This window comes from Uloborus diversus, chromosome 5 (assembly GCF_026930045.1).
Source record: "Uloborus diversus isolate 005 chromosome 5, Udiv.v.3.1, whole genome shotgun sequence".
Lineage (NCBI taxonomy): Eukaryota > Metazoa > Arthropoda > Arachnida > Araneae > Uloboridae > Uloborus > Uloborus diversus.
This window is the reverse complement of record NC_072735.1, coordinates 148692320-148764408: the sequence shown is the minus strand read 5'-3', so window position 1 is coordinate 148764408 and position 72089 is coordinate 148692320.

The following is a 72089-nucleotide window of genomic DNA, read 5'->3' as shown; positions in this document are numbered from 1 at the left end:
AACATAACCTTTGTTTTCGTTTGGTTGATACTTTGTTTTGAATGTATGTATAATTTTTGATCTACAACGAATTCCTGCGTTTCGTTTTCTTTGCGAGTAAAAGCAAATAAATTGGAGCAGTGTGCTTAGTTTAAAAAAGCTACTGATTGTATTCTGATATTTATACTAATACAGTGACTTAAAATTGAAACACAAATTACTTACTCAAGCTTTAAACTGGAAAATAAAAACACCAAACTAATTGGTTACTGATAGGGTTGATAGCTGATAACACGAATATACCATTTCAGACTAAAAACGAATAAATAGAACGAATTATTTACCTTACTGCAGTGATATACCTTACAAAAAATCTAAAAATCTAAATCAGGTTGAGGAATTTCGACTTTTCATCAAAAGAAAAAAATCTCATTTATAACACAAAACTAAACTTGAAAAAAAAAATAATAACCTTGCCCAAAATCTAAACCAAATACGAAACTAGATGATACAATCTTGCTTCTATTGTTCTTAGCCATATCTTAATCTCAAGATAAAAAAGAAATAGTTTCTTTTTACCAAATCAAAGAAAAATTATCCGCTTCTTTCTCCCACATCTGTTCAGTAAAGTAATAAGTGGAAAACGGTGATGGAAAAAAAGTTAATCTTATTTAATCCCTTGTGGCAGTACCGGAGTTCAGGGTTTTTTTTTTTTTTTCGGAACTGTTCTTTTTGTGAACATTTTAACTTTGCACGCCAAGTGATACGCGAATAACAACGTTCTGGAGGATAGCGTAAAATGTAAATTCTTTCATTGAATTTCATTCTCAATCCCTGCTGAAAAATATTTACTTTCTATTTTCATCATATTATATTAATCCCTTACAAGTTAAGCATATTTAATTAAGCTATTTATGTATGTGTCTCAGTCAAGAATGAAAGAAACATAATTTGTGTTTTCATTTTGTGGTTACTAATGTTATTTCGCTGAATAAGATTTACGATAATTATTTGCTGTCAGTAGCAACGTGAATTGACTGAAAAATTAATCTGTTTGTTCTGGTATCTTATTTTATTTTAACCCGCATAATTATTTTCTTGGGGAAAATATGTTAATCCGATAACTACGCGTAATTTATTGAGTGAACTGTATAAGAAGAAAAACGATTAGCAAGGTAAATGTATTTCCAGGGTAAATGTTTTATTGTGCGATTCAGTTACACAAATAAAAGATAAATAATATCAATGTTTCATTTGAGGGTACAGATTTTTCTTTGCGTGAAGATAGGTAACTGTTAAACTGTAAATATGTAATTGTATAACGACTTTTGTCTTGCCACAAATATTATACAATCTCATAGTTCTCCTTCTTTCGATGAATTGTGAGTTTTAAATAACAACAATAAACTTCTGATTTTCCGAAACGTCCACAAGCAGTTTGAATCAATGTCCACATTTGAATTCAGTGACTATGAACATTTTGCTCGTTGCAGCTCAATATATTTTAAACATTTGGTGGACAATTAACCATGCGATAAATTAATATATGCGATAAAGAAATATTTACGTGTTGACTGATGTATCTATGTTTAGTTAAACGAAATATAAACGAACAAAAATAACGAAACGAAATATTCAAACGCCAAAAAAGGACTGAACTTTTCGAATTTAAATTCTCGGACCCGAAAATGGCATTCAATGTCTCTTTCTATCCGAGATTATTGTCGGATTGTCTTGATTTCAGTCTCATTTGAAAGCCTGCAAAAAATACCTACGAATTAAATTTTACTTCCTTCGGATTTCAAAACCATCAAGGCTGTAAAATCACCAGGAGATAGGTTATAAGCATTTTTATGCAAAGGAACATCAATTTTAAATCGGAAATTTATAATCCGCCACGAGCTCAGTTTTAATTAGAATGAATAAAATCATTGAGAAAAAAGAACGTTGCCGTTTTTTTCCTCGACTGTGAACAAATAAAATTCTTGTTCTTGTTTCGAGGCTTTTCCTGTAGTCGGAGGACTTAAAAGTTTTCCTTTTTTGGTTATTTTTCCGCGATCTGTCGGGAAATTTTACAGCTTTTTTGTTTTTTCGTCCAAGCCTGATTGTTGAACAGGCGTCACTTTACATATCTTTCATTTCCGGAATAGACCGTGCAAAACCGAGAGACGAAGGTAGTATAAAATTACCACTTTTTAGACGTTATAATATTCTTGTAAGGAATGTATGAGTACTATTAAACATGTGTCCTATAAAAACTAAATCAGAAGCAAGTCAAATAAAATTTTGTCACTCAGGTGAGTCTGTTTTGCAGTTTTTCGAAATAAGGCTCAACATTAGCAATTGATTGCTTAGTAATTCGACATTAGTTATGTTTTTATATTTAGTTAAGATCTACGATTTGACTTTAAAGCAGTCGACAACGGCGGAGTTTCTCTTTTCAGTGAAGATGGGAAAGTGGGTAATGAGGAAAGGGTAATGATGAAAATTATTGTTAAGGGGACATGCAAATATGGAAATGTTGAGATACGCTGCGTTATCGTATGTCATGATCGCAGTATTGTGCAATATAACCAAATGTATATTGTTTAAGCTTAACCACCCTGTGGCGTTGTGTTTGAGAATCACTCTACTAATAGAAATCCTCACTTTAACACACGGAACCCTACTCCCTCCCGCTCCAACCCTCAATCAACCTTCTTTCATTAATGTTTTTAACTTTCGCTACGAGTTACGGGTGTCAAAATTTTGTCTTATTTTGAAACGTAATATGGGTGAGCCAATCCAATGACTAAAATATAGGCAACAAATATAAAACAGCTTTGGCAAGGCTCCATCTTCGATGACTATCATATTTTAGAAAACGAAATAAAATAAATAAAATGGCTCCTATCAAAGGCTAGATAAAAGTATAGCAGGGTTAGAAACTGAACAGCGTACATTTTTATAAAAGGTAAAAAAAGAAGAATAAAATAGCAAGCAGGAGCAATGCTGGCGGGGGAACACATCTAATACAAAGTCTATAAACTAAGAATTATTGTGTATGACATACAGTAAACACAATACGCTGCTTCTTCTAAAAAAGTTTTCACATTATGACTAATGCAGTTATACAGGGCAGTTATACAATATCCCAATTTTAAAAATTCATAGGGTCTGTCGGGGTAATTTGGGTATAAAAATGACCTACTTTGAACTTTCCAGTCTTGTAATAAATTTATACAAGTATGTATATTTTTTTCTTTTTCTTGTTTCAGCTTAGCATTATGACTTTCCAGAATAGTTTTCTACAAACTACATGTTAATAGACCCATTTGCATATAAATGGCAAACAAAAGTTTCACTATACCCAAATTACCCTATGGATGGGAGAATTTGGGTAAAGTAATGGTTAAAGAGCAAAGCAGGGTTTTAATTACAATCTTACTCAATATTTTCAAACTTAGGTTGAATGTAGGTACAATAGAAATAAAGAAATTAGTATGAATACTAATTTCTTTAAGTATTAAGACGGATTTTAGACTGAAAATATCACAATATGACAAGCCGTTAATGGACGGCAAGTAGTTATTTGTTACAGAGCATTTAAGCAAATTTAAACAACATTCCAATTTATTTTTAGCATATATTACCTTGGGTAGTGAGGATGCACATACATGCCTATGTTTGTAGTCCAATAAAATTAAATTTTTGTCCTTCTGATTAATAAAACGTAATGGTTGAATGTAGGTAACCCCAACTACCCCAAGTCTCATTAATTACATGAAAACTATTTATGTTAAATGTTTCAATTCAACGCCAAACTGAAGTAAACATACGAGGGGGGACCCAAAAGTAACCGGATTTTTGTTCTAAAATATTTATATATTAGTTTATTCACAAAATTTCTTTTGTCTCTTTCAAAGTGTTCACCCTTAGATAAAATACACTTATTAATTCTTTCTTTCCACTGTTAGAAGCTCCCTTGGAACTCTTTAGCTTGGACCATGTTCAGTGTCCGTTGCGAAGCAGTTTTTACACCCTCTACATCATCAAAACGCTTCGATTTCAGAATTTTTTTCATCCTCGGGAACATGAAAAGATCGCAGGGAGCTAGGTCTGGCGAATACGGGGGTCGAGGAACGACTGGCCACCCCTGAGAGGCCAAGTAGCGGTTAATAGTGAAGGCTGTGTGTATGGGAGCTGTATCATGGTGAAGGAACCATTCTTCCGATCGCCCTAGCCAGCTCCAACTCACTCCTTTCTTCTTAAGTTTCATCAATCGTAAAACGACGACTCTCGTTGATTTTTTGGCGGATTTTTTCAACGTTTTCATCTTTTCGAGACGTTGAAGAGCGCTCAGAGCGAGCATGATCTTCAACATGCATTCTACCACGTTTAAAGCACCCAAACTCCTCGAAAACTTGTGTACGGCTCATAGCATCGTTCTTGAAAGCTTGTTGAAGCATTTGGTAAGCTATTCCGTTGCCGACTTTTCAAGCAGGAAGCAAAATTTCAAGCTTACAGTTTGTTCTTTTAAATCTGATACAATGAGTTCGCAGGCGGAAAGCAACAACAGCTGAGAAAAACAACACTACAATCAGACGTTATCAATTACACTGACGCCACTTGCACAGCTGGTTTGTGAAGGTCTCTACTTGAGCCACCTAGCTGGAGAACACTCTACTACATCTAGGATTGGCATCGCACCATTAGTCCGGTTTCTTTTGGGTCCTCCCCCTCGTATGTAATGTCTAAATACCTAAACTTGAAAACCAAAAGGTCACAGCTTAATTAGCAGAACTATTTGGAAGTAGTTCGTTTGCATTGCATTGACGTCTCCGAAAAGTTGAATTTATTATTTATCAATTTAAAAAAGTGTGCTGGCAGCATTTTTTCAGCATATATTCATAGGTAAGGATGATTTTTATAACCGTGAATTTTTGAAAGTTATATTTCATTGAACAAATGAATAGTTTTCATTTTGTTCAATGAAATATAACTTATATCCAATTTCCCCCGACTACCCAAATAACCCCCAACAGACCCTATTGCATAAACTATTAATTTTTTCACTATAAATAACACATAAAAAATGAAAAACTGTGAAAGTTCTTTACTTAAACATGCACGTTCCGTACTAAAGCAACCAGAAATTCCTTCCAAAAAGAGTTTCTTGGTCACAACAGTCCTTACACGTGTATTCTGTTTAAGCAGTGAGTAAACACGTGAATAAAATTATTACAATCAATATCAGCTTGAAGTTAAGTGAATATAACATTAACATTTATTTTTATCTGTTAAAGGTCGTGAAAGCAAAAAATTGTTTCGCTGTAATTAGTTCTCGACGCATGTCACGAAATTTACAACTAATTAAAAAAAGTATTTACGTAATTAATTCTACTACATTCTCATTTCGTCAATTATTTTCAGGAATAGAAACATTCCAACTCGTAAAAAATAAAACATCGCACAGCGCAATATTTATAGCAGACGAATTCGGCAAGTTGGTGATGAAAAATAAAATAAATTTTTCCATCAAAATACTGCGCCAACTTCCTGTGGACGAAAGCCGTACATCGTCCACTATATTGGCCCCTTATTACAACCAATTTCCAGTAGTTTTTTCTTTTTTTTTTTTTTTGCTTTAATAGCTGCCTCTAAAAGAATGAGAAACTTTGCATCATTTACATTGATCTGCTGCGATTGTCGGGAGCGGTGCACATACAGCGCCCTCTGGAAAAAGTGAACAAACGTTGCCACTTCTGCATAGTAAAGATTTATCTCCTTCCCTTTAATCTCCCTGGTATTAACTACTGTTTTAGGATTGGCAACAAGGTTAAAACCAAGGCCTCTTGGGGGAGGGTTTGGGGGGTAAAAACACCCTCTAGAGGCTAACTAACCCACTTCGCTGCGCCACTGATGTTCCGCAACGCTGGATTGACTGTGCAGGCGATGATGATTCGCCCTTTATGCGTTGGCCAGCGAGATTCCAAACCATAACCCCATGTGATTTTTTTAAAAGATTTTTCGTCAATGACTGTTTATGCCCCGCCATTGCTTCTACAACAATGCAAGAACTGAAAGATTGCATATGTGTAGCATTACGACACATATGCGACTTGACAGTGAAATACTCCAAAATCTATGTTTTAGATACGTGTCGCGTTACGAAAAGCACACACACACACACATCGAACATTTGTGCATGAAAAAAAAACATTCACAGATTATCTTTATTTTTATGTATCATTTTCAGTGCTAAGTATTATCATAGTTCGAAATAATCTGGTGGATAGTTGCTAAGGACGGATTTCAATGGGCTCTGTAGCACGTAAAAAAGTAAGTGTAATTCGATGCCAAGTGAAATAAAATAATGCCAGAACTCTAGAACATTCCAATGATAATTTACTGTGCTCTGAAATCTAGAAGACGTTGAAAAGTATTCAAAGGACGAAACGGTCATTTTGGGCTGAATACGTAAAAGTCAATAATTGTAAATACCGCCCCCAGGCGTTCCGGCGTAAGATGTCAATATAGGATATGGCTACCATAGAGAGCGATGCAAGCTTCCACACGTCATGTGATGCTTTACACAACGTTATCCCACAGCTGTTGGGGTAATTTATCCCATTCTTCTGTCAGTCACGGATAAGGGTGTCCTTGCTTATTGGAGGGCGTTGTTTATCAGCAAAACTGCTCCCTAAAGCATCCCAAACAATTTCAATATAATTCAGATCCATAGAACGTGCTGGCCATTCGATGGGTTGAATATTTTGACTGAGCTAGACACTCCTGGACGGCGATTGTTAATGACATGTTACGTTGTCATCCATGAAAACGAATTTCTCGCCCACAGCACCACAGAACACGTGAACATGAGGCAATAGAACAACATTAATGTATCACTAGCTGCCATAGTGTTGTTTGGAAGCACACAAGAGACAAACGGCCATTGATCATAATCCTACCCATACCATGACACAACTTGTAGTACACCAGTCCTTTTCTTTTATGTTTTCCGGCTTGTATGTTGTACCATTATCATGCCAGGTTGGTTGTCGTCCACAATTAGACGACAGACTGAACCTGCTTTCATCAGAGAACTTAAGCATTTTTTGTTAACACTGGTTGAATACCTAGTTTTAAAATCGGTTTATGTGCTAAATACAAATTCATTTAACTAAAACTAATTTATACTACATATTAATAAGTTGCCATATTGTAGTGGAGAACATAATGATTCATAGACTCAAAACCTAGAATCTGAAGTACTTTTCTTAAATAGCATTTAATTTGCATATCTTTACTTTTTACATTTGCAAAATTTTATTACTTTTCGGAAAAAACTTGGATGAAGTATTTTTATTTGTTCATTATTTAATCTTTAATGTCAACAATGTTTTTGTTTCTGTTTTGTTTTGTTTCTCATTATTTCGCTTAATTTTTGATTTATGACTTTTTCTCTGAATCAGTACTATCTACGCTGTTCTTTTGATGAGGAGGAGAAAAAGGAAGAAAAACATCATGGCTAAATGATTTAGTTCGTCTCTACCAAAACCGAGCTGAATCAGAATTCATTAGCTTGTACTTCCTAAATTGAAAGTAACTTTCTCCGAAAACTTTTTTTACTCAAAAATGACAAAAATTTCATTAGGAAGACAATTGGTATTTGCAGAACAAAATTATGAAAACGCCGGGAAAATGCTATAATTGAATTAGTTTGCAGCAGAAGTTAGCAAAGATAATTGGCGTAAAAACCTTTTTTTCTTGCATTTATGCATTTAATGGTTTTGGAGCATAAGCAACATAATATCCTTTTATTTATAAAGCGGATGTTGTAATAACAAAAAATACCGAATTTGTAAAGTTAATCAGTTTTGCGAATGTATGCCTATTTGGAACCATGTCTAGTTGCGGAAATAATTCTATTTAATATTTTTTCTTAGCTTTATAGGATTTTAACCCTGCCATTGTTAGAAGAAAATTAAATTTTCTGTCATTACTTCTGCTGATTTTGAGTTTATTGATTTAAGAATATTTTGCTTTAGAGGAAAATATTTTTCGATTTTTAAGCGAATGTTAGGCAAAAGAACAGTGGTTTTTTGTAGCAGTCAAGATTGCAGTTAAGTTGTTATCAACGTTGAATCACTTTTGTTTATGCTATCTAAAAAGTTTTTAAATTTCTTAACACATTTACGTCTATCAGGTACAGAACAAATAGAATTAAAGACTCTATAGAATTTGAATCAAATAAGGTTATAATTTAAAATCCCGTTAAAACTGAACAGCTTTGTAGAAAATCTTTACTATTAATAAAGCTAAGAGTCTGTATCTCTGAATGTCTATTACGCTCATAGCGCCTAGACCGTTCGGCCGATTTTCATGAAATTTGGCACAAAATTAGTTCGTAGAACAGGGGAAGCGCCTTGAAGCAATTTTTCGAAAATTCAAATTTTGTTCTTTTTCTATCACAATTTGAAGAACATTTTATAGTGCAAATTATCATAACATTGACAAGCAAATTATCATAACGTGGAAGAACAAATCACCATGACGTGGACGAGCAAATTACCACAACAAGGGCGAGCAAATGAACAAAGCAAATTGGCGAGAAATTCATCATCCATTATTTGTAAATATACAGGCGAACTAAATGACCTTTTAATTTTCTACTACGGGCAAAGCCCTGCGGGTACCACTAGTGTTAAATAAAAGAAGCATAAATGTAAAAAATATAATAGGGAAAAAAGTAAATGTTATTGTGTAAATTGCATTATGAAACCATAACCTCTCATCGAACTGAAGGAAGCTTCTTGCAATGAAAAAAGATAAAATGTGTAAAAAGATATTAAAGAAAACATACAATATAACTGTAACATAGAAGCAATAAAATAGGAAAATTTAGTTTTTGACGATAAGGAAAAGTAACCATTATCAAAATATTATCAATATTTTTCAACTAGAAATAATAGGGAAAAAGATACATAATATCGTTTCTAAACCCAAATCTATAAGGAAACCTGAATTAGTAAGTTTTGCTCTAGCTAATTGGGACAAAGTTTTTTTTTCGCCATGGAATTTCAAGATAATTGTCAGCTAGGCTCAACAGGAGGTCCGACTAAGCAGTTCTATCTGCCTTAATGTCATCTGGATGTCAGTCTTAAAAGCTTAGACCTGATAGTTTTGCTGAATTACTATAAAAATATACAGGGTCCGACTAAGCAGTTCTGTCTGCCTTAATGTCATCATCTGGATGTCAGTCTTAAAAGCTTAGACCTGATAGTTTTGCTGAGTTATTATAGGAATATACAGGGTGTCTCAGTTAAACATTCAGAACTCCTAAGAAGGGTAAGGTGCATCTTGACGATTTGAAATTATATAGCAATGCGGGGTATCGAAAATACTTTCCTGCAGCGGTGATTCATGCAGAAGCACTATAAAGAAAAAGAGACCGTAAGTGAAAAATATTTTGAAAAGTGCATGTAAAAAAGCCAAAAGCACGTTTTTTTTTTTTTTAAATACGTGTTTGAATTTTTTTCAACCGGCTACCATCCATGCGTCACGTCTTCGGCGCATGGAACTTCAACTAGTCTAGAATACTCCTAGCATATCTCAAATTTCTCGGGTCGAGAAAGAATTTCCGAACCAGCATTGCTACATAGTTTCGAGTTGCCAAGATGCATCCTACCCCTCTTTGGACTTCTGAAACCTTTAACTTAGGTTAATCGAGCGCCTATTTCTAGGTGGAAGTCCGATTTGGCTCAGACAAAAAATAGATGACAGCGACATCTAAGGACAGTTCGATATTTTAGAAACAGACTAGAAGCGAATAACTTCTGACGTAGCACCCCCAGAGATATCATTTCACCTGGAGGACTTTGTGACCATGGGCATACGTAACGACCCCCAGTCACCCTTAGTGAAGACGGTGGATCTTCGACCGGCTAGGATCGAACCAGGGGTCCTCCGGTTACAAGTCCGATGCTTTACCGATCAGGCCACCACGGCCCAGTATTTTCTAGTTCATATAGGTTTAATCATTTCAATTCTTCGGAGTAATAACAGATCCTATTTTAGCGCTTAAATCTTTGTTTTTCACTTTATTCTTTACACTTTATGGAATTTATCGACACACACACACACACACACACATATATATATATATATTATTTACCAATTTATATTTAACTCTAATTAAACGAACGATTTTAAAATACCACTCCTGTACAAGTTCTTTTTTACTGTGTTACCATTTCATCAAAATGTAACTAAGTCTTAGATAAATATTTTGAAATAAATAGGTTATACTGCCAGTCCTTCCAATCATTCTGCTGAGCCCGTGAAAATAATGCTTCGCCTGATATCGCATTTTCACAAGATTCGATATAGCTGGTGACAGTTGGGATTACAGTGTAAACCGATATTGGCAAAATTCGATTTCTGCTGAAAGAGGATTTTAAATATATCGCACACGAATCTTTTGAAATCGGCTTTGAGGTTGTGAAGTCGTTTTCCACCAGGGCCATAGCGGTATCTCAAATCCTTCTCCGAAATTTACGCTAAAATACAAGCTTTCATTTCGCGAAAAAATTTCGGGAGAAGGATTCCATGTACATTTTGTGTGTGTGTGTGTGTTTGTAGCTGTGAGTTAAAGCCCAGAACTCGTTCAGTATGAGTTGGGATTCTTTCAGTTTAACAGCAGTGAGAAGATCTATAGTTTAAGGCTGCTTGACATTGCTTTTCAAATTTTAAAAATAGTTTTGAAAAACAGCTTATGTTTTTCTATGCCCTCGATTGAATCAGTATTTTTAATTGTCTAAAAAAATTATAAAATGTTACGACTTCTAAAAATGTCTGCTGTTTAGTAAATTTCTTAAAATCTTCTGTTTTTCTTGGTAATTTAAATGAAAGCTCCATCGCACCTCAATCAGTATCAGTTGGTATTTCGATATATTTGAATCAATAAAGTTTACAAATTACATATTTTTTTTGGACAAAAAAGAAATTTTATACCTAAATTTATAACATTTTACTGTTCGATACATAGAAGTAATTTTTTTGCTCGACCACGTTTCCCTTGGGAAATTGCTAACGGCATGTTCTAGTAATTTTATTTTATGAGAATAGCAGGAGAAAAGGAAAACGTGCGGCAGAATTTTTATGTGCCTGTTTAGTTCATGTCGATGTGTGTATCCTTCAAGCCAGCTAACTCTTTCCGTCCGTTTACGCATGTTAGCCAAAAGTTTTCCTTCCCTCTCATCAATGGTCGAACATCATTATTTGTTTGATCAAACGGGATATTAGTTAAAAAAATAAGTGGGTAGAAAAGCGCAACACATTTTAATAGTGCAATAGATTTAACAACTTACTAATAAGACTTCAAAACAATAAGTTAACTTCTTGTTGCTTTAGTTTTGGACAGTGCAAGTTATTTTTAAACTACAGACCTAGTTTTTTTTTTCCTTATTTAAGAATGTAAAGTTAGTTTTTTTAATCTTTTCCTTCAATTCAGTTTAATTTACTCATTTCTTTATTTTTATTCCTCGCTCATTTTCTTTATACATTTACTGTTTTGAAATTTAAGAAATAATACTTAAGTAATATAATTTCAGCAATAATAATACTTTCAGTAATAATTATTCTTTAGTAAAAATACTGCTTTTCATTTGCAAAAATTTATAATGTCTCGTCGAAAGCTTTAGTGGTACATGATACTGATGTGAGCAATATCAATTAAAAAAAATAGAGCAATATTAATGTAACTAGGAAAAAAAAATAAACGTTGACTTGCTAGTTAGAGATAGGCTGAATTTGCACCCTGGAAATTCTTTACTTGTATTATTATTGGAAAATATTAAGGTTACCTACTGGAAAAGAGCTTCAAAATCTGAAGATAAAAAAGGGTAAATAACAGAATTTAAAAAAAAATACTAAGCACTTTTCATAATTTCATAATGCACTCAAAAGGACAAAATAACTTTTCTGGGTCAGAAAGGACAATATTTATGTATTCCTGTAGTTTTCAATTATTCTAAGAAAATGACTTCACAAACAAGGAAAAAGTGAGGCTCAAGTCAGTAGATAATTTCTTATCATTATCTAACTTTCTGTAATAAATTTGAGTGCTGAAATATGCATATTTTTCTGGGAAAGTTTGGTTTGATATGACTTGAGCCGCACTTTTCCTCGTTTGTAGAGTCATTTTCTTGGAATAATTGAAAACTACAGGAATACTTAAATATTGTCCTTTCTGACCGTTAAGTTGCACCTTAAGACTAAGCAAATCATTTAGTGAAATCCCGAAATCTCTAAGTGGTCTAGTTGCTGAGATATAAGCTATAGCAGGCCTCAGGTTTTTCCGTGACAATTGGGCTAGGTTTAATAAAAGCACTTAATAACAATTATTTTTAAATACTAAGCACTAATCATAATGCACTCAAAAGGGAAAACCTTTTCTGGGTCAGAAAGGACAATTTAAATATTCCTGTAATTTTCAATTCTTCCAAGAAAAAGACTTCACAAACGAAGAAAAGTGCGACTCAAGTCATATAGAGAATGTTTTATCATTATGTAGCTCTCAATCATAAATTTCAGTGCTGAAACATGCATATTTTTCTTAATGAATAAGTTTGATTTAAAATGACTTGAGAGCACTTTTCTTCGTTTATAAAATATTTTTCTTAGAAGATTTGAAAACTACAGGAATACTTAAACTGTCCTTTCTGACCCAGAAAAGTTATTTTGTCTTTTTGAGAGCATTATGAAAAGTGCTTAGTATTTTTTAAAAACATTCTGATATTTTAAAGTTTTTCGTTTCCAAATAAAATTTCATTTTAGAATTTAATTTTTTATCGTTAAATTGCTCCTTAAGATTAAACCAATCATTTAGTGAAATCTTGAAGTCTAAGTGGTCTAGTTGCTGAGATATAAGCAAAGGAATGGTTCACAACATACAAGAGTCTTGTGATTAAGATCCTAATATGTCTCTTTACTTAGCCCCAGTTATAGATAATTGTCATAGATAATTTGATAATTTAAATTATCTATGCCAATTAATTCAAATTAATTTTGAGGATAAAAACTTAAAGATCCTAAGAAAGCAATGATATTGAATAAATTCATGCTTGCTAAAGAGAAGCCGTGATTTAAAATTTTCATAATGATTACTATTAACATTACTGTCGCAAGGAACAAAATTTATAACAATGAGTTTTCATATTTAAACATTTAATGGAGAAATTAAATGAAATTTGCTGTTTTCCATCCTAACCGAAATAATAATTTTGTTTTAGAATTTTAATTTTTCAGGGTTAAGTTGTACCTTATGATTAATCAAATGATTTAGTGAAATCCCGAAGTGTCTAAGTGGTCTAGTTGCTGAGATATAAGCAAAACCAGATCTCAGATTACTCCGTGACAATTAGGCCAAGCATAATAAAAGTGCTTAAAAAGGGTCAATTTCCAAAGCTTTATATGAAAATACAAATGTTTAAATTCTTGTTGACTGACTCCGACTCATGGACTTTTCAAGTCTTAAACTCCGACTCTGACTCCTTTACTCCAAAATAAGTCCGTCTCAGAAAACACTGGCGGAGTTACGGACTTTAAGGGAGCAGATCCAACTACAACTTCCGAATCTTAGATTCAGAAGTCAAAGATTTTAAATTGTCCTGATAAGATTTGTTCCGAAACAGATCGACTCCGACTCTGCAGCCCTTTTTTTCTGTGAAATAATTGTTGATATGGTTTGTTTTTATTTTCACTCTAAAGTTTCAGTTTATGTACTCTAGTTTTAGCAGCGGCTGATGAAGCAAAATTCGGAATCTGAAAAAAAATATTAGCTGCTTTGTTTCAAAGTGCTACTATTTTATTCGTTCGTTTATTAATTTTTTATGAATGTATTTCTTTAGATGAACGAGGTATATTTTGTTTAAAGAAATCAGCTTAAATTGTTAAAAAGTTATGTTTGACAAAATGACTTGCAGTTTTAGCTACTGAACTTCTTGATAATTATATTGACTTTTTTAGTGAAGCATTTAATTTTTCAAAAATAATCGCCGAAGGTTGACACATACCATAATTACTATAAAAATTAGGAAATAAATATCGAGTAGTATACATTTGAATTTTAGCTATCATATGTCCAATAGCTTACTAACAGAGTAGGATAGATGTCTCCTATAGACAATTTTGCTACAACGAAATCGGTAACAAAATATCTTTCTGAAAGTTCGACAGAATCTTATCTCACTTATTTTTTTGTCATCATAATATATGCCAAACTCGCCGAGCCGCTTTTGTACTCTTGACAAAAAACGAAAATTAATAATGCATGAGCTTTAAAAAAGTCTTTAACTACTATCATCTAGCAACTGTTTATCTTCCAAAAAAATCACAAGAAAGAGGCTTTAATATTTCCTCAGAAAAATATTAGAGGTATCCATTCTGTAAACAAGCATAAAATATGAAGCAACAAAAATCAAGATATTTTTAGGGTCATAAACTTCTTAAAAGCTCATAAAATTCAGGAGCGCCGTCAGGATGTTGACTAAAGCATTAAAGACTTTATTTAAGAAAAGAAAAGTACTTTAATGCTTATTTTTATACCCATTTGTTTTTTCAAAGAGATTAAAATCTGGGAAAAGATAAACTGCTACTCTTTATCAAAAAGTACACCAAGAATGGCGTTTAAATAAACTATTTTTCTGTCGTTTTATTTGCTTAAACAAAAAAAGAAGGTTGTAGCCGTATTGCCCATGAACACGTTGAAGCAGTTTAGTACAAACTTTGAAAAAAAAGAAAGGGAAGGGTGCGTGGGTCCATGCACGTGTTAGTAACAAAAAAATATCTCGCAGAAAATTTTCAATGTGTCTAAAGAAAACAAGCTATCATTCAAAAATTTCACGAATTCAAAAAACTTCACTTCTTTCATTTGAAGTTTTACCTTTTAAACTAAAACATTTAAAAACATAAATTCAGAATAAAAGTATACATATGATCGATCAAACGCTGTTAAGAGTCTGACACCCATAAAAATTAATTCATTACGAGCAAAACATTTCACTTTGCATGCCAACTTGAATTTGATAGTGATTATTTTGAACACACATCAACTTATTTTGAGTTTGCTAAACGTACCATTAAGTAAACAATGCTTTGGTGATTTATAGTTGATTGATTGTAATATGAAAAAAAATGTTTTCTTCAACCGCATAGGTTTTTCAAACATTCGATTTTGCGCTGTCTCAAAAATTTGGTTTTTATTATCGTTAATACAGTATAACCCCGATTTAACGATTGGCAAGGAACTGAAAAAAGTTACCCATAAATCAAGGACATCATCAAATCGAAAAATTTCATTCAGACATTCAATGCAGTCAAATCCAGACCAGTTAACTCTATGATTAATTTGAGATAGTTGTTAAATCGGGTACCGTTAAATCGAAATTACACTGTATTATTGACTTGTTAACCAGGAGAATAAACTTTTCTACGACTTGCTTCACAATAGCTTGATCTTTTCAAGTATAGGACGTACAAATACAATTGATGCATCAAAAGTTACAAATCTGACATACATATCTCCCAAATTTTGAAAGAGCGCTGCGTGAGTTGTGAGGAAGATACAGTGGTGAAAGTGTATGTGTCATTTCAAGTAGCAACAATGCCATGGCACGGTGAGAATTGTCATGTCTTGTGAAGTTGTATACTCGTAAGGGTGGTTTTTGATTGTTACTCAACAAGAATTTCGCATTTGGTTCTGACTTGGCCGCCATGATCTTATTCTCCTAGAAAAATAAATTCCTATCGTAAAGATCACGGAGCAGGAGTTATCGTACATTCCATCACGAATTTCGCTGGTGGACTGCATTTTTAAGTGATCAACACTTTGGCGAGGCCACACCCGTACATGCATTACATTTTTTAGCGTTGAGTCTGAGATAGGTCAGACTTTTTTGCTTTCAGTGCAATACCCGAGACTAAAGTTTGATATCAAACACGGACATTTTCACAGAAAAATGTCTACCAAATTGGAATCTAACGAGGAATCTTCGCTGAGTAGGATCAAAACACCACCATTGTGAATATACTCCTCCACAACAAATAATGACGTTCACCGTTCCATGCCATTGCTAATATTGTATATGGTATACCTGAGCATCGTTACCAGTTCCACCACTGTATCCCAAAACGCCACTCTTAGAGAGCTCTCTCCAAATGTGGAAGGTTGATGAGCCGAGCCCTACGTACCATCTGGTAGATGCAAAAAATGTTAGTTGGTCGTACTTAGTTCCTTCGTCGTACTTAGATCCAGTTATAAGCCAGCTCTCTTCAGACGTTCAATAACAATTTTGGCCAATGTACATGACAGAAATGATGCGTTCCTAATTTGCTAACAGCAGCGTTAGCATTAGGTATATGAAAACAAAGTTCTTCTCATAACCGCATAGAAAGAAATCACATAAAAACCCTGTAGTAACCCTTCCAGCTGCTTGTATAGCCTGTAAATGCTCTTGCACCATAAAAGCCAATACATCCAAACAACCGTCCAAATACTGTGACACTAACACGGAAACATGATATTGAACGTCTGAAGGGAGTTGAATTCTAAAGGGTGTCCTAAAATTAACGCGAGATTTAAGTTTGCTGCCATTTTTGCAGTAAATTGTTGACAGCCCTGAGAAAAGAATAGTTTGATAGCTAAGAGTTAAGGGTTAATAAAAATGGTGCGGTCAGGCAATAATTGTTACTGGTGTTCGATTTAGTGACACGGTAATGCGCGGGTTGGCCTTGTTTAGACTTTCGACTTCAATTTTCCTCATTAGAACAAATATAATGGTGTTAAATCACACAATCTAGGAGACAAATTCTGAGAGTACACGACCAGGAACGTCTCATGCAGCAATTGAATTGTTGAAACTACATTTTGGCCACATGAATTTCGGCAGAAAGAACTAGGTTACCATGTCGCGATATCGAGAATCAGTAACAGTTACTGGTTCACCAGCTTCAACTTTCATTATCTCATAGAAATATTGTTCAATAATGAAAACGCGTTGTTTTATCGTATAACACTCTATTTTTACTAACCCTAAACTCCCAGCCGTCAAACTGTTCTTTTTTTAGGGTTCCCGACAGTGCACTGAAAAAAATGGTGGACAATTAAAATGTTTGCTTTTACATCTACTTTAAAAGATCGTACAGTTACAACTGTACGCATAAATCCATGGTCTGCTTTAAAAAAAACTTTGAAGAAAATTATTTTTTAAAACTACATTAAAATGTTTCCTATAATAATTAAATATTAATACAGATTAAATATTAGTTAAACTTACCAAATTTTGTTCCCTCATTGGTAAAAATTGTAGTTAAACCGATGATAATGACCGTGGCTGATGATACCTATAACACTGTTATTATCAAAGACTTATATATGGCACAAATAACTTCCCTTCATTAGAGCCACAACTTTGATCCGGCTAATTAATTTGCTAATTAAAGCGAAGTGGGCTCTATTTATTTTTGAGCTTATAAATAATCCGATTAATGATCCATACCCAAATATTTTAACATAATCTTCTTTAGGCAAAACTTAATTGCTTGGAAAGTGATGAATAAATATTTATAATGGCGTCTGTTTACCTAGTTCAATTAAGAGGTCAAAGTAAAAGTTTCAAAGTTTCGACTTAAATATTTTGAAACTTTAGTGATGGGGAAGGAATGTTTGGTTTTATACTATTAAAAGTGTGGTTATAATTAATAAATCTTTCTTTATTTTAAAGTAGTGAAAATTACCTTTGCATTGGATCAGGTAGGGAGAAAAGAAAAAAAAAAGGCCCAACTTCGCAACCTAAATTTCCCATAGGGGGAATCGAGACTTGTTGGTGCAGTCTCAATTAATTTAATACTTTTATTATTGTTTATTAAGAAATCTGCAAAATTATTTTTTAGTCTGTTTTCATCAGCCTTAGAGCAATAAATCGAATTTCTCATCCAAAGTAAGTTCTAGTACATAACAATTATTTGAAGTATCTTTTTTTTTTTTTTTTTCATGAAGGAAAACAATATGATAGCATTAGCTTAGACCAAGAATCTGAGAAGACGTTAGTCCACTTTTAGTCGACCACAAAAGCGAAAATTTTTGGAGGAGTTAGACACCAATATTCTAGTAATAGCAGCAGTGACGTTGATGAAGACGGCAAGTTGCAATGATTCTTACGAAAATGTAGATGGTTTTGGAATAACATCGAAATAAAAGTTGATCAACAAAACATTTAGCTTTATTTAATGTGTTCTATTGATCTTTAAACTTTATATTTTTATTATAAGCTAGCAGTACCCGCACGGCGATGCCCGTGCCCCCCTGTTTGTATGCCAAGTTCGCCGCGTACGGCGGCTATTTAAATAAATTTGATTAATTTATATCTATCTCTTTTTCGTTTTCTCTATACCTATTTCGAGTTCCGTTTTGTGCCATTCACCTTTTTACACCAAAATTGCAAACAAAGATCATTCAAAAAACTGCGCTTTTTTCCTTTCATTAAAAAGCGCAAAAAAAAAAAAAAAAAAAAAAAAAAAAAAAAAAAAAAAAGCTCTTTTCTTGTTCCCCGTAGTTTGCAAAAAAAAAAACCTCTCAATATTTTAATTAAATAAAGTACACAAATATGTAAAATAAAATATGTACAGCAAAACGTCCGGCGGAAGCGACCGAGCTACAGTAACTCGCCAAATTATTGAGCGAAACAAACTCTGGCCGCTAAGCAATTGCGCATACATTGCGCATACATGTGCATTTTGTCGAAAAGGCTCATGTATTATATAAAATATAAAAAACATTATCACACAGTATAACTACTGATGAAATGTATTCAGTAAACTACTGCCCTATATCCAGGGCTAAGGCAGAAATACATGAAATACGCTGCCAGCTCAGTCATTCCAGCCGAGGACTGCAGTTTCGTGCTTATTAGCATTCATCAGCCCGGCATAGGAAGTGACTGAGCTGGAGATAGAAAACCTTTTAGGGAAGCCAAAAGTGCCAAACAAACTGGTGCATATAGAGTTAGCACTGACCAAACGAGTGACCGAAAGAGTTCACTCAAATTTCGTACAATCATTGTAGCGTTATGTAATGTACGCAATTCGAATTTTCTAGATCTTTCATATGTTGCTCTTTTCCTGCAACAGCGCAATAATTCAAAATAAATAATCTTTACGTTAATACTACTCGGTAGTTGCAAATACCTCTTTAATATTAATCAAAAATCATAATTTTCAACTATCTCGTTGTTGATGCAAATGAGTGATAAATGCATTACATTATAGGTCTGTAGTCGTAATCATAATCATAGTCGGCATATTATAATCGTAATCTATTACATTTTCTGCATTATCGGATAGTTTCTGTAATCGTAACTATGCTTTGTCAGAAGATTATTATCGTAATAGTAATCCCCCTTTTTTCGTGCTCGTAATCATAATCGTAATCCATTACATTCCCTCGTAATTGACTCCATGCCTGGTCAATACACTTGAAAGCTGTATCGAAAGTTAAGTCATAAAGATGCAGTTTTCTTCCAAATTTGTCATTTACCACTGCTGGGGAATTTAGCAAACTCAAATCCTTAAAAAGATATTTAGAGACACATGTTGCTACGAACTTTGTAACAAGAATGAATAATTTTTGGAAAATTTTTATAGAGATTCTGTTTTTCTTAGAAAACTATAAACTTATGTTCTGCACGTAATGAAATGACTAAAGTGGTTTCAGAAGTAGCTTTTGTTTAAAGTTCAGCAAATAATTACATATAAATCCTCCCCCTGAATTCAAAATTTTATACTTTTTTTCGAATGCTGAATTTTACCGAATTTCAAGCTATCGTTTCACAGAGCTTTGAAAGATGACGCCTCAAGTATAGGCTTTAGTTATAAGCCTAAGAAAATAATTTAAATAAATTTTAAAGAAGAAATTACGATCATATTTCAAGATTAAACTGCTCAAGTTTATGACTAATCCTCTTGTAAAATACGATTAGCCACAAATAACGCTTCGTGTTACGACATAGTAACTGTATTGAAAACTTGAAGTAAATTTTAAATGTCAGTTTACCATCTCCTTAAATTTCCGTTAGTAGTAAAATATTTTAATTAAAATCCTTTCAATAAAGGAAGAAAAGAACTGATCGCCAAAATAGGCACGTTTTTAAAAACATTTGAAACAAACCAACAAAACAAAATAATAATAATAATAATAATAATAATAATAATAATAATAACGAAACAATCAAATAGAATAAAAGACGTAACCATGGTAACATACAAATTTAATTTTCCATTTATCTTTACATTTCGGTTTTATTCTCGAGCGTAATCATTTAGAATCGCTTGGCTTACTGAAAGTAACCCTGGGATGTTGGTTTTTTTCAAACGATTCCTACAGCTATCCTAATGCTCGTAAAAACTTCAAACAAAATATACCGTAAGCAGAAAATTCCAAGCTTTCGAATGATATAAAACTTAAAAATGTGAATGAAATATTTCATCCCCATATAATCAAATGTATGTGAAAAATGGGCTTAAAATTGTGATAGAAAAATAAAAAAGTCGAATTTTCGAAAAATCGCTTCGTGTTGCACACAATTATGCTACAAACTAATTGTGTGCGAAATTTCATGAAAATGGCAGGTCGGCCTAGACGCTATGCGCCACGGAGCTCCAGACAGAGATCCGCATTTCCAGACAAATCCAGAAATCCAGACAAACTTTGAGCTTTATTATTATTAGAAATTATAAACTAGATATTTTTCGATGGGTAAAAATTATTCAAACTGAAATAAATAAAGCTCAGCTTTCATAAACCTGTAAGTACCGCGAATGGAAATAATGGCCAGCCATGTCATCAGAAAGAGCACGATTAAAGGAAGATTAAATCAGTGAAAGATATGTTACGAAATTGAGGGATTGTTATAAGTTTACTGACAGTTATAAAGGCAACACGTGTAAATGTTAAGTCCATAGCAAGGGTTGCCTTAATGAGACGGACACTACCTGATTAAGGGGACCGCCGCGCCGTGGTTCTGAGGTAACAGCTTTGCTTCGAGCGCCGGAGGTCGTGTGTTTGATTCCCACTGGAGCACCGGCGTATTTCCTCTATTTTTATGATTTGAAATTTTATTGTGATGTCTTATAAGTAAAGAAAAAAACATAACCTATTGAGGCACTGGCACGCCTTATCAAAGTTCTTAATAACTGTAACACAGCAACAATAGCACTAGACGTTAAATCGCGGATATCACAAATTTAATGTTTCAACTGCGCTTGCGCGCAGACTTAACTTTTTGGGCTTTGTTTTAATATTTCGTATTGCTTGCTTATATTTACGCTGAGCTAGAGTTCGAACAAACTAACGAATGCGATTAAAATATTTTCACAGAGAGTTTGGCCCTGAAAAGGACCTTTGTTAGATAAAAAAGACTCCGAATCCATTAATAATTAAGACGTAAAACTCAATCTTTAGCGATGCCAAAAAACTTAATAACTCAATCCTTACCGATGCCTAAAAACTAAATAAAAGAAAGCTTCATGATTTTCAATTTTTATCTGTTGTCATCTCATATTTGCTAACGAATTTGAAATGTTTGTAATTAATAGCAAGATTTTTGAAGAAAGCAAAGTCTGCGCTCAAGCGCAGTTGAAATGGCAAATTTGTGATATCCGCGATTCAACGTCGAGTAACAATAGCAGCAGCAACTACCTTGCTCTATGAAGAATATTGTGACAATCATTTACTGACTACAGGGAATTGCTTTCTGCCGAATTATAAAGGAGTTTCAGTGCGGAATCTGAGATATATTCCCCCCCCCCGGAACACAGAAGTTGTTTCCCCAGTTAGATCATAGAAAAGGCCTCTTCAAAATTTTAACCGTAAATCTCTTCGATTATTTCTCAGGCTACGCTACTGCTAATGCATTTTTTTGTGTGTGTGTGTGTGTTTTCCTTTTCTTTTCTAACTATTTTAAGCTTAATACTCCCTTTGACTAAATAAAAAAAAGGATCTTTAAATATAAAGACTATTTTTATAAGCTTGGTTTGCACCTAAATGTATGAAATAATATAGTAATTATATAATTTTTTCATTACATCTCTCAAAATTGCAGTTAAACTTAATATCTTTATACTTAGGTTAACTCTAAGGCAGCGAATAAATTTTAAATAAAAAATTGAGGGCAGAAGAAATAAAATATTAAAAAAAATTAATTTGAACTTTGACATCTTGAATTCAAATTATGTTTTTCGCAATCACAAGTGTGTGTGTGTACGTAGGCGTGTGTGCTTGTGTGTGTGTTGGGGGGGTATGTTTATTTGTGTATGGGGGGTATGTTTGTTTGTGTGTGGGGGTATGTGTATGTGTGTGTAGGCATGTGTGTTTGTATGTGTGTGTGGGTAGTTGTGTGAAGCTGTTAATTTTCACCTGAAGCCGATTATACGCCGATGTAGCCGAATTCGAGCTTCCACTCTGCAAAAATTTTTATTTTGCGAAATTTGGAGGAAATTTCACATGAAAAGTAAGTCAACATGTATCTTTCGTTATGAACTGTTAACAGAGTTAATCTATTTAAAAATAAAATATCATAAGCTGCGTTTTTTGTAAAAATTATTGATTCTATCTCATATGGCGATGTTGTAGGTGATAATATTGAGGGTATAGTTTCAATGTAAGCCCCTGTTGGGCGCTATTTCTGGCTATTCTTTTCGGTGATAACTTGCCAAGTGTGTTTTGCGTTATCGTTTGTTTTGTTTTTTTTCGAAAAAAATATTTTTTTATTACTTGTACTCTTTTCTTAATTTTTTATAAAAATCTTATTTTTTAGCGAGATTTGAGGGGGACGCAACACCCTTCCCATTTTAGTTCTGTATTTTTTTTTTTTTAGTTTAAAAGGTTTTTAAATGTTTTATATTGTTTTTTTTTTTTCATTTTTTTTGTGCAATCACATTACTTATTATTCTTATTTGACTGTTTTGTTGCCCTATGATTTTACTTCCCCCCCCCCCGCCTGCCTCTGCAGCACCACCGTCGACCAAGCCCTCCCGATGCTGCTGCTCTAGCGAGCAAAGTCTCCAGGTTGCGTCCATATCCTACTCACAGACGCATGCCAACACACACACACTTACACACACTCATGCCTGCACACAGATACAAACACACTCATACATACACACATGACCACACACTCATGCCTGCACAGAGACACAGACACGTATACACGCACACACAAAAATACCCACACACTCATGCCTGGACACAAACACACACGCCTACATACACACACTCGTGATTGCAAAAAACATAATTTGAATTCAAGACGTCATTTTTTTTTTTTTTTTTTTGAGCAATCACGATTGCTTATTGCTTTCATTTGACTGTTTTTGGCGTGCTATCATTTTTCCCACCGGCGTGGCGCCACCCTCTGCCAGCACCACCCGTCGCGTCGGCCGGCCTCACGATGCTGCTCCTCTAGCGAAAACCGTCTCCAGGTTGCGTCCATATCCTACACACACACGCATACATACGCAGCTACACACACACTCACGCACACACACGTACACACACATACACCCACATACCCCTACACACATACACAAATACATACACACACAAACACATACACACACGCATGCATACAGAAACCTACACATACACACACAACTGCCCACACATTCATGCCTGCACACAGACACAAACACATATGCTTACACACTAGGGTGGAACGAAAAAAACAAAGTTTTTATTTTCGAATCGTAATAGTGCGGAAAAGTTGCGATTGGTGAAGACTTACAAAACAAAACAAAGATTTTTAAAATCGGATAATATCTTCCGATCCCGCAACGAGCCTGAATATTTGAAAAAATGGAAAATTTCGTGTTTTTTAGTGATTTTTTAAAAATTTTGTTTTATGTTTCTTTTTAAGGCTCTAAGACGGAAAAGTTACGATTGGTGAAACCTTCAGAAATAAAAAAAAAAAAATTTAAATCGAATAATACCTTCTGATCCAGAACCAAGCGTAAAAAATCGAAAAAGTTGAGAATTTCAGGATTTTTCCGAATTTTTACCATTTTTTGATCAATGTACTTTTTCAGGCTACAGAACGGAGAAGTTACGTTTAGTAAAGACTTCAAAGCGAAAAGAAATATCTTTTTGAAATAAAACAATATCTTCCGATCGCGCAACGAACCTACATGTTTGAAAAAATGTAAACTTTAAGCCCTTTTTCAGCTTTTTTTTTAATTTTAGTTTACGATCCTCATAAGTTCGGTATGAAATACTAATGGAAGAACGTTTGTTTATAAAACAAATGTGATATTTTAGTACTAGAGCCTGCTTGTAAATTGTCCACATGGCCCTTTAATCCCGCGATACTCATATTTGTTTATGCCGCTTAGTACAGTGTATGCATCTAATACGCCCCATTAGCGAAATAAAGAACCGCAAAATTTTCACAGACGGTGCCATTCATGTTTACAGAACAACTCAAACCTGTCGATACTTACCTGACAATCTAAAACAAGTAATTTACCCTGTCATTGAAAGAAATTTTTTCTTTGCGCATCCCGAAAACTTATTAATGGCAATGGTGTTTGATGAAAGGAGGCACATAAGAGAACTTTAAAAACGTCTTAAAAGCCAGAGAATCTGTTTCTAAAGGCAAAAGCATTAGAAACTTAGTCATTCCATCTCTAAATTTCGAAGCAGAAGGTTACTCAGAGATTATTAATTGGAACACGACAAAGCTATCTTCTCCACCTTTTCTTCGAAAAGTTCCTAACAAAGACATTGAAAATCTTATTGCAACAGGCCCTATACCCAACTGGGATATGAAACTATTCCAATGCCCATACGCCAGCTGTCGAAAGATGTGTGAAGCTAGTGACGGAGGCTTCACTCAAAGTGTGGATTTAAATCAAGAGATGGCTAGTTAAGAGCAACATTGAAATCCAGATCAATTATGCCCGAATTTTCCAAAAAATCTGATTATAAATTAGCTTCAACAACTAACACTTAAAACAATAGGACTTGTATACTGGATTGTAAATTTGGTAAATATTTTATAACGTTGTATTATTTGAAAATGTTTCATTGTTGTAAAGAATGGTAGTTTTGCATAGTCAAGAAATAAATTAATGTTTTGTTTAATAGGGTCACCCGGGGTAAAATGGGTATAAAAAACAGCATTTTTGATTTCAGTGACCCATAGCAGAAATATCATGAAATATAATTGTGTTTTTGTTCAATATTTTATACATTGTGTATCTTAGGTCTAATTTGGACATTGTTTGTGTTAACTTTTTACTTTAAATTTAGTGTAAAGGGGTATACCTATTTTACCCCTGTGTATACCCATTTTACCCCGTGCTTCGGGGTAAAATGGGTATACACCGGGGTAAAATGGGTATATGCTGTTTAAAGTTGAACTACACCAACTAATGGAGAAATTTTTTTTTAATTGAGTATAATTGCATTGGAGGATAAAAACTTTAATCCAAAACAACCACAAAAAATGTTTACAGAACCAAATTTATGAACAAAAGACGCATTGGCAAAGACTTGCGTTTGGCTGAGGCAGTATTTTTACAACTTTGTGATACCTGCACAACATCAATGTTGTCTCTTGTGGGGAACACATAGGATAATTTGGCAGATGATTTTGTAGCAAACTTCTCAGTATATTCACCTTCAGCTGAGATTTCAGTGATTAAACCTTTGAATTCCACAAATTTAACAACGACCCTGTCGCCAATTGCTGGGATGAACAACTAGGAGAACCACTAATTTTCACTCCTACTTCATTAGTTATTTTATCAATTATTGTTTATGTTTTTTAATTTATTTAATTTATGTGTATTTATTTTTTCTGCTTTTGTTTGTCTCTTGCCTTTTTGTGTACATTCTTGCAGCCACCTGCTCTGTAATTAAAACTTCTCCCACCTTTGTTTGGACTATTACTTTTTTTTTTTTTTTTTTTGTAAATTTTTCGTTTCCTTACCAGTGCTAAAAAATGGCTTTGAACCAAGAGGTATAGCAGGAGGATTTAGTTATTCAGTACAACTTTGCTATGAGACATAAGGATTCTGTTGTGATTGTGTGTGAGGTTGTACTTAGACCATGTTCTGAGTATGGGAGGTTGGTAGTTTTAAAAGGAAATTAAAAAGCTATCAATTATTAGCTATCAATACTTACTATGTTTTCTAATATGTATCAATGAACCATATACATAATAAACTTACAGTAAATTACTAACGTACAGTAATCATGAACTATATCGATAAAAATCGAAAAATGTAATACCTTTAAGTACTAATTGGCGTAAGTCAAAGTAATTAAAATAAAACAAATAAATACAGAGTAATTATTTATAAAACTTTTTAAAAACATACTTTTAGTTTAAAAGATGAATAATATCTAACATTTGTCTTGCAAAGATAATTTAAGTTTTTTAATCTTCATGCATTCAACGTCTTTAACTCGAAAATGTTGGCTATACCCATTTTACCCCGTACAACTAAAAGTGCTATAAAATTTTTGTAAATATTAAAATTTACTTATTTTTTGAGTTTTCTGTAAGAAAAATTCTTTTTCTATCAAATCCAAATAAAAAAACTTCCGAAAATCTTCCAGTAAATTTTTTTAGAAAGAAGTTTATCATTCACTATAAATGCATTTTTTTGTGTTCTGAAAATTAAAACTGTTGCTAAGCCTGACAAATGAGTTGCTAGATTTTTTTTCTTCAACTCAAAATGTTGCCTGATATGTAAACATTTCCATCATATTTTTTTATTTTAAAGAAATGTTGTCCAGTAGAATAAAATGAAGAAAAATGCAACTATACCCATTTTACCCCGGCTACCCATTTTACCCCGGGTCCCCCTATAGGGTTTTTAAAAAGGCTTTTCCCTGTAACACCGGGGAAAAAAACAACAAGAACAATTTTATTTTTAATCACTAAGAAAAGATGAAATTCTCCCTTTTTTTACTTTTCATGCTTGTTCCTGGATCAGAAGGTATTATTTGATTTCAATATGTTTTTTTAAATTTCTGAAGGCTTCACCAATCGTAACTTTTCCGTCTTAGAGTATTAAAAAAACGTTGGAGAAAAATTTTTAAAAAATCTCTAAGAACACATGAAATTTTCCATTTTTTCAAATTTTAAGGCTCGTTGCGGGATCGGAAGATATTATCCGATTTTAAAAATTTTTGTTTTGTTTTGTAAGACTTCACCAATCGCAACTTTTCTGCACTATTACAATTCGAAAATAAAAACTTTGTTTATATTTTTCGTTCCACCCTATTACACACACATACACATACCCCGCCCCCACGCACACAAACACTCATACACATCTCTACCCACACACTCATGACTGCACACAGACACAAACACACATGCCTACACACACACACATACACATATCTCGCCCCCACGCACACAAACAAACACACACTCGTTATTGCGAAAAACAATTTGAATTCAAGATGACAAAATTCAAATTAAGTTTTCTTTTTTTTTTTTTTTTTTTTTTTTTGAGCAATCACGATTGCTTATTGTTCTCACTTGACAGTCCTTGATGTTCCGGTTCCTTTTTCAGCTTGGACCAGGCCTGCAGCACCACCGTCCACTGGCGGCGGCGCGGCTGGTCCTGAGCGCTGTCCCCCGGAATCCACTTTTGCTGGGCGCTGGCGTCCATGTCCTACACACGCATGCTCATACACAGTCGCCTACACGCGCACGCCTTTACACACATACACACGCCTACGTGCACACACGTAAGCCTACACACACACGCACACAACTATATACACGTAAGCAACCAGGAGGAGGGACATGCTTGGGCGGGGGAGCCATTTCTAGAAACAATAACTCTAACCGGTAGAGTCTTGTCGCAACTCGTGATTGCGAAAAACATAATCTGAATTCAAAGTTTCGGAATTCAAATTAAAGTTTTTTTTTTTTTTTGCATTTGTGGCTAGGAAACTTTTGAAACCATGCTTTAGTACGGCTTGGCGTCAAAACATCGCGCCAACCCAGGGATATTCCTAAAGCGGTTCCTAAAGCTGTTCCAAAATAAGAGCTGGAAGCGACATAACTAGTACAACAAATTAAATCAGATGTAAAATATGTGACACTTCCTGATGAGTGTTATCATTGCTCACAAACGTCTTCCTGTCAAAACAATTCAGAATGCTGAATGTCCTTTCTTTAAACTAAATCTAGAGTAGGACAGATGCACATAGGGGTGATATAATCGGATTTACCACTGTTGGAACTATGGCGACATTCTGCAAATTTATGGAAACCCTAGTATTCGCCGCCATGCTTATTCAAATTTACGTGGAAACTACTTGTGTAGCTATATCAAATTGATTTCGTTTTAAACTATAAAAAAAAAAAACAATAAAAAAATCCAACAGCTAATCAAAAAAATATATACATGCTTGTTCTGGTTCCAAAATTGCGATTTGGGTATGGATTGGTCGAAACAATTATCACAGCTCGTTGAGTTTGGAACACAAATTGTAATATTATGGAATATGGAACAAAGTGAAATAAAAATGATAAGTTATCTTTTGCAAAATAAACACAATGGAAATTTGTTTTGAAAATTACGGTACAGACGGAACTGTAAATTTGCAAACCAACCTTAATGCACTATAGTTCTAGTTCCAATTGAATTTCAGTCATCAAATTGCTATCATATTTTCATATTATGAAAACGTGTTACATGTATTTATTTAATAATTTTTCATTCTATCCCTCTTGAGATTTTTTTTTTCTTTAAAATTTTCCAAAATACAATTTTTGCCATATTTGAAAAATTGAACCAAAAAAAAAAATAAATAAATAAATAAATAAAATAAATAAATAAAATAAAAATTTTCCAGTTTGAAATTTCTACAAGCAGTCCTACATTATACCTACATAAGAAAAAAAAAGCTGAGACTACTAATTTTTCAGCACTTTATGCTAATTTTCAATTTGTAGCTGAGATTTTTTTTCTTCTCTTTTCTCACACCACTTAAATAGTATTGAGTAAAGAAACATATCTAGGGCATCCAGTCTTGATAGCTGTAGAATTGACTGAGATGTTTTTACGTAAAATTTGTTTTTAATTTAAAAAAAACGGATACAAAGCAAACTTAAATGGTGCGTTAGAAAAAGTATGAGCCTAAAAAAATTTCTTTTAACACTTTTGAACTCACTTAGTAGTGGGAAATAACTAGTAAAAAAAGGGAAAATTAAAAAATGTCTAGCAACACGGTATAGAGGATTTCTATTGGATTAACCTGTAAATTTTACCTTTCTCCACACACGTAATTGACTAATTGTCCAAAATGTTTTTAATAAAATAAGTTTAATATTAAATAAATGTATGCTGCACCGTAGCATTTAAAACGTTAATAACCACGTAACTTTAACATTTATTAAAAATATAATATTTTTGTACTACACCAGAATATTTTAAAAAGTATGATTTGTTTTTACAATTATAAGTTTCAATGTGAACATTTGAAAATTACTTGCTTTCATTTTCAGCTGTTACTTTTCCTACATATGTTAACACATAGTTAAAACATTACTATGCATGTAACATGTTGTGACATGTGGCACAAAAACATCAAAAAAATCACCATTTTACTTTGCCTTGTAATTTCACTTTGCTCACACACACTATTTTTCACCCCCTATTTTTTTTAGACTTACAAATAGTATTAAAGTAGTATAGTATTATATTATGTATATAGTATTATATTATGCAGTATAGTATTATAGTGGCACAAAAACATCAAATATTTCACCATTTTACTTTGTCTAGCTATTTCACATAACTCACACACGCTTCTTTTCACCCCCTAATTTTTTTAAACTTACTAATAGTATTGTGCTGTAAAAGTTTCAGCTTCTTGCTCAAATTTTAAGAGGGTGCTCAAGGACACCTTAATTTAACAGTAGCCGTAGCATAAATGCCACAAGTTTAAAAACATTTCATTTCCCCATTTTTTTTTTTTTTTTTGCAAAACATTATTTTGTTGCAATGTATATGCATATTACTAGTGTATATTATAATGTGTAGCATTGTTTTTTCAGTTCAATGTATTTTTTAACATCCCTCCCCATACTGGTTTATGAAGTCTGGGGGAGGGGGGTTAAGCACACTCTTTCAGTCAAAATAAGAAGCTAAAATTCTTCCAGTATATTACGATCCACAAGACTAAAAATAATGAGGAGTGTCCTGTTATCTAGGAGGAACTTTTTTTTTTACATGTATTTTGGAACCACCCTAATGCTTCTACTAATAAATACATTAGATCAAAAAAATCTTTCTGAAAAATTGAGATTATTAATAATAAAATGCTTTTTGTTTTTTCCTAGATGTCTTTCATAACAAAGTTGAAACAAAAGCTTTTTAAGAAAAAACCTTCCCATTGAGCCAAATGAAAACAGCCGCACATCAAAAAAGTAAGTAAAGCGCACAATCATAATTTACAAACTGAAAACTTAGAGCGGAGAAAAATCTTTGCTTTGATAGACAATAGTTTAAAATTTACTTTGAATTCCACATTATGCTCGCATATTGCTTAAATTGTAGCCAAAATGAACACAATCATTTTGTATAACGTTGAACTCACCCTAGTGCAGGGGAAGCCGCAAGGAGAGGTGGGCGTGCCGCGGAGTGCCCATGGATTAAAATATATTTACTTATAACTAGTGGTACCCGCACGGCTTCGACCGTAGTAGAAAACTAAAAGGTCATTTGGTTCGCTGGTATATTTACAAATAATGGATGATGAATTTCTTGCCAATTTGCTATGTTTATTTGCTTGCCCATATTACGGTTTCACGTTACGATAATTTGGTAATTTACTCGTCCACATTGAGATAATTTGCTTGGTAAAATTTTTCTTAAAATTGAAATAGAAAAGGAAAGTTCATAAAAATCGGCCGAACGGTCTAGGCGCTAATGCGCCTCACAGAGATCCTGACAGACAGAGATTTAGACATCCTGACAGAGAGACTTTCAGCTTTATTATTAGTAACGAGCTGATGTGTGCATCACATGACTTCCTTTTACTCCAATTTAATGTCATTTTCTCATTATTGGCATTTTAAATGTGATTCAATAGTTTACTCTCTAAATATCACCAACAGTGGCCAAATTAAAACCAGATTTAAAAATTTTAAAAAAAAAAAATTTAATCGCAAAATTTATCGCCAAGTTGGAGACAAAATTTGATGACCAAAAGACTGGCGATATATCGCCAAGTGTCCACCAAATTATAACACCACTTGAGTTTACATCGAAATTAACAATGATTTCCCCCAAAAAGGGTCAAAAGACCCCCTTTGGAGCATTCGAATGCAACCAAAAAGGGAGGTGCACAACTAGACCCCACTAGGAGTCTAAGTACCAAATTTCAACTTTCTAGGACATTCTGTTCTTGAGCTATGCGACATACATATGCACATACGTACGTACATACAGACGTCACGAGAAAACTCGTTGTAATTAACTAGGGGATCGTCGAAATAGATATTTCGGGTGTCTGTACATTCCTAGGTATATACGTATCAAGGTGTGGTCGGGTTGAAAAATAGACTCAACATTCATTCCTTGGTGAGCAAAATGAAAATTAAGGCCGACTTTTGAGTGAATTTTTTTTCGCGAATACAATACTTCCTTTTTTGTAAAAAAAAGTAAAAATAGATATATGCTAGGTTACCCTAGAAAAAGTCCTATTCCTCAAAGGGTGACACGAATCAAAAAAGTTTCGGAACCTCTTCCTTAGTGAATTCAGAGATTGGATTTTTTTAATGATTTCAAAATATTTAAGTCAATTTCGTAATGTTCAGTTAATTTTCTACAGTAACTTTTTTTTTTAATTTCCTGAAATGGTTGTTAATGAAAGTTTTCTGTTGTTACATTCTGGGGCGCATTATGTGGATTTACATTTTTGCTGGATGTTTTCCTACGCAGCTGTATTTCCTCATTTTACACATAGTGTTTTTTTTTTTCACTGTTATCATTTGTAATGGCAATATTTTCCCTGTACTAGACTAGACAAACTAGTAAATAATTTGCTAAAACATTAGAAGTGGGTATGTACTACCACGCTTCAAAACCCAAAGATCTTGATTTAATTCTCCCGGGAAAACATTAAAACTAAAAGCATATTTGAGCCATCTGTTATGTGTTTTAAAATAAAGGACCATCTGGTGAAATTAATCGGTTCCGGACGATTTGATTTAATTTTATTTGAAGCTTTTTTTTCTTGCGATAGTTACTATTTTCACTTTGAAATTTAAATTGGTAAAATGTGTTTTTTTCATAAATAATTTGGCTAAATTAATAACCATAAGTACAAAATAGGTGTAGTAAGTTATTAAATATTGATGTATTTGCTCATAAAGTTTAGCTTGGCTTTGACGGAAATGATAGTTAACTAACGATTTTTATATTGTTTTTGCACGTTAAGGTGATTAAATTAATTTTAATCGCTATTTCTATCATTCAGTCGCTCTCTGGTCGATCACAACCGCTTGTTTTGCTATTTATATGAAGAATACAGAGCTAAAATGAGATCTAGTTTAGTTCTGAGCGTAGCAGATTTCGGAAACGAAATAAGGCGTTCAGAAGTAAAGTGGATGAATTTGAAATGAACTTTTTCAACTTCTGCTCTAAACGCTTGCATACATTATCGGCTGTGTTGAAACTATTAGGAGTCGCCTAATCTATAAACGCGTTCAAGCATTTTCCTCATATAAATAATAACCGATGATCGAATAACTCGCGTGCTTCCACAACGAAAACGGCATGATAATTTAATAATATGTTTCGGTAATGTTTAACATGCAGGGAAAGGCTTTATTGTGGCAAGGCTGAACTAGATCCAATAATTAAACAGTTTTGCTGGTAAGACTGTGTTATTTCGGGGGAATGAAGAAACGAAAACCATTAACGCTATCTACCGGAGTTTAGGGTTAATCCACTGGTGTTATTTTTGAAATTTCACCTATCAAAATATCACCAAACAGGCAATTGTTTCATTCAAGTGTAGAAGAGTAGAAGCAATTTTCATCCGTCATGCCTTGACAGGCGACTTTCTAGTAAGTAAAGAATTATGACTAAATGCCATAAAACGATGATTTAAGTAAATATACTTTTTTTGTGTGCTTCTTTAATTTTAATTAAGAATTTCGCCAAGTCATTACCATCACAATGCTTTGAGAAATATTATTATTTCCAAATCTCAGCTCTGTTCACATATGATGCCTGAAATTTTCGGCTCGCGAAATCATATCTTCTTTATCAAGGAAATTAGATCTTGCGGAAATATGTAGACAGTATATTAACTTATTCACAGTATATTATTTCATAGTATATTAACTTATAGCTGCGGTCATGGCGTGAATTCCTAGTCGTTGTGCGAAAATTAGAAAGCTTCAGACTTGCAGTACACTTTTAGATGTGTTTTTCTTTTGAAACATAAAGATATTATACTCGTAAAAACTTTCATTCAAAACCATTCAAGGAAAAGCTAAATGTAAGTATAGCAGTAAAAACAAGTTATTTATAGATAAACTCGTAGAGGAATACAATATAGGATAATTAGAAGGATAGGATAATTAGAAGTAATATCATCAAAACGGTGGTTCTCTAAATGTTCATTGTTTTCCATTTCTTTTTTAGATGATTCGCTGTATACCTCCAGTAATCAGAAAATGGTTTAAAAACAAAAAGAAAAACAATGGGACATCACTGAAATACTGTCGAATAAATGAAGATAATAGTGAGCATTTAACATCTCAAAACTATGCTACAATTAAAACTTCAAATTGGAAACATTCAGATTATCAGAACAATTAACACATTTTATGAACTACTGTCAGTATTACTGCTAAATAAAACTCTCAGTCTGTCTTTACACCATAATAACCTTTTTGCCTTTACCTCTATGATAAGTCGCAGTTACATGATTCGAGATACATTAAATGTTACCTTGTAAAAAAGCATTTAATTTTAGTTTGTGGCTAATTAGTTTTTCTAAAAACAGACTGTGACTTTATATGCATCACAAGCATCGATTTGGAAAAATCTTCTATCAACTAGTTGTTTCTGCCCATTAATTGTATTTCATTCCAAATTAACAAAAACATTTCAATTTTTTGACCTCTTAAATAATTTCTCTTAGCTGTTGGATTCAAAACATATCTTGGTTGTGTTGTGATAATACTTTAGATTTTTCTTATCAATATTAGAGCAAAATTATCAATATGTGTCTACGCAGAATAAGCATAATTTCAGAAGATTATTGCATAGTTCTGTAAATTAAAAATAAAATAATGTATTTACTTTTTTTTTTTGACTAGCAAATGTCAAAATGCTACTTCTAAAAGTGAATTATCTTCTGAAACAATCGTCGGCAAAACTTGGGGCAAAAATTAATGTGTCCGCGCACTTAATATCACATATTGCGTGGAATATCCACCTTTATTAACATTATTAATTAATCGTTTAGATAATCACTATCTACGACACTGAAATATGCTGAAATCTTTTCAGCTACTTTTGCTGCACTTTCCAATCACCACAATTGTAGTAGCATGTGTAAGCACCTTGTGCTATAAAATCAGCCTTTTTTTTTTCTTTTTTAAATCACGTGAGTTTCTAAGTGTGATGAAGGCATCTTCGTATGAGTAGTTTTGAGCGATGGCTTGGTACACTTCAGGTAGTGGTTTTACTCACATACTTGATCGTATTTAACTTTTTTTCCCCCCAAATGAAAATTCTTGAATGCAGATCTGCTTTAAAAGGGTGATATTATCGCGTGTAAAAAAGTCACATTCGTACGTCTTGTTACGGTTATTACTATTATTACTAGGACTCCTGCATGATAGTTTGTTGTAGTACTTACAGAATTGTTAGAAACAGGGCTTTCTAAAATTCGTTAATGGTTGATAACAGCCGTGGTGCAATCAAAGCTTCCTGGAAACATATGGGATATTTTTACAGTGAGTGTTTCTTGCGTACACCCGAAAATTGACAAAGAAAAAATAAACAATCCAATAGATTTATGTCCCATGTTCATGGTAGGCATGGAATGGGTCCACTTTGAATATTCTCTCCATCGCTCATCGTCCTCCAGGGTTCAAGCTTTGGAGAAAGATTTCAAAAGTTCTTGCAAATAACGAAGTGTTTAATCCGTGTCTAGACAACCCTAATTAGGATTTTATTTATTTATTTTTTTCTGGCATTCCATGAAAATACTAATTTTCATAATATTTGTTAAGCAAAACTTTTTCCATGTGTGTTAAAACTGCACCTTAAGGTAGCGGTCTCGTCTCACCATCTTGTTCCTAAATAACTTTTTTTATGGTAAATTCTTGAATATAAATCTGTTTTAAAAGGTTGATATTTACCCGTACGTATCGAAGGCGAAATACTTGTACCTTTTATTACACTTATTATTAGTACTAAGACTCCTGCATTTCAATTTGTTGTAATATTTACAGCACTATTAGAAACAGCGTCTTGTAAAATTAGCCGATAGTTGAAAAAAGCCGTGGTGCAAGCATAGTTTCCTGAAAAATATATAGGGTATTTTTGCAGTAAGCGTTTGTTGCGTACACTCGACAGTTCATCAAGAAAAAAAATCCAGGAGTCTTATATACCATAATCATGGTATGCATGGATTGGGTTCACCTTGACCCATCTCTCCACTGCTGAAGAAAGAACTGTGTCCTGCAGGGCTCACCCATCGGAAAAAGATTTCAAAAGTTCTGATAGATAACAATCAGTTCAAACCGTGTCTGGCCTACTCTAGTTAGTAATTTTTTGTATTCCATGAGAATACTAAGCATCATATTATTTGCGAAGCAGAACTTAAACTATGTGAGTGTAAAGGAAATAAATAAAAGAGAGAAAATCTGATCTAACAAAGCAAATTTGTTTAGTTTAAAAAGTGCTTTGTTAGTTTGATTTAGTTATTCAAAAATGTTAAAAATGTATTTTTTTCTTTTAGATGAACATGATCAAAATGACAATGAAGTTACTATTGTGAAAAATTGTGTGATTGCTACAAGCGATGATCATATCAACACAAATATGGACACTGATCTTTTTGCTACTGGAGATCATCAACTTAACACTACTGATGACATTAAGTTTCATGCTTTGGAAGATGATAATATTATTACGACTATGGACACTCATTTCATAGCAACTGGAGATGATCAAGTAGACTGTTCTTTGAAAACTTTTTTTCTTGCTTCTGGAGATACCAAAATGACACCAATGTCGACACTAATTTGATTTTTAATGGAAATGATCCAAAGAACACTATTCTGGACACTGATTTGATTGCTACTGGAGATGGTCAGCTTAACATTACCGTAGACACTGATATTATTGCAAGTGCTGTTGATCATGCCAACACTGATATGGACACTAATTTGATTGTTACTAGAGATAATGATACAAATACTACTATAAAAACTGATTTGATTGCTACTGGTGATAACCAAGTTAACACTATTGTAGACATTGACTTTATCGCTAGTAGAGATAAACATATTTGTACTACTCTGGGCAAGAATTTGATTGCTGCTTTAAATGGTGAAGTTGATACTGCTGCAGAAACTGATTTGATTGCTGCTTTAAATGATGATGTTGATACTACTGAAGAAACTGCTTTGATTGCTGCTTTAAATGATGAAGTTGATACTACTACAGAAACTGATTTGATTGCTGCTTTAAAACATGAAGTTGATACTACTGCAGAAACTGATTTGATTGCTGCTTTGAATGATGACGTTGATACTACTGCAGAGACTGCTTTGATTGCTGCTTTAAATGGTGAAGTTGATATTACTGCCGAAACTGATTTTATTGCTAATCACGACTTTGAATCTAGTATTGATTGTACTTTGATTCCCTGGGCCACAAATACAAACAATGACATCAACTTTAAAGACATATCTGTTTTATTTTTCCCTCTATTTTTTGCATAATTTAAGCAACATCATTTAATACGAATATGTACAGAAACCTCCATGGAGCAGAAAAAAATAGCATAAGATGAATGAAATTAATCCAACTGAGAGTCAAATAGTCCATCTTTTTCTATAGACATTTTAAAAGCCTACGACAAAACTTCAGTCTCTAAACTTATAAAACAATAGTTCTATATTCAAGACAAACACTGTCGTGGTGTGGGGGATTAGGGCTCCTGGCGATACCCCCTTAACAAAAACGCATTGGAACTCCTACCCCAGAGGTGATGTGGAAACGGAGTTAACATTTCTAAGACAGGTGTTTCGGCGTTACAAGGAACGCCTTTTTCAATTGAAAAAGGCGTTCCTTGTAACGCCGAAACACGTGTATGCAGCAGTCTGCAATTTGTGCTTTTTGACGTTGATATTTCTGACTTTACTTTTCAGCACAAAGGTATTTATTTATCTTAATATATTAGTTACTTTGCTAGAAAGGTGCTTTTACTTTATTTGTTCGTTTATTTATTTTTAACGCATCTATGTTTCTTTAGAGGAGGAAGACATACTTTATTTCTAGTAATCAGTTTAAAATGTTAAGAAGTTCATCATCATCATCTTCTTCAAGGATTAGGCATATTGCCTGTTCCGGCTTCTTGGTCGCCCCACCGCTTCCTTGGCCTACCACGGTCTCGTTTGCCCCGGTCTGTAATAAAAGGCAGCTCTTGGAAGTCTCCTTCGTGCCATGCGTCGAACATGGTTCTTCCAATCGTTACGATATTCCGTAATTTTTTCATTGAGCCTGAATATCTCTAATTCCCTTCGAATAGATTCATTTTTTATTTTGTCTAGGGTAGTTCAGTTCTTCAGTGATCGCAAATGCTTCAAATCATCTCTGCTGCTTGAATTCTACTAGTTTCTTGACTGTTCAAAGTCCATGTTTCAGAGCTGTATAAGAAGGTTGGCGCTGCCATAACCTTATAGAACTTCAATGTTAAGAAGTTAATTTCGAAATAATTGGCGATTTTAGCTAATTTTTAGAATGTTGATCAGATACTAGAAAATCGGTATTGGTATACGGGAAAGTAGGCTTATTTAGTTCGGGGCGGAACTTCTTGTTTTTAATGTACTAGATGGTATTTTTATTTAATGATAAATATTTGTTGAGATATATTCATTAAAAAACTTTTTTTTTTTTTTTGAATTAGTGCATATGAGGCAGTAAAAAAGCAAAGGTATGTAAGTGGCAAAATTAAAAATTTGGAGATAACCAGTACACATGGTAGGTGAACCTCTCCTCTGTCTTGGGGCAAGAGATGGTACTAGTAGCCCTGGTAGTTGCTGCTATACAGCATGCTTTAGAAAAAAAAAACAATGAAAGCCTACCTATAATGTTATCTTTAAACGCGCTTTACTCAAAACTTGAAAATAAACACTTACATCCCTTTGATTCTCACTGCCTCATATGCTGTTTATATACTTTCCTCAAAACTTATTCTCAATTCAGATTTGAATAAAATATTGACAAATGCCTAATTATTGTATAAAATTCAGTTTCTGTTTCAAACTAAAAGAGAAACTTTTCAATAACATATATCATAATTTGTTGACTTGGTGGCTGTTCTTACATGAATATTATTTATACAGCGAGAAATATCTTTCATTGCCTCTCATTGAGAGGGCTTTCAATATAAGTGAAAAATTATCTTTCCAAGGAAAAGTATTTCTTCCTTTTTTTTTTCTTTTTTCTTGTGACAACATATTTATTTCTTTTCTGAAAGGTTCACAAATCACAACAGACTAACTACAACATGGTCTTGAAGGAAACTTTCTCTCTAAACTCGTATTTACAACTGGATTTACATTTGATATCGGTTTTGCAGAAGTAAACCACCAAAGTAAGAGCCCGATTTAAATTATTCTTATCAAAAAAGCATAAACGGAATCGATTTTATTTCGCAGGCTTTGAACCTCGTTTGCGAATATTTGTGCAGTTATTCAAGATGAATACCAAACTTAAAAAATATTGTCAACTTCTAATTTTTACGATATTTAGTATTGCTTTATTTTAAACAGTAAAATACTAATAAAATGTAAAACTTTTTTTTAAAATAGAACACTTTCTAATTAGCATACAATTAAAACAAGAAACAACAACGTCAAATAGCACTCATTGCAAATTACTGAAGACACGTGTTTCGGCGTTGCAAGTAACGCCTCCTCCAATGTTAACGAAATGAGCTTACAGATGAAAACACCATCTAACGCTCTTGTCGGATATCTGCTGTAATTTGCAATTTGTGCTATTTGACGTTGTTATTTCTTACTTTACTTTTTATGCACAAAGGAATTTTTTCAATTCAGCGAACAATTACTTCCTTTTCGAGCAAAAAAGCATACATACTATCATTAAACGTTTAATACGAGAAATTGGTCATAACATCGAAAAATAAAGCATCAAAGTCTACAAATGCAATTTAGATCTGACTTTGAAGTCTTTAAAGCTAATGCTTGTACAGTAGATCCTTGTTTATCCGGGCCCCGTTTATCCGGATCTCCGATTTCTCCGGATCAAATTTCTAGTGTTAAAAAAATAATATTCACATAAATAATTTTAAAGTAGGATAGTCAGAACGGAACTATAAATGAGTCAAATATTCGCTCTTGAATATTTGCACATTATTATTCGCTCTTTAACTCCTGTATTGGTCGTTCAATAAATTATACTATCGGGTGAGTGCAAAAGTTCGTGCGGAGTTTGTGAAAGAAAGTCATACAGTGATTAGGCAAGCAAAACTCTTTATTCAATCAATGATATGTTCTCCATCGTTGTCTATATTCTTCTTCCAACGTTCTGGCAGCATACGGATGCCCCGATCATAAAAACTGCGTGGTTTAGATTCGAAGAACGAAGACACGACGTTTTGTAAGGCATTCAAAGAGTCAAGTTTTTTTCCGTTTAAATGATATTGCAATGACCGGAATAAGTGATAATCCGATGGTGCGATATCAGGAGAATACAGTGGATGAGTTAGGACATCCCATTTCAGGCTGTTCAGCTTGCGTAGCGTCTGTCTTGAAACGTGTGGTCTAGCGTTATCCTGATGAAAGATTACGCCCATGCGATTTGACTAACTCGGACGTTTCTGTTTGATTTCTCGGTTCAGATTAGTTAATTGACGACAGTACTTGTCGGAATCAATTGTTTGGCCGGCGCACAGTGGGGCAAGTGTACGGAGAGCTTGGACATTTCAGTAAAACCAATTTCTACTTAAAAATGTGATAATATTTTGTTATTTAAAATGTAAAGATAATCAAATACTAAGTCATTAGTGCAAAATAAAATATTTAATTAACATTTAAAAACAATCTTTAAAGAAATATGTAACAGTATTTTAACCAATTTCCATTCCATCATCTTCAAGCAAATTCTTCACTTTTTGTGACATTTCGTGGTGCAAACTGCAAATCTTTGGACGCAAATATTAGATAAGAGGATCAGAATTGATTAATAAATTATTAAAAACGTCTCTATTGTTATCTATTCTGGACGTTTTCCTTGAATGCAATTCCCTATACGATCGAAAATACTTATGGTTTGCCTCTTGAGCGTCTTCGGAGAGTTGACCGATTGGTACTATAGCATACTTAGCTATTTCGGGTCCGTGTATAAGTAATTTATGCACTGTGACGGGCATAAAATACCAACCATATAAATTCACATACATCTGAGCTATCTCTTTCGTATATATTTCAAACTTTTTAAATTTAATCGTGAATCCAGATGAAATAACTTGCAAAATCGTTGAAAATCGTTTTATCATGTCAAGATTTATTCCGGTTATGGAAGCTGATAATTCTGCATTCGCAAAGAACTTTCGTGACGTATTTCCGTCGTTGGATGTTCCATGGCCTTGTTTTACATAATCTACCATCAACCCCAGCTTAGATTTAAAGTCGTTTTGTATTCTTGCCTTTTTTTGTTGTAACAATTCCTTGTGGACAGGTGACTTCGCACTCCACTCCTTGAAGTCAAGCCTATAAGCAATGTGAATGAGGCATTCAAAACAACGTATCCAACAATGCAGAGGTGATAAACCAAAACGAAAATGGTCTTCTTTAATTTCTTTTTTGTTCACTACACTTAAATTATTCATTTCTTTAGGTAACGCGTCGCAAATATAACAACGCATCGAGGAAGTAGTTTCCGTTAAGTAGTTGCAAATTTTGCCATCCACCCTAGTTAAATGCAATTCATAATTTATGGTAATAACATGATCTTGATCTACGAGTACGTATGGCTGAAGGGTATCTATTTGCGATTGCACTTTTTCTACGAAATTTGTCGCTGTTTCTTTCGTTTCCTTTGCAAATTCGAAACTTATTGGTCGACAAAATCTAGTAGAAGAAGGCTTTTCATTGATTAAAACCACCATATCTTCATCTTTCTTGATAATTTTAAGGGGGACTACACTAATAATAAATACCGTTGAGTTATCTATTTCAGTGCTAGAAGATTGTTTGTACTGCGACTGGTTGGAAGCAGCGTCACATCCCCATTTTAATATCATAGTGAGGTTCTGAGGGAAGCTTTTTTCAATTTTATCAGATAACAATTTTATGAATCGGAAAGAAGTATGATCTAATAAATTTTGTAAACCAACGTTAAGTCCGGAATCTGTAACTTTTACATTATCAGGATAGCACTCTTTTTTAGTAATTTGAATTTTTTTATAACTCGGATAAATGTTCCTGCCCAAATCTTTTGCATTTTTTTTCTGAGAGCATCATATTGAAACCTCGTAAGTTTAGCAGTTGCATACATGGCTAACATTTTTTCATTGTAACCAGGAATATTATTAGGTTTAGAGAGATTTTCACAAAATTCTTTTATTGTTTTAATATGCTCGGGATGGTTTTGGATAAAATTAAAAATATATACTGCCTCGTCGTCAGACCTGAGCTTTTTGTTTAAGGCAAAATTAAACATTTTGTCAGAACAGTTTCTTAAATGTTCAGTTTTTCTGCGTTTTTGTCGATCGGACAAATGTTCAAACGATCTCGAGCGTAATGGAGGAGAAATACCTGTTGATGAACAAGGCACAAGTTCATAAATGAATTCTTCCAAAAAAGACAAATCCATATTCAGCCACTGTTCATTTTTCCTGAGAAACGGTTCCAAAGTTCTATTTGACGAGGACCACTTCGTTGATAAATAACTGCACCATTTTCTCAATTTATCTCTTAATTTCGTCTTTGTCATATTTGTAATCTCAGAACCAAATGTGTCAATCCATTTTTCCAGAGCCAGGTCGTAATCGGTAAAAGGAATAGAATTTGTCTTTAAAAAAATAAAAAGGTCACGGTTGGTTTTGAAACTCATCTTTCACCAGCAAGTCTATCGGGTCAAGCTATCATTCAAGTTTGTTTACCAAAGCGAGCGTACACTAGAATTCGTATACACTAGAGCCATCGTAGAATTACATTGTTAAGTACAAAACTTTAGACTGCACAAAAAACGTATTTATAGATCACCGAATAGTATCGAATAGTAATAATTGATAAGCGAAATCTTTAGAACATAAACAACTCTAACTAATGCCAAGACCTATTTAGAAAATATCATTAAATGAAGCATGAGCAGACGATAGATTAAAAATTAAAGTTAAATTCATTTTTTATTACAATGTTCTATTTTTTTCGTTTATGGCTGTTTAATAACAGACGATATTTTAAATTATTTTTTAATGACTTTTTACAACTTGGTATACACGAAAAAAAAATCCGAAGCGTCACTGATTACTTTCGGATATTAGATAGCTGAACTCGGGGATTCTGACGATGATACTTCAGAATAAAAGATGAAATTTTTAGGCATGATAATTCCTTCAGAATTTATTTTGGATAAATCTGGTGAAGTATTAAATGGATATTTAAATTAAAAAGTGTTTACTTTTTTCTTTGTTAGACAACTTGCTGGACTAAAATCAAAAGTAAATAGCTTTTAATGCTCTAAAAAGTAAATAGCTTGCTGTAAGTTCCCCTAATATAGAATGTAATAAAATAAATTAGATGTTTATTAAGGACAAACGTTTGCTTTTTGAAGAAAAACACTTTTCTTGATGTACATGTATAATATTTTGATCTTTTCAAAATATGCCTGCTCCTTGTTTTCATTTTTACTCATTTTGTGATGTGTTTGTTATTGTGTACATACAAATTATGAGAAGTTTTTTGGGAGATTATTGTGTCTTTTTCGTCTGCTGTCACTTATAACTCAAAATAGTACCAATTTTTGTAGTCCCCGAAATAAGCAAACGAAACCATGCTTCTGAGCATCTCATATGATTTTGTCTCACAGTCGACAAATGACACAATGAAACTGATTCCTCGAAGTATTTAATTGAAATAATTTGCAATAAAAAGTAAACAAACTGAAAACTGTAAACATGTTTACTTGATTAAAGTGAAAAAACCAACGTAAATAATACGTTTCGTGCAACGTTCATTTCGTATTCTTTTCGTCGTCCTCGTAGTAAAATATTTACTTATGTTTAATTTTCAATATCTTTTGAATAGGCAGGTTTAGGCAAAAACTGAAACCGGATTATGAAAGCTGAAACTCTCTACAATGTTTGGGATATAATAGTTTTGTTAGCGTTTGTTAGCGATTTTCGTAATTCAAAAATATATTCCAAATACTTTGAAAATTATCTCCAAAATTTTCGTGTTTTCTAAGAAACGTTTTTGGGTGTTTTTCTTATTTATTAGGAGTGCATAAAGCTCAGCACATCACACTAATAAATTTGAACAGTTCTTAAACAAGTTATCTACTGTTTACTAAATTGTCTTCTAACGAAGTAGCTAGTTAATTCTTCGAATTCAAGGTATTATCTTCGAGTAATAATGTTAAAAACTAGTAAGATTAGTGGGAATATGTTCTTAGTTTATCAATACAACAGTAAAAATGCAAAACTAAATGGCTTGATTTTCCGCTCAATGTCCAAAATTAACATTAGGCTGCCCCACTTTGCGGCGGGGAGAAACTCAAAATAAATTATACCCTTGCAATCCCACCAAACACAGAGCATCACCTTCATCGGGTGCAAACTGGCCTTTTTGCCATTGCGTCACCATGTTCACCTGCCTGTTTCCATGTGCGTTTGCGCTGAACGTTGTTGTATAGGACCCATTTTTCATCGCCCGTCACTAATCGATCCAAAAACGGCTCGTTTTTTGAGCCGCCCGAATGAAGATACGGCAGCAGAAATTCGCTGGATTTTGTTGCTCTCGGTCAACAAATGGAGCACCCATATCCGATGGATGGAGCTTTAAATCAAATCCGACTTTTTTTAAACGCCGAAAAGCGGTTGATCGGTCAACGTTAAGTGCTGTAGCAACTTCCTCTGTTGAAATTCGCGGAGTATTCTGAACTAAAGAACGCAAAACGTTGTCATCAATGTCGGAAGGTCGACCTGAGCGTGCCTCGTCTTCCAGCTTAAAATCTCCGCAACGAAATTTTGCAAACCATTTTTCCACAGTTCGTTTAGCTGGTGCTTGGTCTTGATAAACGTCTTGAATGTTTTTTTACGGCTGCTGCAACGTTTATTCCCTTTCGAAACTTGTAAAGCATAACATGCCGTAAATGCACTTTATCAACATTCATTTTAAAAGTAATCTTTCTAGAAGCAGTTTGTATCTGCACAAATTATTTTGATTGGAATGAAAGCTGCACACGTCACCTTTCCAACGATCTGACTTACGTAGATAATGGTATTAATGACAACACGTTACACCCGTTCTAACGCCATCTATTGCAACTCCGCACGAACTTTTGCACTCACCCAATAATAGTCCAGGCTAATGTCCATTGAAATGCCACGATACTTGTTTTTTGTATATATATATATATATATATATATATATATATATATAAGATTTATTGGTGGTTTCTATATGAATTTAACTTGTTGATATCGAATCCGTTGAGTGTCAGAGACTAAACCTTAAGCGTTTTCATACAAGTTGTAAAATTCAAAGTGTCAACCGAAAAAAATGTCAGCTTGGATTTTCGGTTATTAATCATTTTTTAAACTATAATCGGCATGAAAATAGAGTGTTTTACTAAAGATAAACGTTAACAATGATACATAGGAAGCATTTAAGCTTTGATTTAGCTTGACAATAAACTTTAAGGGGTGGAAACGGCTTAAAACATACCATATAGGTAAAACGTTATAGTCATGGGCCTTCCGGTATTATTAGCAAAATACTGACAAAACATAATAACAGCTGCTACTTGGGCACTATTACCTGGAATACTTAGAGGATTAAAAAACTATTTGCAGTCAGTGAAGAACGGTAAGGAACAAAATGCAGTCACTTGTCATGTCAAAGAGCGTCACAGTGGTGTTACTTCAGACTCAAATGACAGACATAAATTTGGGACACACTTTGCGCCTGCATTGATGCAATTAATAGTTCGATCACCTAGAGAAGGGAGAGGTTAACATTTACTATGGTATAATTATAAATGATACAATTTTAAATGTAGAAGATTCTTAATACTATCAAGTCACAGTGGCAAGCATATGATAAACAGTGAGCTCAAGGATTCCACCAGAAATTAAGAGCTACGGTTAAAGCAATGACTACATTCACTAAAAGAAGACTAAAAAAGAAGACTGCTACAATCAACGAATTAATGACATCGGGCAAGGGAAACAGTCTCCTTACAGAAATTTAGTCATCAACTGGCTCCTCATTCTACTGTTTTATTTGATTTTACGATGGTGGAAATATGAGAGATCCAAATAAATCTGCAAACTGAAGGTAGATTCCAGGTAGGCGGTAGGAGTCACCCAGAGGTCACTCCGCAACGCCAGCAGAGGTGAGTGATTATTGATGCTGTAGAAAACCATATTAAGCAACGCATACATATAAATACAAATTATTCCATGGGCGAACTTTGTGTTTGGCAGATACCATAACTTTAGCACCATGTCACACAAGAAAAAAGGTTTCTGTCGTGATTTCAACGGAACGAAGAATCATCACTTGCGAAAAGAGATCCTGAAACTCTCTTCAGGATCTCTTGCCTGAAAGTAGTAGCAAATAAGATGCAAGATTGTAATTAAGATTGGATGTGAGCAGACAGAGCTTATGAATGTTCCTCCAAGCCTATTGCCAAGTGTAATTGCTATTGGTACAGATTTTTTTCAATTGAAACTAGGGTTGGACTGCAAGTAGACTCCTATTTCTTATTGAGGAGCTGATTTGTTAATTGCATGTTTCATGATTCGTAAATAATCACATGTAAGAATAATTTCTAATGACACAGATGTTATTTGCATCTTAGCGCATCATCCTTATACAAAAACTGGTGCTATGCCTCAAGGAACTGAGTTGACCACACTCAGTTTATACTCACAGGGTCGAAATATCATTATCAATAATTAGGTTTCATAAAGAAACAAGAAAAAAAAACCATTGATCTAAACCTTTTAGCTGGCTGTAATGTAATGTCAATTCTTTCTTCCATGGGAAAGTCAACTGTCCTTGTCCTAAAAAAAGCTAAGTTTGTATGAAAACATAATTCATTTAGATGTTCCAATGGCAACAATAGATTTTGTGATACATTCAACATCAGAACTTATGTCCAGTTTATATGGCCACTAGAAAATTTGCGGCCAATAATGTTTCAAAGGGTGATAAACAAAAAATGTTTCAACTACTTTTGTATTCTTGTTGTCGGAACATTTTAAATATATATTTACTCAGTATATATATATATATATATATATATATATATATATATATATATATATATATATATATATATATATATATATATATATATATATATATATGAATTCCGTCAAAGAATTGTAAACAAAAGAATATTTTACTGTAATTTTGTTTCCTGTAACAAATCCTGTAACTTGAATTGAGGCTGAACTTTCTCCAGGATTCTACCCAACTGGTAAACCACATCTGTGGTAGGTACGGGGGACCCTGGAGTGTAATGCAATGTATGTATGTATGTCCAAAATCTAGCAGCATACTATCTACTGAAGCATGTTTTCATCCTGACTGCCTACTTGCACATTACCAAACAATTTTATGGAAATCAGCTTGTTAATTTTTTTCACTGATTCTCAAACCTCTTGATTACGGCTAGGAAAAAAACTGAAAGTGTGTAACAGACTGAAAGTATTCCATGACAACTGCTAGCTCCCAGGGAAATGCGCAACTTAATCAGTTGCATGTGCTCTACTGGATGTAGAAGTACTCTGTGCTCATATGCCATGTCCAGGAATTTATTCTGCTTTAGTTACGAGTTTCACTGCATTACTACTTCAAAACCATCAAATGACAAAAGTGATAGCGATAATGGTTGTGACAATTGAAAAATTACTTTTCAGAGAAAATGAAAACACAATTTGTGCAAAATCATCGGCTATTTTTTTTGCCAACTATTCTTCGTTTTATCAAAAAATACTGTCTAATATTGTATGTATTGCCACGTGCATAACACAGGCCAGCAAAAATGCTTTATTGAGTGAACTCGTTTTGTATTTATACAATATGTGCTTCTAAGTGGCTGTCCGGATTAAGCGACGTCCGGTTTAACGGGGTATGGATGAATGAGAGTTTATTTCACATTTTGTTCTGACTAAAAAATACTATAGATTTTAAATATCTAATAAGTTGCATTGCACGCATGTTTCCATTATTTAGCTTCTCCCGTTTTATAGCTGCAATCTTGCATTTTGACAAAAATGCTCAATGTTTAGCGTCTTGCACTCAACGGATTCGGAATCAGCAGATCAAAATAGTATAGAAACAGACAAAAAATATATATGTTCGAAAAAGGGGTATACACCAACTAGCCTGGACTATAATCTAATAACAACAGGGCTTGTTTGGAGCGTCAGTCCGGCACCACTGCAGTTTGCGAATAACAATATTGCGTAAGTTACAAACCATCGTTTTTTACTGTTATAAAAGATAAGATTGCTTATTTACGAGTGTGTTTTGCTTGTTGCCAATATTACCTGAACTGTCCGGATTTTCGTTTATAAAATTACCTTTGGTCCCAGCTAGTCCGGATAGGTGAGGTTGTACTATAGTAGATGTTCCAAAACTAATAATCCATAGGAAAAGTAGTTATAGACCTTGTCGTAGCAAGCAACTTTCACAATGCAATGGGGGGTCGGAAAGCAAACGGCAGGCCGGGAGAGGGTGCTTGGTTCGCAGAAATGGGAATTCAATAAGACTAAAAACAACACTAAGAAGATCTTTCATTTAAAACTTTATAACTACGTAATTTAGATAGATACAAGTACTTTAACTTCTTCCAGCAGGTGTTGCCCGATTTATGAACATGTACCAGTAAATGGACGCCCATCGCGTGACCTTTCCCGAAAAAGCGCTGTAGACCTTTATGATACGACATGAATATCTAACGTGTGCATAGTTCAATGCAACGCTGATCTGAAGCTTGTTTTGCAGCTGGCGGGTGCTTAATTGAGCATTTGTAATAATAAAGGTTCTTTGTCTTCATATTGTTGTTCTTGGTCTTTATTGCATTCCCCATTTCTGCGAACCAAGTACCCTCTCCCGGCCTGCCGTTTGCTTTATGACCCCACATTGCATTATGAAAGCTGTTTGTTTTGGCAAGGTATATCATCCCTTTCAGTATGGACCATTAATGTTGCAACACCCTGCATATATATCTTTTAGTTAGTTTTACATTTAAATATCAAAATGCATATTTTCAAAACTTAATTGCAGCATGTACATGTAAGTGTAAATGAGGGTTTTTTTTTTCCTTTTCACTCTTCGTAAAATTTTTTAATGAGGATCTCGTCAGAGAAAAAGCGTCAACAATAGATTCCTTGAGTAATTTCCAAAAAATAATATTCAAGTATCCTCTAAAATAAGCAGCAAGGTATTTAAAAAAAAACTTCAAAAGCATTAAGACAACAAAGAAAATACTTTTTCTTCTTGATTGCACTAGAACTGTATTAATTATGAAGAAAACATAGTTGCATGAAAATCAAACACATTCAAACTTTTCAACAAGATTCATTCATTTCAAGACTTTCTAAATCATCCACTTAAACACGAACGGCGAAAAAGCATTTAATTATCCCATCACGAGCTTTGTTATGCTTTCTTTCTTCACATATTTTGGTTGAAGTGAACATATTAAAAAAAAAAAATCAAGGATCTTTTGTTTCTCAAATCCCCATTTAAAATTTAATTGGAGTTGAATGTGAAGGATCAGATAGTTCTTGGTGTTACTGTATTTAAAGCATGTAATTATTTTACAAAAAAAAATCATTAAACGCGTAACTCTTATTCATCACCTTCCAAGTGATTGATTTTACTTCGGCAGTTACCTTTAAAATTCACGCAACAGAATGTATTCATTGAGTTTTGGGTTGTAAAACATTGTTAAGTTTGGTTTTAGTGGGCTTTTTCCTCCCTTTTTAATGTTCTTTGATTTTTAACTTTTGTTTAATTTGTTCTTAAGGACCGTTGTTTTCATTTCGGAAAATTGATATTAAGCAGTTTTCTTTGGTAAATTTGTATATTGTAAACTCCCGATTATCTGCGAGTCATTTAACAATCAGGAACATGTAATTTCGCAGTGAAAAGTAAATACCAATGGCTATGTTTTTTTCCCCCGAAAAATTGCAAGTTTTTTTTTCATTTATTTACTGCGCTTTTTTCATCGTACATACACTTGTTCTTTGTTGATGTTAGGTTATGTTGTGCAAAAACACAAAAAACATTTTTACTGTACTGTATGTACTCTCACTGTTTGAAGAAAGCAGTATGCATCAATACTGCTAAGTTTTTAAGGAAGGACAATTTTTACCTTATTTGTCTTTCATTTTTGCTTCTTTTTTTCAGGTTTATTCACGATTTTTATTCTAATGCGGATAATCGGGAATTTACTCTACTAAACGTGTCCGAAATTGCGTTGAATATTACGAGAAAATGTTTAAATTCAACACATAATGCAAATTTTAGAAAATACATCTTGAATATGACCTCCAAAATTTCCCACTTTTACGTATAATGCTTGTTAATTAACAATACAGTATTGATTCGGTGTTCCAGCACAAATTTTTAATTTCCATTAAACAGTCGAAATGATGAGTAATGCAGAATCTTTCACCACTTGCAAAACTGTTACCACTGTTTCATGTGTTCAGTTGAGAGCAATGACAGTAGCTACAGCGTATTACACGCGAGGAGACGATATGAGCTTGTTATTCCAGAAAGAAATATGAAATATGGATCATACGAGGTAGTGAAGCAAAAGGGATGTAGTGGACATTTTCAAGTTTTAGACAAAACGAGTTTTAAGTTCCGATCCTAGGTAGGCTTTCATTGAAAAGATTTTCTTAACCTTAATATATACTAGCACCTACCAGGTCTACTAGAAGTATTTCTTTCCCCAAAGCAGAGAGAGAACTTTACCTACCATTTTTACTAATTATCTCCAAATTTTTGATTTTGGCATCTGCATTCCTTTGCTTCTCACTGTCTCATATGAGGCAGTGAGAAGCAAAACGATGTAAGTGGATTTCTTTTAAGTTTCGAGTAACACGCATTTTAAGTTCAGATCCTGGATAGGCTTTCATTTTTTTTTTAATTAATGCTGTATAGCAACACATACCAGGGCTACCTGTATCATCTCTGGCCCTAAGACAGTGGAGAGGGTCTCCAACCATTTGCACTGATTATCTCTAAACTTTTTATTTTGGCACTTATATTCCTTTGCTTCTCACTGCCTTATACATGGATGCCTCAGTTGCCAAATGGATTAACTCCACTTATAAAAAAAAATCATATTTCTGCTTTAAAAGTGCTACACCAATGCTTAGAATGTAAATTCATATTCAAGTTTTGGTTCTGTACATTTCTGATCTTGCGATGGCAGAAAATCAATGGAAAACACGAGGGCCCATTCACTCCTATAGATAACACTATCTTCTTCATCACTTTTCTCGACTTTTTGTTTTATGGAGTTAATCGATTTGGTTAGTGAAACATCCATATATGAATAACTTTTTGTTAAACAGTTGTAATTCAACTCTGATCGTAAGTTGTCCTACAGACCATTTCAACAAAAACCGATTCATATACACCGAGGGCACTGAATCCGGTGAAGGGGGGTCCCCCACCTTTCCGTTTTCAAGGTATTCCGTTTCAAGATCAACTCCGTTAATCAACTTTCCCATTTTCAAGATATACGCGTTTTAATTATAACATATAATGGTATATTTCAATTGCGTAAATCGCGGTGCATTGGATAAGATCTGAAAACTTTCCTTTCACCTTTTAAGTAAGAGAACTAAACTAAGACTACTTCAGACGTGGCTTCGAATTTAATATAAGAATTGAAAACTATTGCGCTATCTAAAACAATGGTCTAAAACTTCCGGAAAGTATTATAAGCGCTGCATAGCTAACTACTCTGACTTACGTCAGTGAAACATGCAATGAAATGTACTTTATTTTAACTACGTAGGTATATCTCAAAAACGGGAAACATACGAAAAATGAGACCACACCTTCGACTCACCACCCTTGATATATCGTCTGCACCATGCTAAACTACAGAAGAATGAAAAATCCGGAATCGCATTTTTCAAATTCAATGTTTTGCCGTAGTACTCAAAAAGGGTTACCTACTGGTTATAACTAACTTCAAACGATAGCTTTGCACTTAAAATTATCTATGAAAATTAAAACATTGAAACTAACTAAAGGCATCAGGTGAAAAAAATATATTGTTTTTGCTCTCCTGTAAAGTACCAATTTTCACATTCGTTAGTTTTAGCGTGGTTCCGACGATACTCAAAGTCTATGTTTCAATTTTCTTTTTATAGAAAAGTAAGTTCATATAGTCCCCTTGTCGGTGGACAAACGTTGAATTATTTGAAACACTCATGCTAGAATCAAGTGCTACGCACGTCAAGGTGATTTTATCGAAAGAATTCCAAGGACGTGTTCTGAATATCGGCTGTCAATTATTTCAAAGTAAAATGACTTTCGTAGCTCGTCTTTTTGGCACGAAATGTGTATTTTTTGCCAGCGTAAAACGTAAAATGTACGCAATGGTGACAAGATTTTCGAAAATGATAAAAGCTTATCTGGTAAGGAACAACAAAAAACTCACTTTGTTTTCTGAAAATAAAAGCAAAAATATACAAGGCTGTAAAATAAAACAATTTGAGCAAAGCAGCATTAAACTTTTGCTATATTCATACTAATTTAATATTATAATCAATTTCTGCAAACAGTTAGCTTTATTACTTCTAACTTCTTACGTACTACGATACTTTTTCGCTCATCCAGGCAGATCCCTGATTTTTATCTAACGTAAATCACGGCTCAAAATATCGAGGAGTACTTAGTAATAACAGTATTGAGCAGCAGCTAATTTATCGAGTAATTAATGTATCTGCATTACCCGAAATTATCAGTGGATTTTTTAGTCTTTAAGAGTTATTATAAGAAACAACATTTATTTCACAATGTCAAATCTAAAACCAAATCAAAATTGAACAAAAAGATAAACTTACTTTTGGTGTAAAAACGCTTATCAGTCGAGAAATAGAAAACTAACTTCACACACATATAAACCAAGCACAAACACTGCTGTGCAGATATTGAGGTATGGTCGAAAGGTGGCGCTCCGAATTAAATTTAAAGCCTATGAAGTATCCTGGGCAATCATAATAAGTTATATATTTACCACTTTTGCCTTTCTTGTTGGTCTTTCTTTTTATTGTGAACAACTGCATTGTTTTCTGATTCAATTTGTCTTACAAATCAGTTCGTGTATAATACAGTTAAGGCATACGTAACAACAGAAGGCAAATCATTCAGTCTGTGTAAGTCCGGCGGGATTTCGTTCGATTTTTCGAAAAACCTTCTGAGTAATTCTTATCAACTGATCTTTGGCCGAGTGGTCAAAGCGATTGCTTGACACATTCGAGGCGGTAGGTTCGACTCCCACCCTCGCCTCCGGATGTATTTTCCCTCCCTTTGTGATATAAATTTTTTCATGTTCTGATTGTATGGGATAAAAAAATGTAACATGAATGGAGGCGAAGCATCTAATGAAATTGTAGTCCTCATCAAATAAAAACCAGAACATTAAGCTGTGACAAGAAGAATTGATCAACTATATGTGCTCGCACTTGGACGTTTTCTATATGAGCAATAGGGCCATGGTGGCTTGACCGGTGAGGCATTGGACTTGGGGTCTTGGGTTCGATCCTCGCTGGTCGAAGATCCACCGTCGTCATTAATGGTGACTGGGCGACGTTAAATATGCTCGTGGTCACAATGTCCTCCAAGTAAAACGACACCTCTGGGGGTGCCAGATCAGAAAGTTATTTGGCTCCTGGCCTGGTTCTAAATTCTCGAACTGTCCATAGATGGCACCACCATCTATTGTCTTGTCTTCAGAAGGCAAGGCTTCTGGCAAGCAGTCCTTCATAGTTTGAGGGCCTGAGGTCGTCTCTTTGATAGTTGATAGGTATATGAGCACGTGAAGCATTCATAGCTAAAGTGGATTACATTCCTCTCGACTTAATCTACTTAAGCTCCAAACGTCTCATTTATAGCAGCATATAATTGCCAAAATCTTCTACGCTCAGAGCTAAAGGGAGTTTTGTTAAATTGCACTTAATCCATTTTAACTCTGAATGCCTCATCATTGGGAGGGAGGGGGCTTCGTGGCCGACGGTCGTGCTTACTTGTGTTTGGCGCAGGAGGTCGAGGGTTCCCTTCCAACCAGTGACTGTGATTTCCTCTCTCAGTACTGTAAATATTTTCTGTGTTGCTATGATTGTAAATAAAACTTGGGGGAGGGGGTGATGTTGTAGTGATTAAATAGAATAGAGGCGAGACGCATAGTACGCAGATTCCGGTTGAAATTAAAATGTATGATAGCCTTGTCAGATCTTAAATATTGCAAAATCCAGTGCAAACCTGCACTTTGGGAGCCTTCTCGTTTAAGTCCCCCCCCCCCCCAACGGCACCCAAAAAGAATGGAAAAAATTTCTGATTTAAAAAATCCCTCAATTATTTTAGTACTGTACTCAGGAATAAATGTAAAATAATGCGATAATTTAATTTTAAAAGATTTTTCCCTTAAAGAGCATGTTTAAAAACATAGGATTTAACCAATTTTTAAATAACTTGACAATGTTTAATATTTTTTTAACAGTTATTTTATTGGTGCGCAGATTGGAATTCATTTTTTACGCTTCTGCACACGACATCCCAAGTGATGAAATGCCATTCACTGATGCCATTAGCGCACAGCACAAATTGTCATGTCCTGACAACCTGGAAACGCAGTTGACAGCAGTGCGTAAACGCTTAGCGCGCGAACGGAGTAGCGCGCCAAAGTACATCACTTGTAACGTCAAAAAAAAAACACGCCTTGTTTCCAAAATCGGACACTAAAAAATTAAAAGAAAAACTGTTGAGGGAAAAAGAAGCCGCGGCTTCGTATTATTATTCATTTATTCATTTATTTATTTGCTTATAATTAATCAATTTCAGTGACTAAAAGTATTACTTTTGACTGAAGAAACAACCTCATTCCGTCGATGAATGAAAATAATGTCTCTGTTTCTCTGTTCTTAGTACGTAAAATTGTATCCGTAAAAACTTATTTTCCGCATAAAGTGAAAAATAATTAAGCTAAGTTTTTTTTTTTTTTTTGAGCAATCACGATTGCTTATTGCTTTCATTTGACTGTTTTTGGCGGTCCTATGCTTTTATTTTCCCGCCAGCATCCTCTGCAGCATCACCGTCCACCGGCTCCTCACGATGCTGCTCCTCTAGCGAAAACCGTCTCGAGGTTGCGTCCATATCCTACACACACACATACGTACATACATACACCTACACACACACACAAACACATACACACACACGCATACATACAGACACCTACACATACACAAACAAACACATACACACACATGCCTACATACACACACACTCGTGATTGCGAAAAACATAATTTGAATTCAAGATGTCAAAATTCAATTTTTTTTTCTTTTTTTTTTTTTTTTTTTTTTGAGCAATCACATTGATTATTGTTTTCACTTGACGGTTTTGGTGCTCCTATGATTTTATCCCCCCCCTCCGCCTCCCTCTGCAGCACCACCGTCGCGTCGACCGGCCCCTCTCGATGCTGCTCCTATAGTGAGCTAAATCACGCCATTTGAGGCCGTGAGAAGCAAACGGATGTAAGTGGAATTTTGACAGTTTTTTATAAAATACTCTTAAAGCTTAGATCCTAGGTACGCTTTCATTGAATCTTTTTCTGAATCATGCTGTATAACAGCACCCACTAGAGCTACTAGCACCACATCTTGCGCCAAGACAGAGGAGAGATTCCCCTACTATTAGTACTGGTTATCTCTTAAATTTAAATTTTGTCACTTATATCCCTTTGCTTCTCACTGCCTCAGTTTTGCAATGTGAGAAAACTGTTATAAAGCGCTTTTCAAATCCTTGTCTCTATCTCAACCTCTGTTCTCAGCGAGTTTCAATACGAGCAAATCAGCAACTAAACACGGTAACTTTTTTCAGTAACTTATGATGGAAAAATGGTAAGCATACAATTTTTTTTATCAAGCTTAATTTTTGCGTTTCAAAACAAAATTTCCTTCTTTCAAATGCGTTTCTCTCTTGATTGGTTTCCTTTTTCAGCATGAAAGATTTTCAACCACTTGTTTTTATCAAAAAAATAATAATAATCACTGGTTCAGAACCTAACAACATGATGACGATATTTTTTGTTTCAAAAGCCATTAAAAACCATCTTCACACTTGAGCAAGACATATTTTGTCTTTAATTGCTTCCATTTCTCGCTACAGCTACTTTGCTACAAGAAAAAGTAATTTCCTGTGAGAAAATATAAAAAGATTTTATTTTCATTTCAAAGAGCCTCTTTTTCTTCGAAACTTAATTTTTTTCATTGAGTGATTGTGGAGGTTTATGATCTCCAACGATCTTTACGACCTGGCATCTCTTTCACACTATTCAGGTTAATCGACGTAAGATTTTACGAGAAAACTCTTGATTATTTTTCCTCTCAACAATTTACACTTTCAAATATATATATATATATATATATATATATACATATATATATATATATATATTGTGTGTGTGTGTGTGTAACGCCACGCGCCGTTCTGATAGTGCTTTTTTAGCAAAACATCTTCCATTCGGATAAAAGACGAGTTTTTTTTTCTGTATCAATTTCCAATTTAACGCTAAGCATTGAGTATAGCTTTATTTCCTTGTGTACCACTTGTTCTTAAAATCGTTTGACAAAATCCAAAGAGGCAAAAATCATTTTTCTATAAATGTAACAGTTAATCATCAACCAATATGCTACAATTTAATTTGCTTTAGCTCAAAGATGCCGAGAAGATTGTATGAATTAACCTGTGTAATACGAAACCATAAATGCAGTAGGACTTGCAATATGGGTAAAAAACAAAAGTTCTGGGAGACAGAGGCGTAGCGAGGAATATTTTATGAGAAGGAGGGATGGGGGGGGGGGGGTCATATGAAATTTTTCAAAAATAAACGCCGAAAATCGCAGTTTTAGACTTTTTCAGATGAGTGTTCACCAGGGGCGTGCGCAGGGGGGAGGGGGATAACACCTGTTGCCCCAAGCCCGAGCCTGAAGGGGGCCCGAGATTTTTAAAATGAAGAGTTAAAATATGTAGGGACGTAGGAATAACCAATGTGGAAGGGGGCTTTAAAGTCGTTTGTGACGGACCCCAAAATTTCTATGCACTCCTCTGATGTTCCCACCTATAATTCTTCATGGGGGCAGGAGGTCTAATCCCCCTATCCATACCTTGTCAAAGAACTCGTCTATTTTTTTTCCCATTCCTGAATCGGAAATTTTAGGAATTCACCCTGGTATACATTAAGAAACTTACCTGTATAAGAGGCCCTAGTGACCTATTCGCTGAAACAAACTAAAATTCCATACCTGTTTGTTTGATGGTATAAGCTGGAAACCTGATGATATATACTCTGTTGATTGTTTTAAAAGCAGTGCTTATGTTTATGGTTAGGGTTAAAAATTTTAAATGACATATTGCACACTTTCTTCCTTGTGCAAGTTAACTAGCGTTTCAAAAACCATAAATGACGTCGGAACGATTTACATGTGACGACATTTGATGAAGTTAAACATTTTCAAAGAAAGGGATTATAAAGGACTAATGACAACTTGAGAAAGGAATATCTTTGTCTAAATTTGTATAATTTAAAGGCACAGAGAAAGAGTGTTTTTTAAGTAAAGTGTTCGAAGATGCCAATGAGTAAATTTCGTCTCACCTCAATCGTTCCACCACCATTTGGAGTTTTTTATTACGCTGATCAATGTACGCATGGAAAAAGGGACCGTTGTCATTTGAATTTTTTGAAATTATCTCCCTGCAACCGTAACCGAGGGTGCTGCTTGTCTAACATCATCATAATCTCTAGCGCATGTTTACAAACAGAATTTTGCTCCGATTGGTTCAGCAAACAGACTGCTAGAACTTTATACGCAGAAAAGTTTCTTTCGGATCACCGTGCTGATGCTTACATTAAAATTTTTTAGTGAACATTAAGTGAAATAGCAGGAATAAGTGAAATTGTAAAATGTTTTTCCTTTTTTGCACACCACCCATCTAGCAATATTTTAACTATTATGTTAAACATGCTGTTTATTCCGGTCGAAAAAGTGTTATCTCTATGGATCAATTTAGATAGTAATACAAACTATTTTCTGCATTTAATTTTGATATTGTAATACTGAGTAGTATGTCAAAAATTATTTTTCCTTTTTTATGAAGTTATAGTCATTATTATTTCAACTATAATCGAACCCTACTGATGTTCAGTACGTTTTGATTAATGAGCGTTTTGGTTTTATTTGTATAGTGCAATTTGACGAGTGTATACAGCACAAAGTGAATATAAAGTATACCAAGTAAAATACTTTATATCTTTTTTACATTTTTTTCATTTAGAAAATATTTTGCATAGTCATTGATTTATTTATTAATTAATAAGCTATTAAACATTCATTTTTATTCATTCACTTATTTATGCATTATTCACTAATTTATTAACGCATTTACAAAATCATTCATTATTTCATTTTTTTTCCATTCATTTATTATTTCATTTGTTTATTCATTTAATTATGCATTCACTGTTTTTTATTTTATTTTTAAAGAAATATGTTTTAAACATACAGAAAATATTCTGTTCTTAATAATCTAGGAGAATTTATTTGAAAACGTACAAATAGCAGGCTAATTTGAGCTCCTATACAGCATAGTATTTCATGTTAAAATAAAATGACCATGGATTATGGTATTAGTTTTTATTTTTAAAAAAAAAGTTATTATCGATGCATGAAATTTTATTGTCTGATCACTGTTAAGAAGAATATTGAATTTTTAGTTCAGAATTGAAAAAGGTAATTTTAATTAAAAAAGAAAACAGCGGATAGTAAATGTCAATAACAAGCAGTACAAAACTATCAATGTCAGAAATTACATCATGGCTAGAGGGAAACAGCTATTTTTATTCTTAAAAAATATTAGTATAGTCGAAGTTCGTTATAACAACGCCTGTCGTCCGAATAAAATCGGTCACTACAATTAAAAGTGGCTATAACGTAAAAGCACAATATATTGCATGTTATTTATTCATTTTTAAAAATACGGGAATATTTTTTTAAAGTTATGCTTCAATCAAACTATAATTACTTGTTTTTAGTTTTGTTCGCCACAATACTCGAACATGATACAATGTGCCTGGTACTGCTCTGGGTCATTACAAATTCGGCCATCTCAGTTGGAAAAACCTTTGCAATTTTGATTTTTTGCAGGAAGTTAGCCTTTGCAATTCCTGAACAAGATTTAAATCCATGAAATATTCCTGGTGCCACAATATTCCATGTTTTTATCAGTTCTTTTGTTCAGTATTATATTTGTCAGTAACATATTTTTTCCCTTTTGATAGGCTTCTCTTTTTTATTTTACTATGTATCTTATTTAAATTCAATGTTAATATTATAATTAAAATTTCTGAATTAGAGACTTTTTTTAATTCGTACTGCCTAAAGAAAACGAATTACTTTTGAACAGGACCTAAAAGAATTAACTCATGCTTAATACTTATAAGAACCATATTGAGAAATACTTCAAATATATTTCATTTTATAAATAGAGCGCCAAGTACATAAAAGAGGTCATTAAGTTTAGTTAAAACTTCGTTTGAAATGTCAAACAATAAAAAACATCAAAAGCTCTGTTATTTGTTGTCAATCTCACCAAGTGACTAAATTTCGTTGAATAACCCAAACGCGTTGATTTTGTTTGTTTTTGAAAGATTTGTATCTTATTCGTAATTGCGAAGTATGTTATTTGAATTCGTCAGAAACAAATTCGAGTTAATTAGCATTTTTTACAAGTTTCTTTCTTCTTTTTTTCCCAATAACGTTTGTTGTTTTGTAAGATTTCATATAATACTGCATTTAAACATTCTACTCGATATTGTAGAACTTCACGTTTGAAATTCGTAAATGTCCTGAAAGCAGCGACAGAAGCAAAAATGAACTGCTATGTGTCTTCCTTTAAACTTTACCACAGGCAAAGCCGTGGCGGGTGTCTCCATTATGAAATAAAAATATAATGATGATGTCACGTAGCCAATCAAATCGATGAAACGTTATGAGTTAGAATAAATACATTGGTTAACAATGATCGTGTTCAACACTGTTCGTTGTTTCTAACTGAGCGGTCACCTACATTTTAGCTTAGTTAAAAACAATTAATATTTTAACTAAGCTAAAATGTAGAAAAGTCTTCTTGTAGTTAGTTGAAAAGGTCATAACTCACGTTCTAATTATCCAGAAAAATTCCAAAAAATTTCATCTGATGCAGAAACATAGGTTCTTTTAATTGATGTATTAATATGAATAATGGTATGTATGAGTATTTTTTCATCTACATTAGAGATTTACAGGAAAACGTTGCTTAAAATTAAAATAAAATAATATTTAGGTGATAATTAATCTGGTTATATAATATTGGTTTGTTACCAAATGTGAGAGAAATTTTCAGAAAATCCGAGCGACAATTGTAAAAATCGATTTGAAATATTCCCATACATATATAAAAATGTAAAGATGAAGCTATTATAAACGTGCTAGTAGTAAAACTAGATTAAATATTTTTGTGTCGGATGAGCTAGCGAAGCGAGATATAAACACAAAACGATTGAATGGAAATTATATAAGCATTTTCGGAGGTTAGCTAGCAAGGGCGATGGCCCCGTTGTATAAATTAAAAATCAGAATATTTTTTTTAAATTTAAAGTCATAATAGTTTAAAACATATAACTTAAAGAGATAAAACCCAATACATTATCATCAACTTCATCGCTACACTTATGTTAATGTGTCATCTTCATCCACTTACTTATTACTTGCTAATTTATAATTAAGTTTAAAAGGTTTGAACTTCCGAATGAAGTGTTTGTTGTTCTTTTTATCACTTCGCTGCGGAAGCAAGCAACAAAGTAAATAAGTATCCTTTCAAAGTTTCAAAGTGATTAAAGAAACTCGGAAACATAAAACGACATTGATCGTAAAAACTGTCTCTAGATGTCGTAAAATCTTCGATCTTTAAACGTAACAAGGGACTCGTTTGTTGTAGCAAACGACTTTTTCAAATAGGGAAAGTGAAGGATGGGAAATAAGTAAAGAATCATGATTTTTTATTAAATACATACATAATTTTGAGCAAAAGATTCGGCGCGTCAACAGGACATTGTGTGTATACTTTTGTATGAGTTGCATATCTTTGTATTGTTAAAATTTTGAAAAACGCCACGTCGTTTTCTTTTAGGCGTATTTTTTACTTCACCGGTATTATGTGCAGTTCCTTATAAATCAGGCTAACGATACTGCCGTGGGCAGGTAAACTGCCGCCAGGCAGTATCTGCAGAAATAAGTTTTCGAGATATTTGCAGAAATGTGTGTTGGATTCAATAGTAACAATAGGGAAATGTTGGAATTAGACGTGTTATTTTCGTGCTTTTTTTCAGCGGAAACCAAATAAGCAAGCTTCACTAATAATATCGCTCAAAGTCTCTCTCTCTCGATGTCTAGATGTTTAAAGGATGTTTATGACGCGCATAGCGCCTAGACCGTTCGGTCGATTTTCATGAAATTTGGCACAAAGTTAGTTTGTAGCAAGGGCGTGTGCACTTCGAAACGATTTTTCGAAAAGTCGATTTTGTTCTTTTTCTATTTCAATTTTAAGAACATTTTCCGGAGCAAATTTATCATAAGATGGACGAGTAAATTATGAAATGATCATGACGTGGACTGGGAGAGCGAATGAACACAGCCAATTGGCAAGAAATTCGTCATTCATTATTTGTAAATATACAGGCGAATCGAATGACCTTTTAATTTTCAACTACGGGCAAAGCCGAGCGGGTACCACTAGTGTACAATAAATGACAAAAATGCAAAGAAATTTAAAAAAAATAAAAATGAAAAATTTACACTTACTGCCCTTTATCTGCCCACGGCAGTATAGTTGGGGCATATTAACCTGACAGGGGTTACACAAATCCTAATCACAGCATTACGACGCTGCCAGGTTAGGTTTGCCCCAACTATAGACATGAATCTGCCATATTATTTCTCACGGAAACTCGAATCGCCGTATTTCAACAATTTTGGGCTTTGACATTTTCATCTAATTAGTAGGAGCAAATCTTTACCTCTTAACATGAATGCTTATTTCCGCACTTAACACAAAGTCGATGGGTTAGAATGTTAGTGGTTTTAAGTCATAAATTTTATAATTTGAGCTAAGCATCGATTTGGGTTCATCTTTAGTTACTCAAACTACTGTCTTCCCACGAATAATACGGAATTAGCAAACGTCCAGTTATGACTAGTCATGTCCCCACTCAATACTGGTAAGCGACAGTGCCATTAAGTGGGGCCATGGACTAGTTTATCTGAATGAGATGGAAAAATAAAAACCCTTCACTCGTGCGTTTTGATTTCAACGTGATTCTGCTTAATTTAGAGGCTACCACACTTCTGCAAAAGCTGGCATCCCTTAAAACTAATAGATGTGTCCATTTCTACCTGCAAACCGGATGTTTGTCTTTCCAACTCATTGGTGGTCAGACTATACGTGTATCAATTACGTTAAAAAAATAATTAAAAAAAACTTAACTATACAGAGACTAAAAAAAAACTAAATTTAGTGGCACAACAGGTCTAGGTCTAAATGCCCATCTCAGTTTACGAGATTGAGGACTCTGGGTTGAAACTTTCAACCCAGAGTGTGTTCTGAACACAACTTGAAAGGCGGATGCTCCCGTTAGGTGGTCAATCGAGTTTGAAACTCCCAGTGTTTAGTTCCCAAGCAGTTGGCTGGGTATAACGGGGGTAAGGAGTTGGCCTTCTGCTCCGTGGCCCCAGGTTCTGACCCACGGTGAACAGTCGGTGGATTTTATAGTGATGAAGCATTATCTGCTTTAAATTCCATTGACAGTTATATTCAAGTCCCTTGTGGAAAAAGAACAGAATAATTGCCACCCTTTCTTGTTCTTATTTCTAGTACTAAGTCCGATTTGTAATTACTTTTTGTTGCAAACCATTCGACTTTTAATACTTTTGTGTATCGTGCTACTAATACTTGTTCTGCACTAGGACTTCTTAAAGTGGAACACAACAATCTTAGGTCTGTGGCAATTGATATAGACTATTTGCCTACGTTAAATGATTCCAATAGGTAAAAAACTTTCAAAAAATTGCACACTAATGTTCTCAACAGAACTTTCATCGCTAAGAATTTGGACTAAATATTTTACTATTCTTTCCATCAGTTGGTTGCTAAAATTTTTAAACGTTTCCAATTCCAGGATTTGTTTTCTCTTAATAATAAACTTTCGCTCTCTTCTCTTAAAAATTCTATTCAGCCTCTTAATTTGTGTGGAATTATTGAAATTAATTGCAATTGTGGCTTTGCCTATACCGGGAAGACTAGGCGTGCCTAGAAATTAAATTTGAGAGAGCATCAAAATTATATGTTCAGTATATGATTATATGGAGTAAATTACGTTTGGACAGACAAACCAGAATTTGTCCATTTCTTGTTTCCATAAAAAAAAAAGAATCTATATCGCTTTGTAAAATATCTCTACTGTTCAATAAAGGAAAAATCTCAGTGAAATATTTAGTGATACAATGAGGCATGTCTTTTACTGTTGGGATACTCTTAAGATCAGTAAAATTTACTTAATTCCGGAAACAATCGTTTGAAAAGTGAACACGCCTGAATTTTCGTATTTCTATTACGAGTTCTTCTAGTTAAATTTTGCATACAATATGCTTTGCATATGTAAATGAAAGGTGATTAAATAAATTTCATTTGATTTTCCAAAAGATTAATCAAACAAAGAATACAATACAAGAGGAAAATACAGAATCAGGTGTTCAACACGCTATCATGATTCAGTTTATCAAGCAATCAAAATTTAATTACTGCAACACTTTTTGAAGGGCAATTAAGGCTCCTGCACAACAATGATAAATTGGATATTAATTTAATTGAAATTGAGAACATAGTATTTCTAGAAGATTAACTACACGAAGGAGCTTTAAATAAATATACTATTAAGTAGTATCTAGCTTAATACTTATTCAGTATGGCTAAGAAACAATTAACTTAATTGAAAATATTGTTTAAAAGTACAAATATGACTTTTCAAAATTAGAGCAGTAGCAAAATTAATTGTAATTAATTTCCTAGAAAAATAATTGTAGTTAATTGTATTTCCTTATTCTATTTTAAAGGCAGTTAAACAGCTAGTACTTTTATGTTGAACGCCTAAACTATTAATGAATCACGCTAAAGTAATTTTACTTTAAAAATATAACAATATGCATAGAGTGGGGAAATTTTAAATTAATCTGCAAACTGTAAGAGATAATTAACATTGTTTGTTTCCTTGAAATCAGTTATTCGAAACAAGATATTCTTAAACTATAATTAGTTACAAAAAAATTTATAATTCTAATTGATGAGAAAGTACATCAGCATTTATTGTATGATATTAATTTGTTTAGATACATAAAAGACCTGTTTTTTATTTATTGGCTATTTCAGGTTCATTGCGCCCTTTTCCATGAAGAAAATTGAAACTCTTCTCACTCTGTTAGAACGTTGAACATTTTATGAGATCGTTGATTATAATTTATTTAAATGCTTTCAAAGTGTCTCAAGCGTTATTTTATTTAAATTTAAAAAAAAGATTTTTATAGGCTCTTTTTGATTCTTGTAAAATAATATTTTTGATAATATGTACGCATTTTTTAAATCATAATTTTTTTGTAAACTTTGGCATGACTTTGAGATTTTTTCCGGATATGCTTCTTGTTTCATGTTGGCGCCGGGAGCAAACTGAAAGAATAACGACACAACAAGGAATTCCGCTTGCTAACTTCAAAAAATGAACTCCTTTAACTACTCATCTAAAGCGAAGTCTCCGTGGCGCAATCGACCAGCGCGTTCGGCTGTAAACTGAGAGGTTGGTAGTTTTACCCGCTCGGGGAGATTTATATATTCTTTATTTTTAAAACATGACAGTAACGGGACTGGCCGACAGAAGCTATTGAATATCATAAGATTATAATGTTGAAGGCAAATTGGGGGCGGGCGCGTCAAATTAAATTACAATTCAACATATCAACTCCAACGTTATAAGCTTATGTTATTCAACAAGAGCTTAGCTTTTGTTGACCAGTAATGTTACTCCCCTTTTGTTTGTATTTTTGTTAATATGAAATCCTGAAAACTTTCCAGAATCAAAAAATCTGAGGCCACATAACTTAAGTTAAATAACTCTCAACCTAAAGTCCATTTGTTGCCCATTGAAAAAGTAAAACATTTTCAAGAAAATGAAAAATACAACATCGCAAATCAAAGAAAATAAACTTCCAAACTAAAAGTAAAAAAATTCTCAATCGAAAGATCTAATGCAATACAATTCTCGAGGAAATCAATAAAACTTTTAAGAAACTTTTAAGTAGTTACAGTTTCTGACTTCGAATTTCTAAAGTCTTGCATTAGCCATTCGTTTAGCCCTTTCTAATGGTTGTGTTCGTACTCCTGGGATGACTTACAATTTCGATATGTTTGAGAGGGCTTTGTTGATGAAAAGTCTTAATACAATCTGAAATCTTTGTTCAGAATTGTGTGAAATTTTAAGTTGCACGCCTTTAAAATGAAAAAGTACATTGTACCAATAAAATTGACATGCTATGAACGTTACGGAATGTTGAGATTCTCAAAGCTTCTACGCTAAAAACAAAATTTATTATACAGGGTGTCCGAAAAGTCCTTGACACATTTAAAAAAATTATAGAAAACCAACAAATTGTCGTATGAATTTGCGGTTTGCGCCTTAATACCTCACAAGTTCAAAAGTTTTTATAACATCGAAAAAAGAAATGAAAAGGGGAAAAAAGAAGAAGAAAAAAGGCATTTCGCAGCGAGTGTGTCAGCATATGTTATGCTTGTAATTCTTCGTTTAGTAATTTTCATTCCTTTTTGCGTTTTCCCATGTTAACAAAAGCGATTTAAAAGTTACTTTTAAAGCGTCAGCTTTTACGTAATTATTACGTAACAATCAGCTTTCTACTCAAAATGACACATATTGCTTGCTTGATTAGGTGAAACTAGTGCATCAAGACTTAAAAATACTAATATCTATTAATTTAATACCAAGTCATTAGATTCTAACTAAGCTTTAGTTGAAATCATTAAAAGCAAACTTTTTTGTTCAACTCTGTTTCACTTAAAAGAATTCAAACAATCTTAATTTAACGTGTTTTTTTTTCACTATACTGTGTTTCAAAAGTAAAAACAGGAAATAAAAAGAGAATTATTATAATTCGAAAACTCACCGATGTGAAGGGGTAAAGTACAAGAAAATAAACATAATTAGTCGCACATCCTAAATTTACCAAAATATGAGACTGGTAATGGTAAACTTACACTGCAATAAATAAACATAACTGAAGAAATAACTTTCATAACGCTGAAAAGAGTTAAGAACGTGGGATGTAAAAAATAATAAAGGGCAGACGATAAATAAAAATTATGTCCAAACAGAGCAACCAATTACCTAGATGGTTGTTTTGATTACGTCAGACCATGACCCCACTCAATACTTAAGTACTAAGTGGTACAGTATACGAGTATACTGTAAGCGACAGCGCCATTGAGTGGGGCCATGGTCAGCCCCCTGAAACAATCGCTAAAATGTTATTTATTAACAAATGTAAAATGGCAACAGAAAGAAATAGAAATCATTGCTTAGAATAAAAGAGAAACGAAGATAATTTTTTTACAATAAATTTCTAAACGAAAAAGTTGCTTGGCAGAGTAGCTTTAGGAGTTATATATCAGAAGGAAAGAGAAATGAAACTAATTTAAAGTAAAATTCTAGCTGGAAACGTTGTTTTAAGATTTGGACAGTAGCCAAAAAATTCCCTTTAAAACAATTATTAGAATTTTATTTGCTCACATGCAAAATGGCAACAGGAAAGAAATAAAAATTCCCTAATAGCGTAATGGTAACTAACGTTATAATTAATATATCCGCTAATTAAAGTCTTACAATTACGAGATTGGTCCTATTGTTTTCTTTGGAAAATTTTGAATCGATACCTGGTTTGACTCTCGACTCGCAGTGATTCGCGAGAAGTTCAATCTTCAGACAGACAGACAGACAGACGGACGGACGGACGCAAACAGATTTTAATAGTATGGATATATATGAAATATTTTTATTTCTAATCTGATACGTGAAATGAAAGCATTTTGTTAAATGATATATGTTTATACGAATATTTAACTAAATTTAATTGCATGAAATATATGTAATCGTACATTTTATTCTCTTAAAATTATATGTAGGGCGTTATAATGAAACTTGGCTTAGAATTAAGGATAATAATGCATGGTAACCTTTAATGCTTGTAGTTAGAAATACGTATTATCTAAATGGCTATGTAGTACTTAAGGGATTACGAATCTGCAGTCCTAGATAAGAGGCCTTCGCAGATAAAAGTCTCTACAAACGTTGTTGTTTAACAGATAAATCTATTGTGTTGCATCTAATTTCCATGACAACTTTATTGTTTTGAAAGTAAAGAGGGCATTGCTAAAATAATAGCTTTATTCTTTACAAACTTGTAATTGGTGACGGTGATCCCAAGTAATGTTGTCTCCGAGGCTTTTAAGTTACATAATAAATTTTATCTCACGGGATGATAAAGTAGCAATCACAGAACTACTGAGTTTCCGTAAAAAACTAAAGCATTCATTTGATTATTGGGAACACTGTTACGTAGCATAAAGCTTAGTAGTGTGAATGTATTTTTGTATTTCAGCTCTGTTTTAGGAGATATTTAATTATCTTTTTTAAAAATAGCAACTAGATTATTGGCAATATCTCACAGTGGGATCACCAATTTACAAAATTACTTCCCTTTGCATTGAAATTAACATAGATTTTCTACAAAAAAAAAAGTGTAAAGACGCTTTTTGGAACATCAGAATGCAATCAAAGGGGAAGTGCACAGCACAATGCACAACTAAGCCCCATTCCAAATCTATACACAAGATTTTAATCTTGTACGGCTTACCAATTTAAGGGGTCTAAGGACCTTTAAACTTCAAAATTTTCGATTTTCTGGAAAAAATATATGTTATGCACAGTTTAATTTTGAACAATTTGATACCTTATTTATTACTATACGCCAAAAACTTTTCGAGTTATTGTAAAAATGCCTAAACTTTCCCCATAGAGATTTTTGTTAACAGTAGCTGTTTAAGCCTCTTTTTCTCAGGAGTCGGTTTCTTCGGTTTTCTCGTTTTGCGCGCATGATATCTCAGAAAGTTTCTTATATAAGTCCGTAAAACTTTTAATGTATGCTTATCTGGTTTATATTTATGACCTGAACCTAAATTTATTTATTTTTTGAAAATTATTTATTTATTTTTTTGAAATTTGGTAAGTTAATATCGAAAATTTCCAAACTTTTGGGTGAAAAATATTTATTTTTAAATATTAACTTTAATTTTTTAGTTGAAATTTAGGTTCAGATCGTTAAGATGTATCAGACAAACATGCATGAAAAGTTTTACGGAAATATATTAAAAACTTTCTGAAATATCATGCGCGCAAAACGAGAAAACCGAAGAAATCGGCACCTGAGAAAAAGAGGCTTAAACAGCTGCTGTTAACATAAATCTCTACGGGGAAAGTTTACGCATTTTTACAATAACTCGAAAAGTTTGTGGCGTATGGTAATAAATAAGGTATCAAATTGTTCAGAATAAAATTATGCATAACATATGTTTTTTCCAGAAAATCGAAAATTCTGAAGATTAAAGGTCCTTAGACCCCTTAAGCACTTTTATTATACGTGGCCTGATTGTCACGGAAAAATCTGAGGCCTGTTTTTGCTTATAACTAACTGAGCAACTAAACCACATAGAAACTTCGGGATTTCACTAAATGATTTGCTTAATCTTAAGGGACAACTTAACGCTGAAAAATTAAAACTCAAGAATAAAATTATTATTTTGGTTAGGATGGAAAACAGCAAATTCCATGTAATTTACCCATCAAATGTTTAAATATAAAACCCATTGTTACAAATTTTGTTGCCTTGCAACAGTAATGTTGATAATAATCATTATGAAAAGTTTGAATCAAGGCTTCACTGGAGCAAGAATGAAATTGATTCACTGTACGTTGTTTTCTTAGGGTTTTTATCCTCATTTATACCAATAATCGATAATGGAATTAAGTAAAGAGACACATTAGGATCTTTGTCACACGTAACTTGTATGTTGTGATCCAATCTTTTGCTTATATCTCAGCAACTAGGCCGCTTAGAGACTACGGAATTTCACGAAATGATTTTTTTAATATTAAGGTCTACAACTTAGGCTAAAAAATTAAATTCTAATAGAAAATTTTGTTTGAAAACGAAAATCTTCAAGATATCAGATTTTTTTTAAAAATGTTAAGCCTTTTCATAATGTGCTCAAAAGGACAAAATAACTTTTCTGGGTCCGAAAGGAAAGTTTATGTATTCATGAAGTTTTCAATTATTTCAAGAAAGAGACTTCACAAACGAAGAAAAGTGCGCTCAAACCATTTCAAATCAAACTTTCCCATTAAGCAAAATATGCATGTTTCGACACTCAAATTTAGGATTGAAAGCTAGATAATGATAAAACATTCTCTCCATGAATTGAGCCGTGCTTTTCTTTGTTTGTGAAGTCTTTTTCTTGGAATAATTGAAAACTACAGGGATACTTAAATTGTCCTTTCTGAACCAGAAAAGTTATTTCGTTCTTTTGAGTGCATTATGAAAAGTGCTAAGCATTTTAAAAAAAAAAATCTGTTACTTAGTTAGACACGATACACACGCACATACATACGTAAGCACATACAGACCTCACGAGAAAACTCGTGACGCTCAAGAATATTCAAAATCAGTACCGTGGTACATACACTTCGGTACGCCTCCCTCACCCCGAAAGATTTATAACTGCCCTCCTCCCTCCCCCCCACCAAGTGCCCTCCACCCTCCCCCCCCTACCATAAGATTTTTTTTTTAGCATATTGTTATTTTTCGAGAGCTTGCACCTTCATACCTTTTTCCTCGCTCCCACGCCGCAGGGGTTATGGGGGTGCTGAGTATGCCACTAATCAAAATAGATATTTCGATAGTCCATACCTTTGCAGCACGTGTATTATATACAATTTTGGATGGACCGACCCTTTGTCATTCAAATTTCCAGGAAAATTTCTACAGCACTAGAACTTCATTGAGTGAGGTCTTAGCCCGTTTTTGTGTCTCTGTTTATTGTCTTACTTTCTGGAAGTAACTGAACTGTAGATATTGTACTCTTTTACGGTACTTGATTAGTGCTTGAAGTAAAGGAACGGAAGACCTGATAAAACTCTCGTTAGAAATACATTTAGACAGTGAATAATCCGTATTTTCTGGGTTATTTAATTTTAGCTTTAGACCTCTGACAGTCAAGAATATTATTACATCCTGTTTTTAACACGCTTTTATTAGCTTCACTTGTATGTTTGTGAGTAACTCTCCTTTGAACAAAGAACTAGTGGCTTATTACTGTTAGTACATTCCACCCTTTTATGAGCGTTCGTCGCCGAGCAGGCTAAGGCGCGGGTCTTCTCTGAGGTCCACCTCCTGGAATCATTGGGCTTGCGTTCTAATCCCGTCTACATCGAAATTAAATTTATAATCTTGCAACTCAATTTTCGCTCACTTTTTGTTGCTGTTGTGTGCCAGCTAGGCTGGCAATTTGAGGTGCGCTGCTTCACTTTTCCAACTGTACCGTAATTTGGTGTGAAGTCCGACTTCTACAGTCCACACATGCCATAAGGACCCGTTTATAGGGTAGGCAACCATTCACAACATAACAACACATTTAAACAAAGGAAGGACAAGGACAGGAGAAAGAAAGTACGTCCATGCCCCGAGCCGGGATTCGAACCCGGACCTTCCTGTCGCAGTCAGACTTCTCTGACCACTAGACAAGGCAGGCGGCTCTACTTTTTGTTATAGGATTATTTTAAAATTTGGAATGCAACCTCAGACGCGATGACAATGCAATATTCTATAATCAAATTAATTTATTAACGATACGTTATTAGTTCATTCTAATTAACACGCTTTTATTAGCTTAACTTGTATGTTTGTGGGTCCAACTTTCCTTTGGACAAATAGTAAGTGGCTTATTAGAATTACTTACAACGTACAAATCAGAGCTGCGGAGTGTAACAATGTTTGCACATGAATTTACCAGAAAGCACTCAAAATGTCTGATGCAAATAATGCAATAGAACACTAAGATACATTCCATTATAAAAATAATAGTTTAAAAACTAAAAAAACACGCTTTTGTAGCAAGATGAACTAAAAAGTAAAAAATAATCTCAGCAAAAACAACCCTGTTGTAAAAATTTCCCCACCAAGAAAACCTTTAACTCTTCCTCACAAAAAAGAAGGTCTTCATTCTTAACCAAAAAAAAAACCTCAGCCTTAAAAAGTCATGATATCTAGTTTGCCCGCCAAGTATCTGCCAAACTATCATCCTCCCTGTTCTCCTCTTTCATCACACCTACTTCAGTTAGATCCTCCTCCCACCTTCAACTCCTCAGAAACATGGATAGATCTCTTAAATTGTTTATCTAGTTTGGTGGGAAGCTTTTTACTCACCAAGCAACCACCTCAACTAGAAAAGCTTCCCGCCAAACAAAATAAACCATTTAAAGGATCTATCCATATTTCTGAGGAGTTGAAGGTGGGAGGAGGATCTAACTGAAGTAAATGTGATGAAAGAGGAGAACAGGGAGGATGATAGTTTGGCAGATACTTGGCGGGCAAACTAGATATCATGTCTTTTTAAGGCTGAGGTTTTTTTTTTTTTTTTTGGTCTAGAATGAAGGCTTTCTTTTTTGTGGGGAAGAGTTAAAGGTTTTCTTGGCGGGGAAATTTTTACAACAGGGTTGATTTGCTGAGATATCACATCTTTTTGCATTGATATTATTACTTTGTCTGTATTTTAGAATTGAGAATTTAAAGTCATAAATATTCAATTGAAACAACGTTGTTCTGTGTTTTTAAGGAACAAAAATGGCAAGTTGGCAAGTTGGCATTCTGACCAGTAAGATTCTATGTTCGTTTGGTGAAAATTGGGCCGTTTAAATTTTATTGCAATTCTTGCATCCTCACTGCTGCAAAGAAAACTGCTTGGATAATAAAATACTATAGATTTAATTATATTGTTTTCAAGTATTTTACAAGTTCGCCGTAAATTCTATCACAGTTTTTTTATTTGGAGGATTATTCAACA